At 35.9% G+C, this 72,089-nt stretch overlaps 5 protein-coding genes across 6 annotated transcripts in view; 2 read left to right on the top strand and 3 right to left on the bottom strand.

The window, feature by feature from the left end:
- The window catches only part of LOC110446461 (neurogenic locus notch homolog protein 3-like), a 39,273-nt gene extending 33,727 nt beyond the window's left edge, over positions 1 to 5,546 (top strand). The window contains exons 48-57 of the mRNA XM_021491624.1: positions 1 to 60; positions 297 to 458; positions 1,054 to 1,100; positions 1,490 to 1,527; positions 1,745 to 1,854; positions 2,288 to 2,452; positions 3,105 to 3,151; positions 3,400 to 3,423; positions 3,609 to 3,622; positions 5,117 to 5,546. The exon at positions 1 to 60 is cut by the window's left edge and continues 44 nt beyond it. Coding sequence (XP_021347299.1) covers positions 1 to 60; positions 297 to 458; positions 1,054 to 1,100; positions 1,490 to 1,527; positions 1,745 to 1,854; positions 2,288 to 2,452; positions 3,105 to 3,151; positions 3,400 to 3,423; positions 3,609 to 3,622; positions 5,117 to 5,413 — 964 coding nt within the window. The 3' untranslated portion in view covers positions 5,414 to 5,546. The remainder of the gene's footprint in view (positions 61 to 296; positions 459 to 1,053; positions 1,101 to 1,489; positions 1,528 to 1,744; positions 1,855 to 2,287; positions 2,453 to 3,104; positions 3,152 to 3,399; positions 3,424 to 3,608; positions 3,623 to 5,116) is intronic.
- Positions 5,547 to 7,311: 1,765 nt separating this feature from the next.
- Positions 7,312 to 10,778, bottom strand: LOC110446440 (D-beta-hydroxybutyrate dehydrogenase, mitochondrial-like). Its single transcript, XM_021491592.1, has 6 exons — positions 10,361 to 10,778; positions 9,897 to 10,097; positions 8,684 to 8,836; positions 8,384 to 8,577; positions 7,981 to 8,223; positions 7,312 to 7,738 (listed from the first exon to the last, which is right to left on the bottom strand). Exons 1-6 carry the CDS (start codon positions 10,578 to 10,580, stop codon positions 7,628 to 7,630), a joined length of 1,122 nt encoding a protein of 373 aa, XP_021347267.1. The 5' UTR covers positions 10,581 to 10,778; the 3' UTR covers positions 7,312 to 7,627.
- Positions 10,779 to 13,874: 3,096 nt separating this feature from the next.
- Positions 13,875 to 28,122, top strand: LOC110446463 (triokinase/FMN cyclase-like). Of its 2 annotated transcripts, XM_021491628.1 has the most exons (16): positions 13,875 to 14,187; positions 15,881 to 15,991; positions 18,570 to 18,757; positions 19,646 to 19,724; positions 19,902 to 19,991; positions 21,536 to 21,570; positions 21,913 to 21,997; positions 22,214 to 22,303; positions 23,768 to 23,884; positions 24,127 to 24,270; positions 24,447 to 24,581; positions 25,134 to 25,252; positions 26,148 to 26,251; positions 26,559 to 26,592; positions 26,915 to 27,001; positions 27,406 to 28,122. In XM_021491628.1, the coding sequence occupies exons 1-16, from the start codon at positions 13,980 to 13,982 to the stop codon at positions 27,556 to 27,558; spliced, it is 1,779 nt and encodes a 592-aa protein (XP_021347303.1). In that variant the 5' UTR covers positions 13,875 to 13,979; the 3' UTR covers positions 27,559 to 28,122. The 2 variants fall into 2 exon arrangements, with proteins under 2 accessions (XP_021347303.1, XP_021347304.1); XM_021491629.1 differs by lacking the exons at positions 13,875 to 14,187; positions 15,881 to 15,991; positions 18,570 to 18,757 and adding an exon at positions 16,025 to 16,535.
- Positions 28,123 to 33,404: 5,282 nt separating this feature from the next.
- LOC110446441 lies at positions 33,405 to 36,543 on the bottom strand. The gene is made up of 3 exons (XM_021491593.1): positions 35,816 to 36,543; positions 35,042 to 35,109; positions 33,405 to 34,425 (listed from the first exon to the last, which is right to left on the bottom strand). Exons 1-3 carry the CDS (start codon positions 36,428 to 36,430, stop codon positions 34,323 to 34,325), a joined length of 786 nt encoding a protein of 261 aa, XP_021347268.1. The 5' UTR covers positions 36,431 to 36,543; the 3' UTR covers positions 33,405 to 34,322.
- A 2,798-nt stretch (positions 36,544 to 39,341) lies between these two features.
- LOC110446464 (visual system homeobox 2-like) lies at positions 39,342 to 53,629 on the bottom strand. Its single transcript, XM_021491630.1, has 5 exons — positions 52,879 to 53,629; positions 45,390 to 45,471; positions 43,757 to 43,880; positions 42,254 to 42,434; positions 39,342 to 42,022 (listed from the first exon to the last, which is right to left on the bottom strand). The coding sequence occupies exons 1-5, from the start codon at positions 53,372 to 53,374 to the stop codon at positions 41,754 to 41,756; spliced, it is 1,152 nt and encodes a 383-aa protein (XP_021347305.1). The 5' UTR covers positions 53,375 to 53,629; the 3' UTR covers positions 39,342 to 41,753.
- Positions 53,630 to 72,089: the final 18,460 nt, after the last annotated feature.

Raw genomic sequence — 72,089 nt, forward strand, 5'->3', positions numbered from 1 at the left:
ATGCCCCGTTGGGCAAGCGTGTACCATTCCCTTACTTCTGAAAGGTTCAGGTGTCACATCGTAAGTAGTTTGGACTGACAGACAGCGATCTTGTTAAAATTAAGCTCTAACGGTACGCCTTTCCAGAACAATTTAACTGCAGCAGTTAAAATAATTTAACTTAATAAAAATATATTCTTATACATTATAGTTTTCAGTTTTGTTTCATTTTTTGTTTTTCTCAATAACAAATTGAGATTATAACTACCCACAACTATATAAAATATCTTTGAATCCATTTCAATGTATTTGTATAGGTCGGACTTAAAGTTTGGTCACGTTGATAGCGGTATTACTCCCGGAACTGTGTCTGTGGATCCAACATCTGGTACTGAAAACCTAGTCCAAGTCCATGTCGCACCCACCACTGTAGGAGAAAAGCGTGTGTGTGTCCAGACCAAGAGACCTAACTCCATCACGTAAGTAATATACTGTAATTCTAAAGGTAGATGTTTAAACTGTGAACCTATGTGAAAACGTTTATTCGTATACATTATATACAGGATATTACGAAAGCCAATTAGTGCCGTATGAAGTATTTTATTCTTGTGATAACTACCACTTGTAATAATGAGTAAGTATGTCGTTATGACGACAAATGTGTATCGTAATTACAGCATAAATTTATAAATAGCAGATATTTTATTAAGGGCAAATCGAGACGCATTTAGGTAATTCAATTTTTCTAGATATCAGTTAAAATAATTTTAAGAATAAAATATTTGTTTTTCCCCCAAGATCATACACATCACATTAGTTAAAATAATTTAGATTATTGTCATATTAATGTGGCCATACGCAACTTTAAGGTCTTACTTCTGAAAAGCATTCAATATCTTATTCTTATGTCAAAATTGTCCAATCCATATACACTAAAACTTAAAAATGACTTTAATTTTGCTGATTGGCTATCATTCCACTGTTTAAAATGATAAACTTCACATTTGTAGGACTTTTTATGGAAAAACATTTTGAAAAATAATATACATATGTTTCTCCAACTTCTTTATTTAGAAAAGGCAGCGAAGCGTGTTTTATAATAAAGGCTACACAGAATAGCGGTAAGTGACTGATTTTATCTAGGAGCTACTGTATACCGGGACATTTTCGCCGCGGTTTAACTTTTGCCTTTTTCGACCACCATAATGAGGGCGATTTATCATAACGGCGAATTAGTAGATAACATACTATGTATAGTCATAACATGTGAAAGGAGAATTGAACACTGGGCAAATAGGGATTTTACCGGTGAAGGGCGAAAGTTTACAGCTATATATTATAACTAATGGTAGAATAATTATACTGAAACAATACTCTTACTTGTATGACTAATCTTGACGCAACATTCAATTGCATGTGTATGATCTGTTCAGTGCTAGCTCTGTAAACCATAACTGATTAATTTCCATGCTTTCTATGACCATATTTGAGGTATTTTCCGAATCCGCAGGTGGTGTTGGACCAGTTCCTCCTCCTGATCACAGTAAGGTAAATACATACAACTTAAATGAAATAATTTGATATTTAACTTTGCAATAAAGCAATATATTTGATGAGAGCTTAAAGAGTTATGCATCAATAAAAATTATTTTAGAGAAAATGAAAGAAATGAATGAGCTATTTCACATCACAGCATATCTTCAATAATTCAATAAAGAACATACTGTGTTTTTTTCTCATATGTCTTCGATGCTTTTGTCTGTAGCCACAATTCACACCGTCAACCCTACCGGATCATTCGATAATACAGTGTCAGGCGGGATCCACCTGTCACATTTATATCGGGACACATCCAAGCGGAACTGACCATACATGGCAAGTACATTTACCTCATTCTTTGTCAATTTCAACATCAACATTTTTTGTTGTGGGAAGGTGGATTTTAATCTACTATAACATTTGTTTCGACATGGAAGTTTATGATTCCAGGCATTGGGTGTAGTTAAACTTGAAAAGAGTAAAACGCTGCGGCAGAATGAAAGTTTTCGTAATCAAAGGTTTTAGTATTAAACATTACCTACGCAAACTGAGTGATCTTTTTCATATTCGCATCTATTAATTTACCCCCAGAACCATCGATATTTTTGAAATAATGATCAATTTGTATTTATTTTTTTATTTATGTCGAATAAATGTATGGTATAAGTTGACTTGACTAATAAAGTTTTACACCCGATTTCACAGTAAAAAAGGTTATCATAATATGAATTCAGAAAATATAAATCAGTTCTTGTTTGATTGAATTTAGCCCCAGTGTCGTTCAATCTGGTGTAACACACATGCAGAATACACATTCATTTCCACTGACTACTTCACCATCGCCTGGTAATATCTGCCACTCCGTCATGTCATTCGCACCTGCGGCCGGACCAGAGGAAAATAGAGTGGTGTGCTTCACGCCTACACAGGCTAAGTATGTCTAATGGAAAGTGAGATAATCATCATTTGTAAAGAATACAAGTTTCATTGTGTTTTTTGTAAGTGGTGAAATCATGAAAATAATCATATTAATAATCTTGTAACAGGCTAGCATGGTAGAATATTAGTACACGAGGTGTAAATTCCTACTATGTATAATATATCCCTTCCATTTTTAAGTCGTCCTAAGTTGTTATATATTAACTCAATATTTTTCTTCTTTTTTTTTTTGTTGCTTTTGCGCTTTTTGGCCTGTTTTTCTGAAATATTTTTTATTTTGACATCAATTTTTGCCGTGTAAAAATAATATACATTTAGTCTAATAAGAGAGAAACATATAAATAAGATATCACTGATTACAGGATTACGATTAAAAGACTACATTTGTGGTAACGCCATAATAAAATGGTTCACTACAGTTTCCTTTGATGACTCATGGAGTGCTTGTTCAGTCAGTTTAGTGCTGTTTATGGAATATTTTCCGCTATATTTTAACTTGGGGTTTTGATAATTTTTAATGCCAATAATGATGAATGTAAAATACCCATCCTTTCCACTGCAATATGACTATTAGACACAACACAATTCTTTGTTATGTTATATCTCCATTTACAAACCCAGTATTGTTTTTTTCTTCATATTTTCAGTGGTCTCCATGGACAAGAAAAATGCCTAAATATCGTTGTTAAGCCAGGTAAGATAATTAATTAGTCGGTTACTACTCACGTTACTAAAGCATGGAGAGCGTTATCAATCAGATTGTTATTTATAATTACAAGTTCGAAAATAATAAATGTTTGTTCATATAGAAATTTATAGTAACGTCTTTTCAAATAGCTCACTATACGTTCTTATCATATACTAATAGAGTGATTGTAGTACTGTCACAGCGTCAACATACTATAATGTGTCGCTGAACATGCATTGTTGTTTCTTTGACAGAAAACTGCGGTGCTCCGATCACAGGTAAGAAAGCACGATACAAGTTGATAATCAATGCATTTTAGAAAAATCCCGTTCACATCACAGTGATGTATAATAAATGGTTAATCGAGTATACCGAGTTTCTTTGCATTTCCAATATACATATTTTAATATTTAGAAAAAAATGTTCGTCACTTACTTTCCAGACTTTATAATTTCGATTTCAGATATGAACACAGCGGTAAGTCAGATTTATTACTCGAGTGTTTTATTACTCTACAAGCATTATTTATGTTGTTTTGGAACGTTGCACTTACAGGCGCGTAGCTAGCCCCTTTACCATGTGTAAGCCCGACATGGGATTGCCGAAGGCAGTCCCCCCGAAGCGCGAAGCGCGAGCAGTGGGAGGGTACGGGAGGGTGTCTTCCCCTCCCGTAAGGGGGGTCTGGGGGTCTCCCCCATGAAAATCTGCAAGAAAAAAGTCCTATTTTTTGTATATATATATATACCTATTAACGTGGATCCAGTGTAATTCTGAAGATTAACCGTCGGTATTGCTTTGTACACCCTCCATACATACCTTGTCTGGTTTTTACCTAATCTTGATAAATGCATTTGATACTTGAACTCAACTTTATAGTATCAGCAAGAAAAAAAACCGTCATGAAAACCTATACTTGCCAAAATCATGTGCAAGCCCGGGCTTATTGGCTTACATGGTAGCTACGCGCCTGACTTATAATCTCCATAGTTGCTTTATTCCTCAGCATTTTTTCACTTTCCACAGTGTCTCCGCTGTTGTATGTGTCTACTCGAGATTTAGAATGATTGATGTAGTGATGTGGTATTAAGTGCATTTTATCTCTTATAAAATATGTGCTTTATTTGTTTAGCAACAATTATGAAAAAATGTATTGCATTTATATAAATCACTCTTGTTTGGTCCGGATGGAAGCGAGCAGAAGGTCTTAATGTGGGAGAAAACGGAGTTCCTCGAGAAAACCCACGTGGTGGGGCAGGTGACTCAATATCTTTTCCCGTTCGATTCGGTTATCGTATCCCGGCCGTCTTCACGAAAGGCGAGTGCGCTTTTCACTGTGCCACCCAACCATCCAATGTATCTCGTAAGTCAAAGTAAAAATGAGCAGGAGGAATGCTGGCGCAATGGGTAGTACAGTCTCTTTTCACGAAAACGGTATTGATTTTCCGATCGATCTTACATGTTCCTTCCCGACCACGTGGATTTCTGGAGGTATTACCCCACCCCCTGTTAAGATTTCCAGCGCGCTTCCAAATTACGCCATCAAGAATGATTAATGTAAATAATATCAGTTTGATAATTGTTGCAAATAAATTTATTTATACAAACGAACATCATAATCACTACAGCAAATAGAAAAAAAAAATCAAGTATATTTCTTTCGTAGTTTAGTTTGTGTTCATAGTGTGTTCATAGTGTGGTTAATGATGCTTAATAGTCATAGATGTTTATTTTTTTTATGTCAAGAGTATTTCTATTTCGCCATACAAGTACTTTGGAAACAACTTGCATTGGCAAAATTGTAAAATTTGCTCGGTTTTATAATATGCAAGCATGTGCGTTAAAAGTGTTTATAATTTTAAATGTTCAGACCGTACATATGTTTATATATAAGATATCATATTAATGAGTGTGTGCATAATGAAATGATTATGCGTTTAAATAGTTTGTTTTTCTACATATAATTTCCTGTAGAGAGAGGCGACGAAAATGGGGCGTACGACATGTAAGTGTACGTTGACCAGTGGAAAAGAGGTGGTTGTCATCAACAAACGGCCCAAAGCCACTACAATTCAGCTCCTCAAGGCGGCTGGTATCGGTGCCGGAAGTGTCAGTGGCGCCATCGCCATAGCAACAATTATATACATGATCGTCGGTAAAATTAAGGATGCCAGTCTCTCGAAGCCAGGTCTAGGCGGCAATAAAACTCATTCCGATAAAACGATACCACAGGCTTCTAGATCACGCCCGCTTCCCCGACAACGTCGATAATGACAAACTCGTATGCTATAGATGACCAATACAACAAACTTTGTTGTAGTTAATTTATTTCCTAGATTTTCTCCGACAAATGACATTGTAAAAATGATTGTTTGCCATGAAACCGTCCCCCAATAAAGTGTGTTTTGCATTTGTGTGTGTCTTTTACTTATTAGGCAAAATTAAAAAGTGTAATCTGCTTCCCCGTATGTATAATGTTGGACCTGGAATTAACCGGGCGATAATGCCTGAAAATTAAGGCACCTTGAGTAACTTATAGACAATTTTTAAGGTACCAAACGGTTGCCAGTTAGCAAAAGTAACAGTTTACAATGCTCAAAGGCTTATGACTAAGCATTTGAAAATTAAACAGTAAACGCATAAATGTAAGTTGTCAATAGAAATCAGTCAATTTCTGGGAAATATTGTGCTGGCATAGAAAGATATGTTTAGAGAATGATACTGCTCACATTACTTTTTCAACATATTGATGTTGAATTGTTTGAAGAATATTTCAGCACACTAACGTGATTCCAATGTGATCTGTTTTCAGCATTCTAATGAAACATATCATACACAATTACTGTTACTGAAACAATATAATGTAATATATCTTACTTTCCTTAATCTAAAATCATTGCTGATTCAGATACATTGATATGTCGTCGAGTAATATTTCTTTCTAGAAATCAAGGACAAGACATCTAAAATAGCAAACTCTTCATTTCGAAACATATATCATAAAATGATAACAGCTACGCACTGGCCAAAAAACAAGGCGAAGTAATGCAAGGCAATCCATAGTTCCCCACAAGTAATGATTTCTTTATTTACCGAGCTGGACACCTGCTTCAGGATATATTTCAAAGTAACATATACTTCTTGTAATACACACTATGCTAGCCAAGACATACTTGCATACCGAATCTGGTTTCTGCATGTGAAACAGTACAGAAGTCATGCCCCATTTTTCAAATGTCAAAGGTAAAACCGGAGGTCACAGTGATCTACTTTGTATACCTCACAATCCGCCTTTCCAAGATGTACTAGCATTCCAAATCTGGTTATTCCAGAATAAACATTAAAAAAGAAAAAAAATATTTAATGTTTATTCTGGTTTCAATACCCATAAAGATCCCGAAACATGTTTATACACGCACAAAGTTCACGATATATACGGTTATAAAGATAATTGCTTGCTTATTTGCCTAAAATGGTAAAACCCATATCCGGGGAACCGGTTTATCCGTATTCGGGTAAGATTTATCCGAAGCTACATTGAAACTAAATATAAACCAGAAGTCAATCATTGGGGTATCAATTTACGCTTAACATTTAAAGTTTAGGCCAAGTATTTGGACAGATTAGATGATTTATAAGTTTAGCCCGACTTTTGGTAAAATATAAAAGCATGACACAATGTTAATACATCCTGGGAAATAACTGTTCAGTAACTAAATATCCAAGTTTGGTTGGTATATTATGCTTCCCAGTTCAACGCCTATCCTATCACCATGTCAGAGTCTTAATTGGTAGGAGATATTTATGGAATGACGCTGAAATCGACAACGATCTCCCCTTTTATAATATTTTGGAGCAATTGCACGCAATGTTTCTAGACAAATTCTGAATAATTCTGGCCAAAGAAATATTCATATCCGTTGCTGAACCGGAAACCGTCGGTACTTTCTGAAAACAAGTCAATATTCAAAAGTATTTTCTAGTTCACGGAAAGCGGTTATGGTTTCCGATTGACATTTGTATATTAGTGTTTACCCTCCGGCAACAAAGAGTTCCCATGTCTGTAAAGATGGAGACATGGTCATCCGTCGACGTCTCCGACTAAAAAAAACTTTTTTCAATGGAAACCATATAAAAATAACATCTAACAATGAATATATTATACTGACATGCCATGCCTGTTTTAATTCAGATAATGTTACACTTAAATATTGCGGTCTGTTTCTTCATAGAAATATCAGTCTGGATCTCTTCAGATTGGAATAAACTGATTTCTTATTTCATTATTATATTGATATCTCGTTTATCAAACGTTCAGGGATCGTCACACCTTTTTTACTGATGACATTCCATCTTTCTAGCTATGAGTCTAATTTATAAACTTTTCATATCAATAATCTGTCAATATTATTGTGAACTATATCTTGAGATAAGAGCGCTGTTGGGTTTAGTGAAAATGACTATCTGTAGATGAACATTAGCAGTTCAATTTTTTTTCACTTTATCATATGCATGGCGTTTGTCACATCCGGTCATGCGTGCCAACAGGAAATCAGAAAACCATTCTGGTAGAAAACTGTACACATGAGCAAAAACCTGAAATAAGGGAAAGAAATATGGTGAATATAGAATGCATGTCAATAACGCCAGGACCTATGATTTTAACAATCGCGAATGATATTTATTTTAAATCGATTCGACTCGGCAAAACCAGAGATGAAAATGTCTCCGTGATTCAAAGACAGAAGAGGATAATGTCTCAGTGAACCATAAACAGAAGACTATCATTTTAGATTTCAAACCATAAAATAGATCAGTTGTGACGCTATAACACGTACCGCTAAGGGATCTACAATGCCACTACTACTCCCTCCCACCACGTATCTAGGTATCGGGTGAGTGTTGATAAGGGCGTCTTCTATGGCGTCCAGTATAGGGTCAGGCGAAGTGGCCGATCCAGGCAAGGACTTGGTAGCGAGGCATTCATACAACGCGTCAACATGGGCCCTTCCGTACGCCATCCTAACATCTTCAGAAGCAGCAGACCATGATGCCTCTAACTCATTCTTCATTCTTGCTAGCTGGTAAAGTAGATGATATCAAAATTACCAACATAATCTGAAACTTGAAAAGACTAGTAAAACGTACTAATTGCACAAAATAACTTCTATGGGAAAATAATAAAAGTACAATTAGTACAAAAAATCCTTTTCTATGATTTGACTGAATATAAAGGCAAACCGATATTGGTCCACTGCAAGAAGTTGCGGCATCGAACGCACCCGGTGCAACTACTGATACGCCTACTCCAAACTTGCGCATCTCCAGTCGGAGCGAGTCTGTCAGTGTCTCCACACCGTATTTACTGACGTGGTACACAGAATCACTCGGCCAGGCATAACGACCTTTGACACTGGATATATTCACCACACGTCCTACAGATAAGAAAGTGAAATGTAATAAACAATTGAATACGAAATACTTGATATTTTCAATATATTGTAAATATTCGAAATTTGACACTAGTTTAGTAGAGTGCACCTTTGCACTTCCGGATGAGGGGCAAGCAAGCTTTGGTGACTCTGATCATGCCGTACAGATTGACGTCCATGCATTTCTTGTACTGCTCAATGGTGGCCAACTCGACGTCACCGTAGATATTGAATCCAGCGTTGTTCACCACTCCCCATAGTCCTGAAATTGAACGGAATCGTTTAATAGTGTGTGTGAGTACATTATATATAGAGGTTCCATCAGAACCAACGTTAACTGCATAGTACAATAACATCATTACAGTTTTAACTAAGTTTTTTTTCTCCAACCTCTACACGATGGCAGACACCCATGTTTTATTATTATTTCCCAAGAATCCACATCAGTTGACATTCATTTCTTTCAAAAGTCTGAATAGGACAAAAAGAACCTGTTGAGGGTTGGCGTTTTAAGTTGTGAAACGCGACATCATTTCAATGTGATAAGTGAAATACTGTATATTTGCGTTCTGACTATTTAAACTGGTCGCGTTGTGAACGTGTATTTCAAAATTTCGCGCTTATCTACTTAACGCAGAAAATGTTATGACCATTTCCATGAAAATTCCCTTCTGTTGAGTTAAAAAATATATAAATTTGATGAGCGGAAGAATATATATAAATTATAAAACAGACGGCAACTGATGAAAATAACAAATTATTAAACAAATTATTATATGGTATATCATATCTTTCCACTCTTTGCAAATGTGTTCTTGGTTCATGTGAACGTTATCTAGAAAATCAACTATATGAATTGTTGCATGCTCAATGCCAATGCCGGAGTCACTATTAATTAGCCAGTCGAAGAAAAGTGTCAATCATTATGTAGGCATGGGGAAGAAGTGCTATTTTCACAGATATACGATAAGATACTTTGCATAAATGTGAAGAGTTATATGTACATTATGTATACGGTCAACTTCAACACGAATTGTCATATATATACAATAACATGTACAGTTTTCTGTTTAATAAAAATGATTAAATGCCTATGTGAAGTAAGTAAATATAGAAAAAATAAGATCTAACGACCGACTAAAAAACAAGCTGCTTTCACCCTTCACATGGGCTCTTCAGGTTTATTTCAAAAGAACAATTTCGTGACGTCAAAATTACATGTCATCACACTTCCACTTATTCTGTAGCTTCGAGAAACCAAGATAAACAGTTTACCTGTTCCACAAGCATATGTAGAAGATACTTGTATATATATATAATACCTTTGTTTCCGAATTTTGACTCGATATCTTTTACAGCTTTGTCTACTTCATCCTGTGAGGTTATATCAAGTTGTAGCACGTGCAAGCGTTTTGACTTCCTTGACCTAAGACTGTTAGCGCCTTCGCTTGATGTAGAAAGTACCCCGGCAAACACGTCAAAACCATGGTCGTCTAATCGTTTGGCCAGATGATGTCCAAAACCTAGAATATAATGAAGCTCCCGTTACCATTAGATATATTGATATTACAATTCATGATTTTGTTTTGGACAATTCTGAAGATAAGGATACATCAGTTACGCTGACAGAAGTATGACACGACTAATAAAAAAGATAGACAAGACATTTTCATCACTGCGGTCAAAAACTGTTTTCTTCCGAAAATATGGTGATTGCATACCAAACTGATTTTTAATTAAACTGGCATCCTAGTATACATTTCGCGTATGTTAAGCTTGTCCTTACCTGTATCACATCCTGTAATTAACACCGCTTTCCCATTACTTTCCAAAAAGACGCGTTTTCGCTTCCGTATTACGACTAAACAGGCATACATGAATAGCAGGAGTACGATGCATACCCAGAATGAGCACGGTATCGAAAACAGTAGCAGACACAGTGCCAGCAGAAACGTTCCCTCAAACACTCTTACGTCAACACGGTCGAGGACGTCCCATACGGCCATGTCTACTTATTCTGTAGCTTCGAGGAACCAAGATAAACTGTTTACCAGTTTCACAAGCGTATGTAGAAGATAAACAATACTGCGCTATCGTATAGTCATAACAAGAAAACTTCTAGCAGAAAAGAAACATCGACACATACCACGTGGAATAGCCTGACTACCGTAGTATGGTGTAAATCGTGCTGAACTCCTGCCAGATGTCAGTTCCTCATGAGATAACACCTAATTACCTGTACGTGAGATGGTATAACATACAATATACACTATGGGGAACTTAAAGGGACTGTTAGACCCCCTAGTGCATCAATGTGGCTGAATTAATGTATCAAAATAGCATTAAGCATATACATGTGTATGCATACATTACATAAAAATGTATATTATTCAAACATAAAAATAGGTACCACATCTGCGACACCGAGCCGGTTCGGAGAGATCATAGGCCCGCATGATCGTAAGAGGCGTCTAATGTCACAAAGAACAGACCTGACGTATCCTACTGTATGGGTATATATATATCGTAAAAGGAGATTAATGTTGGGCCTCCTGCAGAATAGGGGATTTTCCTCTGTGTCTTTAACGGAGAAAATATGGAAGAGGCGAAGCTTGATCTGCTACCCTCCCTATTGGTACAGTTGCGATCTTTTTCGTTTCCTGACTACTTCTTTCTTCTCTACTTTTCTCTCCGGCAATGTCAAACTAAGGCATCCGTCCTGAATGATCAGCATGGCTGGACGAGGACGTTAAACCCCAAACAATTACACAAAGAAAACCACATCTGCGCTTCCGCTCACACCTGAAAACCGGAAGTAGAAAAATACCAATAATGTCTTTGACCTATTTTGATGAAATGAAGCAGCAGATCAACTTTCGTCTATTCCATATTCTCTTCGTAGAATACAAAGTAGAAAAACCTCCATTCTGCAGGGGGCCCACCTTTGTCGCCTTTTACGATACACTTGGACTGGGATACAGCAGGTCGATTCTTGGTGACTTCTATATTCCCTAAACAGAGAAGAGGAAGAAACCAAAACCCCTTCCAGATTCTGCTAGGATGATCCACACCAGTCGCCTCTTATGATTCTGCACGGGTTCGCAGATGTGGTACCGTTTTTGATACTTGAATTATATACGTTTTGTAAGATTCGTTTACATAAACATGTGATGCATTAAAGCTACACTAGGCCTTCCATTAAAGTAGAAGTTACTACAATAAGGGTGTAATTAACCTTCAACCATTGATGCATTAAGTAAACACATATTACTGCTAACATTCATGTTATTCTGATGCATAAAGACACGTTAATGCATTAATGCCAAATGCTAGACGGAAGTGACAGGTCTAGGTAATAATGTAGGGTGCACTGATTTGCTAACTGTTAAAGAAGGGTTTATGTGGAATTTTCCATAAATATCACCTGTGTAATTAAATTCAAATGATAAGTTACCAAATAAAAAAAAACTTTTTTGCACTTAGGTACACATAAGTATACATGTATATGTAGAGCGTCATGAACAATATATTTATTGAATTAATGCAACAAATATTACTTAGCAACGAAAAAGGATGAAGCCAACATCTAAGGCCCGATCAAATATTCCAACCTTATAAAAACGCTATACTGAGTTACGAACTAACATTCTTACTGAATACAAACAGTGAAACTAAGGTGAGAATGGATCATGTACGAAGCATTCTTACAGAATGTAATCAGTAAAACTAAGATCAGACTGAAATATGTACGAAACATTCTAACTCAATAAAAAAGGTAAAACTAAGATAAGACTGCATTATGTACGAAACGTTTTAACTCAATAAAAACGGTAAAACTAAGATAAGACTGAATTGTGTACGAAACGTTCTAACTCAATAAAAACGGTAAAACTAAGATACGACTGAATTGTGTATCCAACGTTCGAATAGAATATAAGTAGTAAAACTAAGATCAGACTAAATTATGTATCAGACGTTCTAATAGAATATAAGCAGTAAAACTAAGACCAGACTAAATTATGTATCCAACGTTCTAATAGAATATAAGCAGTAAAACTAAGACCATACTAAATTACACATGAAACATTCTAAAAAAGTAGGTAAAGTAGAATTGTATGTAAGTATCCCAAACAAATGGAGGGGGCTGATAGGTTTTGCTGCCTTTTTTCTTCTGTTTCGGGGGACTGACTGATTTTGATGCGGTTCAATATTTTTTTTCAATACATTATTTTCGAATGCAGGTCAGTTTCAGCAGTTATTTGGATTAATGTAACGAGACCTGTTACAATTAACACTGTCTTCCGCCATTCGGTCTCCAGGTGTTTTTTCAAGTTCAAGTCTCAGAAACTATAGCTACCGGTCGTATAAGTATGGAACTTCACGGTAGCAATGGTGAGTATGCGTAGATTTGCGTTATGCGTTTAATTTTCTGATCGATCACCAACCATGGCCACCGTTACCTTTGATTGATTGACACATTTACGTCAAGGTGATTCCAGCTATCACTCTATATGTCTTGATTTTGCTCAAACTAAGCATGTAAATCTATTATTGCATTGCAAGCTTCTAATGCATCATTCGCGACTATGGGGACAGTTTGGTTGATTTGTGTAACGACCCTCGATCATTACAATTAAAACTTGTTATTTATCCCATTCTTATTTCTTTCACTTTCTTCCGCCAGAGAAGTTTCCGTTCTTTTTCTCAAAAACTACATATCTGGCGCCGGTATTTCAAGAAACTTTACGTAAGTATTTGTGGAAGGAAGGAAGTGTGCAAATGAATTTTTCGTTTTTCAATCGGTTATGAAACACAGCCTCCGCGGCTTTTGATTAATCAATATGTTTTATTGACCGATTTCGCTCAAAAGATCCTCTAACATACAACTGTATCTCTGCTCCACTGCCATTATATTTGACATATAATGAACATTTATTCACTGTTCAAATAAACTGAATCTTATATATGATTAGTAACCAACCAGCAAATTGAAGATATGAAAACAACATTTTCGAATTCATTCATTGTCTATGCGCTAAAAAATACCATTACTTCATTGTTTATCTTTATGCTTCATCGATAAAAGAAATATATTTTTTAAAGTTTGCTTGTTCATTCACCAACAGCTCTTTTTAATTTGTTTCTTATTTCGGAACCTTATTGTAAAAAATCAAAATACTCTTCAAACAATGTCAGATGTACAAATACAAATATATGCATATACGGCCCCTCATTTATATGCCTTTCGAGAATATCCCTGCTAAATCTAGGTTATGAGTGCGTTTATCACACAGGTACGTATAGCTCAAGGACTGGGTCTGACCTAGATTAAGAGAATCGCCTCTCGTCCACACAAAGTTTCTCACGCAACGTTATCAAGATTAGCTTTTGGAGCGATTGTCAACATGTCGGGAGCCTGTAAGAAATTGATTAACACTGTGGAGCAGTGTGTGGACGAGAACCTGGAGGGTTTGGTGGCTGTCAACCCCGGACTGCAGCTGCTGGAGGGACTGCGGGTGGTAGTGCGGACGGACGTCGGACCGAATGTCGTTGGGGCGGGCAAGGTGTCCCTTCTTAGCGGGGGAGGGTCGGGTCATGAACCCGCACATGCAGGTAACATAATAAATGTTTACAAAACACGTACCAGCGTACCTCAGGTACATGGTGCTATAAAACACATATGTCGATGGTTTTAAGAGATTTGTAGCGGAGGTGGGGGGAGGGTTACAGATTGTATCCTCGGGGAATCCATTCGGAATGTGTTTTTGAGCAACGACTGTAATTGAGTCGGAGTTCAAAGAAAGACAACTGGAATATACTTTTAAAAAATCCTCAACGGTGGCCTTTTACAGACACTTATTTTTCAATTAGACTACCCGTATTTTATTGATCAACGAATTCATAAGAAACAATTTTATTTGCACAAACTTTATGAATTTTGCAATTTACTGATTTGATTACATTAACATTTTTAAGGTTCCCCATACCACAGCCAAAAACTATAACTGCACATTAGAAACTGTTGTTCCAGTGTCACTGTGACTATAGAGCTATGATTAAATATTTTTCGAAAAGAAAACCAAAACTTGCAGGACTTTTATGTACAATAATAAAGGTGAGAGAAAAAAAAATAGAATAAAAACAGCAAGAGTTTTTGGAGTGTAAAAACTTGAGTGGGGCTAAACAGGGTTAGAAACTAACTTTTTTGCTTGTTAGTCCACAGGACTTAGTTGAATAGGTTATTTATTAGTCCGTCGTCAATCATGTAACTACACCAAGATTTCCTGATAATGAAACATTGCGATCTAAAGCACAAAACATCAAAAGCAATCGACTGTAGGGGACTTCAAATAATTACTACCATAAGATACGGTGAAGTTTTAGGAAAATTTTGACAGTTATCATGCAATATATCTTATTATAAGCTGTTTTCTAAATTTTAAAAAGGAATATTGTTATTTTATTTTTATTTTTTTCACAAGTCCAAAGGACCAGTAAGGTTAGGTGATTCACTAGTCCTTGCTGAAATCTATTAGTCCAGGACTAGCGGACTAAGTGTTAGTGTTGACCACTTCTTAAGACCGGGATTCGAACCCAGGACCTTACATTTTTTCACCATCTGGACTAGCCAGCTCCTCTTGCAGTTTTCAGCTGAATTTCTTGAATCTTTACTGAGGCAGTCAACACATTCTGAAGTTTTGTACCTGTGATTAATATTTGATCTGGCCATTTTTGGGGAGTTGTGCCTCTTTTTACAAAAGCTAGCCAACATTTTGTCTGGGGATATCTTTTATACTAGTTCCCCTAGAGTAACTAGATTTGGTATGCAAGTACAATTTGGGAAGGCAAAGTGCAGAGTACAAAAAGTAGGTTATGCTTCTTTCAGGAAAGCCATTAAAGTTCGTATTGGGATTCTATATATGTATATATTGTATTGAACTGATTAGAAAATACAGCTACAGTGTATTGTGTAGTTTTCAGGATTTTTTTGTGAAAATTATATTTCAGTGTTGTTATTCAAAGAAAGGTATAAACTTATTCACATGTTCAGGTAAAACTAAGTCACGGTCTGTTGAGAAAAAAGAAGACCCCAGATTGATTGATAGCTCAAATACATGTATTCTCGGTTATATTTTTACGAGATATGACATATGACTTTGTTGTGAAGAAATGTGGAGGTACATAACGTGCTATGAATATACAATGTTTTGATTGAAACATTCAGAAATGAATAATTAAAACAGAAAATATGGAAACTAATGTGTTGGTGGGTATAAGTATTTCGGTGATATTTATTTTCTGGCAGGTTATGTTGGCCCTGGGATGCTGACGGCAGCAGTAGCAGGGTCAGTGTTTGCGTCCCCGCCTCCATACAGCATATTAGCTGGCATCAAGGCTGTGTCAGCACCAGGCTCAGGTATGTACAAGCTTTAAACAATGCAATGGCCTGTATATCTGGCTTTGTTAGACAGCTTTTACTATATATACGTTTACTTTTAAATTTCCTGCTACACTTTTCCTTGTATGTTTTTTATTATTATTATTTTGTTTACTAACTCTTTTAGAAGATGTGTAGAATTTGATCATACTAAATCATTGTTAACATTTTTGTGGTTTTTTTCTCTCTCCATGTTTTGGCTTGTTCCATAGTTATAAATACTGCATTTTCTATCAGCATGTATCTAAATGCTTATATACATATCCTGCATTTTAATATTAACAATAATCACTGTTTTCTCTGCACTTATGCACATCATCCGCTATCTGCCACTTCAGTTGGTTGTATGGTATTCATCGCGAACTATACGGGTGATCGCCTCAACTTTGGGTTGGCGGTGGAGCGAGCACGCTACCAGGGGTTGACTGTAGGCGTGGTTGTGATAGGGGAGGACTGTGCTTTGGCCACCACAGATAAAACAGCTGGGAGGAGAGGGCTGACTGGGGCTCTCATGGTCATGAAGGTGTGTCCCTAATCCCCTCCTTGCAAGTATGATTAGTCCCTCTTGCCCCATTAACTCCATCTCTCCTCCCAAATAGTTCTCAGCTCAATTAGAACTACTACCTCATTAAAAAAACCACTTAAACTTCTTCTACTCCTCCCCCCCNTTATAGCTTTTCCTCCAATCTTTACCTTCCTTTCTCTCCTGTATATATTTATCTGTCCCTTCATCCCTGACCAGTTTGTCTGCCCCGACTTTCCCTTACAATACCTGTGACCTACCTACTCTTTTTAATAAATATGCCCTCCTTCTTCCTCTGTAATACCCACCAATATTTGCACCACCTCGAGCTCCCTCTCCAATAAGTCAGCCTCTTCCTTAATGATGTCTCCCCCTCCCTGTCCCACAAATCACTCCGCCTCACCTTCTCATTCCAAAATTTCTTTCCCTCCTGCTTACACCAATGACTCTGCCCCTCATGAACCACATTTGAAATTAAGTGATAGTGTATTGTGCAGACCAGAATGAGAATTATCCTATTTTCACCTTTGAACCCTTAAAAAGTGGGCAGTTTCTTAAATTAATAAGACCCATCTTGATTTCTAAATATACCTCTTTTTCTGAGAATCTCAATGATGAATCCTTCAGCTAATATGACAGAACCATAGGTGTCACGTAAAACTGGATACCTTAATGAAGCAGTCACACGGGCACATTCAGTATACTAGTATACCTATTTGATTTGGACTGCCAGTGTGTTTTTACATGCTTGCCAAGAGTGGAGTGCATTATATAATATGTTGACTCACTGTTTGTGAGATTTGGTGTGTGACCAGAATCATGTGAAGAATTGGTATCTTTATTGGAAACTTATTTTTATATTAGTCATGACTATACATTATTCTTTCAGCACATTGTAACAACATAACACAATTGAAATAGAAAGTTGGCAAAGGGAGACAATCCCTATACAAATTTTGTAAACCATTCCAAAACTTCAACATTTCTGAGTAATAAGCTTGATACTTTACACATTTAAAGAAAGAATGAAAGAAAACAAATATACAAGAAATTCCTTGAAATTCCATATAAAAATGCTATTATTGAAACTTTGCTGTTGTAGTACATGTATTATAATCATTTGCTGTGAAATTAGCACAACTTAATTAAAGTTCTTTATTTGTCATATATTTATTTCCCTTTTGCCAATGAACAATACAATGTATGTTCCAATAGGGGGTGTTCATGTTTGTATAAGCACAAGGGGTTTGTTTGCATTTTTGAACAAAACAAAAAATGTACAGTTTTCAGGAATGTATCAACTTAATAATATATGCTACCTTTTAGTACTGTGACACCTCCTTCCGCTAAAACAAATTGTAAAATGTCTCTTTTGAGTAGTAGAATTCACTTCGGTTAAAAGGTCATAACACAGTAGATTAAATTCATTAGTTATGTATAGGTATACCTGAACTACCAGATAATCCTTTTTTTAAACATTTGATTGGAGACCACAAGTATAAAAGTATTGAAATTATAGACAAGAACTTATTGAATAAAATCTGCTTCTTAAATTGCATGTAATTATTGCTCTGCATGTTGAATATGGCTACTATTACCCACTGTTTGTTTGTTAGAGGTAACTAGGCTTGGATCTTAAAAAGTTTTTCTTTCCTTGTGTCTCTCATAAACTGCCATGGCATATTAAACGAGTATTAAGCCCTATATATGTGTTATATGTGGCTTTATTTCCCAACCTTACTTCCTTTTGTTTTTTCTTTGCTTGCTATTAATCATAAGATATGCTTGCTGCAGCCAATGACTAGAAGCTCCTCTATCTATTACCAGTGCCTTAATTACACTTCACAACAAGACTGGAACATAATGCCCCTACGTATACCCTGTCAATGAATAATTCACAACTACTTGTTTGTATTTTTATTGTGTCATATTATATGTTGTCTTATCAGGAGTTAAATTTCTTTTGTGTAGATCTGGACAAGCTTATTTTTTTAACAAAACCAATTAAATATGAATTTTCTTTCCGTTGGTCAGCTGGTGTTTTGCTGATAATAAAAAATTACACAGGAGACAGACTAAACTTTGGCATGTCGGCCGAGAGAGCCAAGTCCCAGCTAGGTGTGAAAGTAGAGATGGTAGTAGTCGGAGAGGACTGTGCCCTAACCTCCTCCGACAAGACAGCAGGGAGGAGGGGGCTCTGTGGGACCCTCTTTATCCACAAGGTGAGACCAGCACAACAAGTAGCACATCCTTGCCTGACCTCGTATGTTACCTTAGTCTCGTTTTCTTGTTAATCTACCTTAAACACTTGGGTTTGTTTTGTGTTTTATGTCCTATTAACAGCTATGGTCATTAAAGCCGTGTCAGGTTTTGGAGGTAGAGAAAAGCTGCAGTTTCGAAGAAAGAACACTGACCTGCGGCCAGTACCTGGCGACTGCCCCACTTGTAGGCCTCAAACCCACGACCCAATGGTGGAGGGCTAGTGGTCAGACGCCTTAGCCACTTGACCACCGCGGCCCCACCTTAAACACAACCGTTCCACTGTTTATGGACATTATGTCTCTTTTGCATGTCACTAAGTTACTAACTTCTACCTAAAAAATCGGGCCCCAACTTCACAAAAAAGCGTTGTTGTAAGCACAGTCCTTAAGATTTTGAAATGAAAGTTTCATTGGAGTTGGGGAAAATCCTTAGTTTAGAATATTTCAGATTATTTCCCTTACCTTATAAATGTTTTATATTGAAAATCTTAAGTTAAAGAGTTATCTTTGGTGAATAAAAGTTATGAAACTTGGGCCAAATTCATCACGTTTCATTGATAAGAAAATAGTAAATGTGATATGAAAGCAACTCTATAAAATCAGTTTCACTCCATAAAAATATATCATTTTTAGAGCTTCTCAATTACAACAATGCTGGTGACTACAGAATGGGAAAAAAATGGCTGGCCTGACAGTTTGTCTCCTGTGTATATTTATTGTCTTGTCTCCTGTGTATATTTATTGTCTACTTACATCAGCAGTCTACATAACAAACATATTTCATAATGCTGCAAAAGAAGTTTACATTGTAATCTGTATTTCTGCTACTTCATGTTTATCAAAACGAAGATCTGTGGAGCTCTGTCAGATGAAGGGAAGAGTCTGGAAGAGATTGTCAAATTAGCCAAGGATGCTGCTTCAAAAATGGGTATGTATATATCTTTGTTAAACGTTTACAGACAAGATAGATGTAATTTTTCAAAGTACAAAAACAACATACAGCAAGTAATTTATACTTTTAATCTTACATAATAAATATGACATTTGTTAACTCACCTGCTGTTACAGTTAGTGATTTAATATCTATGTGACCTTGACTATTAAGGAACCATTGGATTGAGTTTGACCCCCTGCAGTATTCCTGGGTCTGGGCCATCCTTTCAGATAGCAGATGACGAAATGGAACTAGGACTGGGTAGGTCTTTGGTCGATGTTACTACTTCAAAACTTGCAAAATATTGAGATGTTTGACTGAATTTTAAAAGGGAAATTGTCAATTCAGGTTAAAATGTAATGCATAAAATATATCTGTACCAATATAAAGTGTATGTGGTACAATGTATGTTTTCTACAGTAAGTGTATGTGACATAATAATGTATTCTCTATCTAGTGTATGAGACATACAATGTATATATTATCTGTATGTGATATACAAAGTAAACTGTATAATATGTTTACAGTGTATGTAACGTACAATGTAGGTAGATATCTAAAGTGTATGTGACATACAATGTAGGTAGATATATAAAGTGTATGTAACATACAATGTAGGTAGATATCTAAATTGTATGTGCCATACGATGTAGGTGGATATCTACAGTGTATGTGACATACCATGTAGGTGGATATCTACAGTGTATGTGACAAACAATGTTGGTGGATATCTAAAGTGTATGTGACATACCATGTAGGTGGATATCTACAGTGTATGTGACATACAATGTAGGTGGATATCTAAAGTGTATGTAACATACAATGTAGGTGGATATCTAAAGTGTATGTAACATACAGTGTAGGTGGATATCTACAGTGTACATGGCATACAATGTAGGTAGATATCTAAAGTGTATGTTCCATACAATGTAGGTGGATATCTACAGTGTATGTGACATACAATGCAGGTAGATATCTAAAGTGTATGTGACATACAATGTAGGTAGATATCTTAAGTGTATGTAACATACAATGTAGGTAGATATCTAAAGTGTATGTTCCATACAATGTAGGTGGCTATCTACAGTGTATGTGACATACAATGTAGGTGGATATCTACATTGTATGTGACATACAATGTAGGTGGATATCTAACGTGTATGTGACATACAATGTAGGTAGATATCTAATGTGTATGTAACATACAATGTAGGTGGATATCTAAAGTGTATGTGACATACAATGTAGGTGGATATCTAAAGAGTATGTGACATACAATGTAGGTGGATATCTACAGTGGATGTGACATACAATGCAGGTAGATATCTAAAGTGTATGTGACATACAATATAGGTGGATATCTACAGTGTATGTGACATACAATGCAGGTAGATATCTAAAGTGTATGTGACATACAATATAGGTGGATATCTACAGTGTATGTGACATACAATGTAGGTGGATATCTAAAGTGTATGTAACATACAATGTAGGTGGATATCTACAGTGTATGTGGCATTCAGGGTATAATTTTTGAAATATTGTACATACTTACCAGCTTTTCAAAATTTCCATGGGGGAGATTGTGCCTGCTCGGAATAAAAAGGGTAAATAAAATGCATGTATGTACACCCTAGGGGAAAATAACATTTGTAAATGAAATCATCAGAACTTAGAAAATAGGAATAGTTAAGTAAATTCACTGGTTGCAAATGCTCAATTTAAGGGTCCAAAATCAGGAGTCTTTCTCCTAAATAGGGAGAGTTGGCAAGTATGAACACAATACATGGTCTCTTTATCTACAGGAGTTCATGGAGAAGCTGGGGTGAAGAGGACTAAGGTATTTGGATTAATTACTTGACACTTTTATCAAAAAATTTCACGTCAGATATTCAAATTCATCAATTCAATCATTAAAATATTCAGTAATCTTTTTCAGGATTTTAAAATTTCTGATATACCTGTACATGTTCATCATTACCATTAGTATTGTTATCTATAAAAGACATTGATATCAACATTATCATGGCATTGTATATTAATGTACATGGATACTTGTATTTGGGATGTCACAATGGCTGTTGGATTAATATCATTTATTGACATACATATTTACTTTGATTTATACTACCTGCTGTTTTATGTATATTCTATCAGTTCTGGTTGATTATTTATCACACAGCTGGTCAGTGCTAAGGAAGCAGTCAAGATGATGATAGACCACATGACCAACCCCAGTAATTGTACACATCTTCCTGTCAAAAAAGGTAAAATGTTTCTCTTTACTTGACATGTATCAAAAATTGCTTGTCAAAAAATTGTTGTCACAGTTTCTTGTAAGTCACACTTTTATAGAGATTTTAAATATAATATAATGATCATGAAATTAAATAAAGAGGTGAACAATAAATCACATATTATCAAGAAAAATGTCCACCTCATTACCTAAATTGTAGAGGTCATTAATGAATGTGACATTGTAGGTGACCGAGTGGCTTGTATGATCAATAACCTGGGAGGGACGTCCATGTTGGAGCTAAACATCATTGCCAAGGAGACCATAGAATTACTAGGTAAGGAATTGTATCTGTGTATTGTAACTGTCAAGTAAATAAAAACAGTTAAAGGCATGTTGGTAGTGTGGCCTATAGCTGGAATATCCATTTTTTTGTAAAAAAAATTGTATCTCGAAGTAATACAGAATTTAAATTATCTCCCCTGTTCGAGGAGTTAAATTCTGTAGACAAAAAGCCTAAGTGTTATTGTAGAGAGAGGCTATTCTATCTATTTCTTGGTGCGACTGTCTGCTCTGGTTGAAATTTTCTTGGTGTTTTTTTTAATAGGATTAAAAAGATGGACGCAGGCAAATATCTGCCTCTATATCCATATCAATGATACAATACATACATATAATTAATTAAAAACTTATAAATGCCAAGTGATCATATTTCATCTATAATTTTTCCATTGTTCATCTAAATTGACCTCAAATTCTTTAATTGTAGTTTTTCTCTCAGTATTCTGTTTTTGCTCTATTTGTTTTGCTCCCAGTATTCAATGTTTTCCCTATTTGTTTTGCTCTCATACTTTATTTGCTCTAAGTGTTCTGTTTTTGCCCTACTTGTTTTACTCTCAGTATTCTGTTTTTGCCCTACCTGTTTTGCTCTCAGTATTCTGTTTTTACCCTAAGTATTCTGTATTTGCCCTATTTGTTTGCTCTCAGTATTCTGTGTTTGCCCTATTTGTTTGCTCTCAGTATTCTGTATTTGCCCTATTTGTTTGCTCTCAGTATTCTGTGTTTGCCCTTCATGGTTTGCTCTCAGTATTCTGTATTTGCCCTATTTGTTTGCTCTCAGTTTTTTGTATTTGCCCTACCTGTTTTGCTCTCAGTATTCTGTTTTTGCCCTACGTATTCTGTATTTGCCCTATTTGTTTGCTCTCAATATTCTGTATTTGCCCTATTTGTTTGCTCTCAGTATTCTGTGTTTGCCCTGCTTGGTTTGCTCTCAGTATTCTGTATTTGCCCTACTTGTTTGCTCTCAGTATTCTATATTTGCCCTACCTGTTTTGCTCTCAGTATTCTGTTTTTACCCTAAGTATTCTGTATTTGCCCTATTTGTTTGCTCTCAGTATTTTGTGTTTGTCCTTCATGGTTTGCTCTCAGTATTCTGTATTTGCCCTATTTGTTTGCTCTCAATATTCTGTATTTGCCCTATTTGTTTGCTCTCAGTATTCTGTGTTTGCCCTTCTTGTTTTGCTTTCAGTATTCTGTATTTGCCCTACCTGTTTTACTCTCATTATTCTGTTTTTGCCCTACCTGTTTCACTCTCAGTATTCTGTATTTGCCCTGCTTGGTTTGCTCTCAGTATTCTGTGTTTGCCCTGCTTGGTTTGCTCTCAGTATTATGTGTTTGCCCTACTTGTTTGCTTTCACTGTTCTATGTATGATCTGCCTTCTTTTCACTCAACTTACTTTGTTTGCCCTCCATGTACAGAACTATTGTAGCTGCTTTGAGAAATCGTAATCTCTGTTGACAGAGAGCCGAGGAGTGGTTGTTGAGAGGGCTTACTGTGGGACCTTCATCACATCCCTGGAGATGGCTGGAATATCTATCACACTGCTACACCTGGACGACACTCTGAGGCGCTGCCTGGGTAAGTTACCTAATGATGCCTGATATCAGTAAATAGTCACACATAACCCACATCAGAATTTTTGGGTGAAAAAATCTTACTTCTTTTTCCCGCATGTACATACAATGTATTAACTTGTAGCATGATATAATTATTTTTCAGGTGGACTTACTGAAAGTTTTTTACCTTATGCTAACATCTGTTTCACTACTAGTGTGTTAATACCAGAAGTTGTTTAATCATGTAGTTTCATTCGTTTACAGATGCACCCACAACTGCCCCAGCCTGGCCTCGCCCACTTCTGCCCTGTGGGACGATGACTCGCAAGACCCCTGTCAGGATGCCCAGGGAGGACATACAAGCCAAGGTCACTAAAACTGGTCCCAAGATGGCGACTGTTGAGTCAGGTAAAACACAAAATGTACTACAGTTCACAATTAAAAACTTTTTATCAGAGATAAACCATTAGAGTTGTCATTTCTTTGTTCCTTTTACATTATTCAAGTGGAAAACAGTGATGAAATAGTTTGAATTATGTTATTTTTCACATCTTATAATACATACTATTGTAAAATATTTGCAGCTGAAGCAAGCCTTATTCATGATTGTCTGAAGCTGGCAGGAGAACGGCTTGTGGCTGCAGAATCACAATTGAATGAGCTGGACCGTGAGAGTGGAGACGGAGACTGTGGCAGCACTATGGCTAGGGGCGCTCATGGTAGGTAGTCCAGGAGAATGGTGACAACAGGGCCTAGTGATCACAAACATTTGTCAAAACATAGGTTCACTTCAATTTAATTTTCGCCCTCTGTAATGAGGGCAAATTTATCATTACAGTGAATGTAAGTAAATGATATGCAGTTATATACATATTGGTAGTTATTAAATGTGAAGGGCAAAATTAACTTGGGGAGAAAATTGGTTTTATGGGCATAGGGTGAAAGTGTGACTTTGCAAACATTTCCTGGTATCACAGTATACTATAAGTTACTGTCAGCATTTCGTATATGTCACAATAATAATAGCGAAAATAAATAGTGTTAATACAATAGTGACCAGAGATCATGTCATTACAATAGCGACAATAATTAGATTTTATTATAAACAGAAAATACCAATATCGTTATTTTTGTTGAGCATTTTTGTTTCTATGTTAAAAGTTGTTGTGAACAAATTTTCAATGATTTGATCAAACTCATTTTAAGATATTTATATGTTGTTGTTTTTCTAATAATAGTTTCAATTTATTTGGTATACTGTATATACCCAGGTATATTGGCTAGTTTGGGAAGCAAGGAAAATCCAAAGTTACCGATCTCTTGTCCGGGTGGCCTTGCCCTGACCTTAGCTAGTGCTGCAGAGGACACAATGGGAGGGTCATCGGGAGGGGTAAGTTTATACCGTACTTAAACAGTTTACATCATATATACCTATATCCCTACCTGAAGAAAGATTGATAGGATATTTCCCAACCTGGATTGTAGGAAAGACAAATTTCCAAAAAGGACTTTTCAACTCTCAAGATACAGACAGTTTCTTTTTCTCCACCATTTTCCCGCAAAACCAAATTAACAACACACATGTGTACTATGGAAATCAGTGATGATCTTTATGGTAGTTTAGATGTTTAAACATTGTCAGTAGCATTTGAATTGTTTATATAATGAATTGCATTAAAATTTCAAAAGGGAGTAGTAGATGCTAAGGTTTCATACTGGTTATTTAATAATCCAGCCAACAATGTAATATTTTTTCGCAAACTTCAATTTCTCATTGGTGATTTGCGAAAATCTTCAGGTTTGCCAGAATACCCCGAGTATCCCGTGTACCCAGAGTAGGAAACACAAAAAACATGTTTTGATTTTTTTAATGAACAATTATTGAAAATTCTATCATTATCTGCATATTTGGATATTTTTAAATACATTTCTTTGAAAAATTCTGCAATTAGAAATTTTAAACATTTTTTTCTGATATAAGAACATATATTTGGATATTACGTGGGTTTTTTTAAGGTTTTACGAAATATGTTCCATTTTATAGATTAATTAAGGTCATACATGAAAATGTATTTCTATACCAATGATACTAAAGTAGTAAAAGAATTCTTTACTGATTTTTAAATGTCTTTGTTAAAAATATTAATCACCTAATGCTATGATTCGATCACACTTCCATGTGTGGTAGTGAAAATATTGCAGGGTTCAAATTGTTCAGAATTGAGTTGTAAGGGTGTTGTTGGACCCGCTATAACTTTATCCTAATATCACTTGTTACATTACAGTTGTACAGCCTTTTCTTCACTGCTGCCTCCACCTGTCTACAGACTACTGTCTCCCCCAACACTTACTGTGACGCTCTCATTGCCGGAATACAAACGATGATGAAGTAATCCAACATCATTTTAATTCTCAAAATAAGTTAAAAAAATAAAAATTATCAAAAAATAAACAAAGGTCTACAGGTTGATTATATTCTTTAAGAATATGTTGCACTTATTTTAGAATGTAACTGTAATTTACCTGCACGATCACTGTAGACAGTTCAGATGTATACAAATTGTATTATACATACGCTGCTAGTTTTTATTCTTTTAAATCCATTTCACTTTATATATCTTTTGTCGTCTACTCACAAAAACCTAAAAAGAGTTATCTTTCTTGGATTAATTTCCCCACGTTCCCTTTTACAACAGGTACGGTGGTGCTGAGCCAGGGGACAGAACTATGGTAGGCTAGAGCACCTCTCAATCCAATGCTCCTCCCACCCATTCAATTAGATACCGTAGTGACTGGTCGTCCATAATAAAGCACAATGGTTTTTGATCTTTTAACTGTTGGAAATCACAATTTGAAAAAGTGTTACATGTAATGATTTACATGAATAGGGATATTTTTTAGATATTAATGTCTGTATTTACGCAAATTTGTTACTGTTCGCCTAGTCAAGGTAATATTAAAACATAAATTTCACTTTATAAAGAAGTTTGAGAACCTGATGCTGAGATATTCCATTTCTTTTGAATAATAATATACATGTGTGTACTTACAGCTGGATCCTCTACACTCGGCCAGCCAGGCGTGGTCAGCAGCTCTGTCCAGCCACTCACCACTGGATGCTTTCCACCTGGCTGTAGAGGTCAGTACAGTTACTGCCCAGACATCTGTCACAGTTCTCTAGATATATAATTCACAGAAAACAGTACTCTGTGATAGTCAATTTCAGGTTCTCTTCATTAGATTGAAATAAACTACATTTTGTCTCTGAATGTTATTGAATTATTATTTACTTGCACTTTGATATATTTTATTTTCACATTATAAGATTCTGTTCATAATTTGATCAGCAACACAAATTACTCATAAATGATAAATACCATCGAAGCTTTAGTAATGGTGACAGTATACCCTGTTCCTCCCAAGGCTGTAAATGTTAACTTGACTATCTAATAGTGACAATATGTTCCCTTATTTCCCAGTTTACAGAAGTAGTAAACGATTTCTTGAGATAATTTATGTGAACAATGTACTCCTCTTTTCCAGGCTGCAGAGAAGAGTGCAGAAGAGACGGTCACTATGAAAGCTCAGGCTGGTAGGGCCAGCTATGTCAGCGCTGACCACCTGAAACACCCTGACCCAGGTGCACGAGCAGTGGCCATTTGGATGAGGGCAGTGCTGGAAGCCCTGACGTCATAATGGGTGGCAGCTCAAACAGTGCAATCCAGTGTCCTGTCTTTGTGGATGAGAGTGATTGTTTTATTCCAGACCGTAGGTTCATCCTTAATTGTCGTTAATGTTACCTTAACCACTGACGTCACTTTTAATCTGCAATCTTAACTCACATCCAGACGTTCCATCGCGGATTATACTCAGGTATCACAATTAGAAGGAAGATTGATAGTGTGATTTAGCTTTATTAAACAGGTGCTATATATTCTGGTTGTGATTTCGTAAACACTAACATGCAAGTGTCCAATAATTGTATGTCTATTCGCGAGTGTGGAAGTCTTCCTGCAATGGTGTCATAGTACTTGTTCTGTATTAAGTTATACAAAATGTATCTTGCCAGAGAAAATGTTTATTGTGGTGCGTGAATGAATGTCTATACAGATAAATTAATCCTTGCTCATAATTTTACAAATCAACGTCGATGATATTGTGATATTGACTTTTAACATTCAACATATCATGTTAATATATTGTGATATTGTTTATAAAACAATACGAAGATTAAAATTTATAGTAAAAGTAATTAAATGGTACACCTCAAAGTTTTTATTTTCATTTGTATTTGCAAGTATTATTCTATATGCACTATACAGTGTCAAGTGTATGTATATTTACAATTAAACGCAGTGATGATGTCACAAGTGTCCAATAAGTTACATAAACTGTCCAATAAGTTTCCCACCTGTCGTATAAGTTTTCCGCTTATTAGACAGTTGTGACCTCACATTCTAGAGATGAGATGGGCGGAGCTAAATTGGAGTAATTCAGCGATATAGGTATTAACAAAAATAACAAACACCTGGATTTTTTTAGTATAATATTAAATCGACGTATTGAATACCATTTGTGTACTATCCTTAGAATCCAACACATTCGAAATTCAACAGCTACAGTACTACTGTACCGGTGGTGTATATATTCGCGGAATTCAACAGCTACAGTACTACTTTACCGGCGGTGTGTATATCCGCGGAATTCAACAGCTACAGAACTACTGTACCGGCGGTGTATATATCCCCGGAATTCAACAGCTACAGTACTAGTACTACTGTACCGGAGGTGTATATATCAGCGAAATTCAACAGCTACAGTACTAGTACTACTGTACAGGCGGTGTATATATTCGCGGAATTCAACAGCTACAGTACTAGTACTTCTGTACCGGCGGTGTATATATCCGCTAAATTCAACAGCTACAGTACTACTGTACCGGCGGGGTATATATCAGCGGAATTCAACAACTACAGTACTACTGTACCGGTGGTGTATATATCCGCGTAATTCAACAACTACAGTACTACTGTACCGGCGGTGTATATATCAGCGGAATTCAACACCTACAGTACTACTGTACCGGCGGTGTGTATATCCGCGGAATTCAACAGCTACAGCACTAGTACTACTGTACCGGCGGTGTATATATCTGCGGAATTCAACAGCTACAGTACTAGTACTACTGTACAGGCGGTGTATATATTCGCGGAATTCAACAGCTACAGTACTACTTTACCGGCGGTGTGTATATCCGCGGAATTCAACAGCTACAGCACTAGTACTACTGTACCGGCGGTGTATATATCTGCGGAATTCAACAGCTACAGTACTAGTACTACTGTACAGGCGGTGTATATATTCGCGGAATTCAACAGCTACAGTACTACTCGACCGGCGGTGTATATATCCGCGGAATTCAACAGCGACAGTACTACTGTACCGGCGGTGTGTATATCCGCGGAATTCAACAGCTACAGCACTAGTACTACTGTACCGGCGGTGTATATATTCGCGGAATTCAACAGCTACAGTACTACTGTACCGGCGGTGTATATATTCACGGAATTCAACACAATTAAAATTCATCAGCTACATATATCCTGCCAATAAAACTTGTTTCTCAAGCGTCTTTTGACTGAGTTATAAAATTAACCTCTTCAGTGTCGGATAACATTGTGATATATGAACACATGTTAACTTCACAGAATCCAAAATCATGCATGATCTGAAAATAAGTTCACCTTTACTGTCCAATAAGTTAAATGGGTCAGTGAATACCAATAGAGAATTTGTTACCTGAATCTGCATTATAGACATTCAGAGGGGATCGTTTTAAGTTACATATAAGCCTCAAACTGTCCAATAAGTGAGAGAGAAAAACAGGTCTGGGGCCTCCCAACATGTTTCTTTCCTAGTGGTAGCTATTTCAGGACAATAAATACTCTGCATCTATTTCTTGCCTATATCAACGACATGTCTAGTCGCGCAGAGTCCAGACGTCTGCCTTAAGCTTATGTACCAGAAAATAAGACCTAAAGACGATGCGTCACTCCTTCAAAAAAAACATGAAAACATCATCAATTGGGAACAAATATTGCAAATGCAGTTAATTAGATCCAGGCAATTGTGAAGTCCTCTCTGTTACTAAAAAGCGAAATCCAATACACCATGACTACTTCATCCTCGGTCAAACCTTACATTATGTCGACTCGGCAAAATATTTAGGCCTAACATATCTAACAATTTATCCTGGAACACCCACACTGATGTTGTTGCTAAAAAAAGCAAACAACAGTTTGTCTTTTTTTTTTTTAAAGGAACATTTGACAATGCCCACCTAAAGCCAAAGATGGTGCTTTCAACACCTTTGTCACACCGATTGTTGAATATGCCTAAAGAGCATGGGACACAGTTTTGCCTATGTATCCAATAGTAACATGCTTACTGATCTTCGATATAGGGACCTCTACAGTCTAGAAGAACCAAAGTTAAGACCATATTGCTGTACAAAATTGTTAACCACCCAGTAGACATTCCAGTGAAGCCATACATCATACCATCAGGTGAGTCTCTACAAGAGGTCACAACATATATAGTAGACCTCCAACCACACTGCCGGACACTGTTATACCAACACTCTTTCCCGGGTGCCATCAGAATTTGGAACACCTTGCCACAACCACTGGTCAGTTTGCCAACCCTCGATGGGTTCAGACAGGCACTGACCACTTCCACTGTATCACAATTGAATAAACCTATTTTAATTGTACATACACATTGTTAACTGTATATACTAGCCCTGGATCCAGACCTATTTGTAGTCGCTACTTTTCAAACGTTTTGATACTTTTATCAGGTGAGTGATGATTTACTAAGCAGAACCAAGTACAATTTCAGTGAACGATAGTGTGTTACCATGGCAACTACTACCTCAAATAACTGAATCCTCTATTTCGGGATTCCTTTTTGGTCGGTGTTGGGGCCTCAAAAATCATTTCTTCATCCAAAACCAAGCAAATCTAGTTATTTGTGCAAGTAGGCCCGGAATGGTAATATGTTTGCAGTCAAGTATATAGGCGTATGCCTTTTTTTCTGCCAACACAACTATGTTCATACTTAGAGCAGATCGTTGAGTGTGGTATGAACATGGGGATAAAGAAATACCGGCTCGTGTTTTGTTTTCAATATAGATTACAAGCTGCTTATTCTGTTTTGAATGATAAACCTGATTCATCTGATCCACTTTGAAAGTAAAACCATACCAACATGTTATTGTTTTGTCTACCGTCATGCGTAGTCATCCACACAAAAAAAACCACCAGTTTCTTACAATTCTAATTCCAATTGATATTCTGAGTCTCTCGATAGTTTGGACCTACATGAGGAACATTCGAAGCATTATTTCAAAGAGGGTATTTAGATGGACAGGCATTACATTCCAGCTGGGCCATACTTAAGGAGAAATTATTCTAGGGTAATGTAAATTCAGTTATGGCGTTTGCTTGCTGTCGGAAAGCTTGGAAGTAACGGGTTAAGAATACTTCTTAGGAACTATTGGGGTTATTGTGTATCGAAAATACGTTTGTATGTTAGCTTCGACGGATTTGATGTAGTGTAACAGAGAAACAATGCACGGACAGACCAGGATTCGAACCCGGGACCTCAGAACATCGATGGACGTTCTTACCAATTGGCCTACCTGGTCGTCGGCGATCGACCCAGTCTAGTTCCGCTACAGTAGGATATTACTGAAGTTAATGACATTTATCTCCATGTTGGCGAAATCTACTTTCATGAAATTCCGACCAATCGTAAGCATATCATCAAGAACTTTCTTCAGATCTGAAACCCTTCTGGCTTTTCTTTCATACTAGTATAATCGGAGGACAAACTATGTGACTTCCAATACACTTTGACAAAAACTTCCTTATGTTTTCCGATGATGTTTGTTGCCTGACGAAAATGGTTATGTACCTTAAAAAGCATGACCTGGTAACACAAAAATTGATTTTTCTCGAACCAGAAGAAAACGCACAAAGAGCTAGGATATAATTTTCTTGTTTTGTTTTTACATAAATAGAGGTATTGAAATGCATATGAATAACATTTATGACAGCAAGATATTCAGTTTTCCACAAAACCATCATCAAGGGTGCGCTCCCAGGAATCATATAATATGTTTGTAAGCAGGTGAGTTTCATACCAAAATATTTACATTCTGTATGCTTAGACCCATTGACAAAAATTACATTCATAAATGCATAACACAGGTGTTCATAGAATCTCAGCACGTGGGAACTGATAGTAACCTGATCACACTGCGTAGTAATACACTACAAAAACTACTCACTCGGAACGACCGACCTAGATGCTTAATTCTTACATCTTAAAATATTATTGAACTGTGCTTTGTGAAATATCCACGTATTCACGTGTCCTGTGCTACAAATAAACATTGAATATGGAACTACATTTTGTTGTGTTATTGTTGTTGACGGTTGCTAAGATCTCTCACGATAGTGTCACATTTCCCCGCGAAAAAACACTGTTCTCGCCACTGCGTTGCACCCGTGTATAAGCAGGAACAAACCCTGTTTATTTGTTTTATTCGTTGTTATATCGATCCACTGAAATGATTCGTCAATGTAAATTTAAGGAATGATATTTATTTTTTCAACATTTATGAGGTCATAACAACAATGGGTTTTTGGACATATTTTACATGAATCGCTAACGCGATTCATTCAATATGTCCATAAACCCATTGTTGTTATGACCTCATAAATGTTGAAAAAATAAAAATCATTCCTTAAATAACTGTTAAGAATATGTATTTCAATCCTTGATTAAAAACTACGACCAGGCCTTGTACGTGACTTGCGTTTCGTAATGGTACATGTATATGTCTATCACAAAGGCATTGCTATATTACATAGGTAAAAATACGGCTGGACACTTTAGGAATTAATCATAACTGTTGACTTACCATATCATTTTTTTCTCCGCCTTCATCGTTCTGTCTTCCGTTACAAGATATAAGATACAAGAAACTTTATTTAACGTCGCATACAGGTAAACAAGGAACATTAGCTCTTGAGAGCTATTATTGCGACAAACATATGTAAAATCACGATAACATATTATATTACGAGTAAAGGGACATAATCACATATATTAATAAAAAGCATTAAACCGGCATTAAAAAAACAATTCCGTTTTAATCGCGTGTAATTTCTGTCAAACCCTACATATACGTCGGTGACAATCTTCACGTGCTTATGATGTTTCAGTGAAAACAATAGAATGACGTCACGTTAATTAGTATGTAGATGACAGAAAATCAGAACTCTCGCAATAAGATTGTTTTGACTCTCCCACAAAATAGGAAATACTCCATCAACCGTTAGGAAGTGGTGCCAGCGACCCGGATTGCGATCACCTTTCGTGTTGTATCAAGTGACTGCGAGGTCGTTTGGTGTCAGTTGTAATATAAGTACTACAGTGAAGTCGGACGATTTTTTCATAATTTCTATATATATTTATTTTCTACAAGCAGGTATAATCCATATGTATACAAACAGTAAAAACTTGTATAAAATAGTGTGTATACTATCACAGAAAATGTACTATTTCTCGTGCATATTTGAAAATTGAGAGCAAAAACGCAAATATTTTGTTTTACAGTAAATTTAATATACGAATATTTACCTTTGTAGAGCGAAGAAAAAAATATCTATATTAGGCTGCGGGTGTACCAAAATTAAATACGACAACATTTCAAACGAGTACTAATCTTTTAAAAGAATTTAGAAAAAAGACATGTTTCATTTTTCCACACATCAAATATAGATTTTATTATATAATGGGAAGGGAAGCGAGCCGTCTATTCCACGCACAGTAGTGTATCCCCAGATTGGTAATCTCAAATGAGTTCAATTCTATTTTGAAAAGCCAGGCAATGTAGAAATATACAATATATCTCCTTCATGAATTTTAAGGTGTTTTTTTTAAACATTTTCATTGTCAGATGACATAACTACAATTTAAATTTGACTTTTCTTAATAAAATAGTACAAGCAATAAACTGCTAGACTAATGAAAACCTCCAAATATGGTAAACAGCTTTTCAAATGTACAGTTTCCTCTTTAAAAACGCATAATTTACATTCACTGAATACATAACATGGTAGGTCGGTGTATCAGAAGTTTATTATGTAGGATACTATCAGCTGTTGGGTACACTCGCGTCAACAGGATATTGTAAAAATTCTTTGCAATCAATAGTATTTTCGTGAACAATATCGCAATGAATGATGTTTCTTGTTTAAAATCATACACACACATAGATTATGTTGTTTTCTTCCCTATTTTTTTAATGATATTTACTTTTTTATACAAAAATAATATATATAATGTAGATTTTAGTGTATAGTTGTACTTAGACCCCGTAGCGAGCACTAACTAACTCCAGCCTCCACGGGGCGTACAAAACTTGGTAGTCGTTCGTCCTCCAGAATGTCGGCGGCTAACTCACTCTCCGAGTCAGAGCTACACAGGCATCTGTCAACGGAATAAGTCACATTAAGGATAACATTTATTTATATTTAAGAATCTTTTAATTTGAATTAAATCGAGCTTCAAAATTTCAGAATAATATTATATTTCTAAATTAAAAAGAAATAACAATGTGTGTTCAAATGTCATGTTTGCTAAGAACTGTTTGGCATGAAAGGTGTTGTGCGCCGTTTTATATACATGAACGTTGTATGCCATGTTGTGTTTTTTTGCGTGCCAAGTGTTGTATAATGTGTTATTTGTAGATTGTGTGTCATGTGTTGTATGGCAAGCTATATGTTGTGTAGCGTTTTTTTGTAATACGGGTTATGTGTTGTAAGACGAGCAAAGTGATGCATTGCGTGTTATGCGAAGTAGCTGGGTGGTCTGTGGCGCTGTGGAAAGCTCTCTTGCCTTTTACCAAAACGTCCGGGGTTCGATTCCCCGATGGGACGTGAAAACCCTGGTAATAAAAGTTGATAGAATTTGATTTGTAACTGTTTAAAATATAAAATAAATAAATGCGTTTTATGGCGTGTTATGTGCTAACATTAAGTGTTATGATTTTACAGCGTGCCAAGTGTTTATGGTGTATTTTGCGTTGTAACGACGTGTTACTTACTCCTGTATGGTTTTCTTTGTCACAAATTTGGCTCCAATCGTTTCGAGCTCCTCTGCATATTCATACAACTGAAATTAAAAAAAAAATACAAATACAAATACAAATGAAGCTGAATTAAATGAATCACCAACCTATTCTACTCCAACCCACTGAGTATACAGCTTTATTTACATTTCCATTGCAAGTTCCTCTTTAAGCATTAACCGGCAGAAATTGCGTTCATAGAGCTATGAACAAAATTTGATCAGCGACATTTTGAAATTTCTCCCCCGCCCCAAATAACATACTTCAACATCGGAAATATAAGGGAATCTTAATTTTTAGGTTTAGGTCAATAATAACTAACAATTTACAAATTGAATATAAGGACTTAACGACCTTTTTATGTTCATGACATGTTCATTGAATATACATGTTACCTGTTACCGATTTGCGTTCATTTAAGGATTGATCTTCATTATAATTTCATGCTGGCCCACATCCCATTTTCTGGCCAGTATTCATGAAACTCTTCTCATGCTCAAGCATGTATTCTGTACTCAAATCAACCATTTTGTTACTCGCATACATTACATGTATGTAACACTGTTGAAAAATTCAAACAGAATTTTAAAATGCCCACTGACTTTAAATAAAATTTATCTTATCATATCTTTTATTAGTTTTAATTGATATTATGTGATTTTCTTTAATTTATTACAGTATGAGCATGCTAACTGTTTCATGAATACTGGTCTGTTTATTACAATGTACCTAACAATGACCCACTAATACCTCTAAGTCCAAGTAGAACTTGTGGAGCTTCTCAAGAAGGGTCTTGCTGATCCCGAGAGGCACGTGGTTGGTGTCCAGTAGAAATACTGCCCTTTGTGGCTCTATCACATTGCTGCGTCCCTCCAGACTGTCTTGTAAAGCGTCAATAACAGGTTGGTAATCATCAAAATCTAATGTTTCCGTCCAAAACTCATCTTCGATTTCTCTCATGGACATGTGCACCCAAGATGTTGGGTCGTCCGGGATCGGCTCGCAAGGACCAATTGGAGTGCGGTTCAGTTCTGCTTTCCATTCGGCACTGGACAGGAAGTTCCATTTGGAAATCGAAGGTTCTAAATCGTTGACGGAAATAATACCGAGTTCATTGTCCTTTGAATCAATTCTGGGCTGTCTTGTGAAGGTGTAGCTTTCTTTGGCTGGATAGTCTACAGGTTCTGAAGGTGGTGTTATTATATCTTTAGCTGCTTTCGATTCACATTCCCGAGGTCCTTTGATCCGGATACGGGGCATTTTACCAGTGGCTCTAATACAGAGAACTGGTTCTGGGCACATATATGAGGGATAGAAGAGCCCAAAATGTTCTACTGCATGTTGTTGATGTGCTGTGCGCTGCATGGCGCCGGTATACTTCAGTTTCGGACGTAACGACACCACCTTGTTCCTGTAACTACAGCCACATCCTATCCCGTCAACTTGTTTTCGTTTGGCTGTTGGTTGGAGCCCTGTGACGAGGCTGCTTTGTGACGTCACAGTTACATGACGTCATAATATTTTGACGTGAACATGTATAATACTTGGGACATCTTTTTCTCAAATTGTCATTTTGTAAGAAAAGCTCCATATAAACATCGTCCATGTCCACAATCGTAAATGAATACAAAATTAACCAATTTATTTAAATTTGCTACCCTATCGGACCCTGCGCTAGGCTATGGTTCAAAGCTATTCATTAATTAACGAACATGGTTTATTGTTTACGTAGTACGGCGGGGTATACAGTGTTGATAGTTCAATTGATGTGTTATAGAGTTTCGTTCAGAATAGCAAATGATCATGATTGACACTTTCCCTTTTTAACAATAGCTAAATCGACAATTTCTAACTTTCCCGTCATCTCTAAAAGCATAAATGGCCAGATTTTGAAGTATCACTATAAAAATGACGTTACGGTCATATCTTGACATGATTCGTAATTCCGTGAGTACCCGTATATGACAGCTCATAGTGCCCCAAACTGATAAGCACGAGTGGGACTGGCGCTAGAGTGAAGGAGGTACAGTATTGTTTCATTAAAACAAAACCCCGATTATCAGTCATGTGGGCCTGTCTTGACGACAAGTGATCGTCACAGAATGCGTGCCTAGGGGTCAGGGCGAGAGGGATCAGTGGTGTGTATGTCTGTTTACCGATAGGGCTATCACACTCGAGATGACCGGATAACGCGACAGTTGACAGTGACTTAATGACTCTCCTCCTCTAGCTGTAGTTATACACGGGACACTGGGGATACACATTTGCAATGTAAGAGACAAAACTGTAAGCCTCAACCAGCTAGCGGACGATACGTCCGTCCGTCTTTTTGTCGCTCCTGTCATTGCAACCCACACAACACCAATAAACATGCTTGACAGGTGTTGATAAATTTGGGATTCTTGATTCCCGTTTCTCCGCTGCTCTTAATACACACATAACGGATTTTAAGCAATTAAAAGCATTTCCACTTATGAATAATTCTTCATTGATAACATGAAACATAACGCACACTTTAAGACACGGTAGTCTAGTGGTACATGTAGGATGCCGGGCTCGTGACCGAAAGGTTGTGGGTTCGAGTCACGTCACGGCAATGTGTCGTATCTTTGAACAAGATACTTTATTCCGCTTATTCCAGTCTACCCAGCTTTGTTAATGAGTACGTGGTTGGAAAGTGCTAGAATTGGTGAATGCTAGCTGTGAGCGCCGAAATGGCAGCACCGGCTGTATGCTCCCCAGGGAGTTGAGAAAGATATTGGCTGTTTGCTAAGGCCCTATCACCACGGATAACAATTTCTGAACCGCTTTGAGACGACCTACAAATCAGGTTGTGATTAAGCGGTATATATATAAGAACCTCAAATTATTATTATTATTATTATCTTTATTAATTTGATTGAGGAAAATGAGGAAGAAAACGGGTCATACCCTATGTCTTAAGAGTAAGAAAGAGAAATATCTACATACATAGTTAACCCCTCCGCGGAAGCAGTCTTGGGTTGGGTTAGACAGTCAAGAATATCCTCATCGGTGAGTTTCCTTTGTCCTAGCTGCAAGGTATTAGTCCAAAATGCATGACCTGAAATGAGGACAACTAGGTACTGGAATAGAACAGTAGTTTCCTGTACCACAAGTGGTACCCACTATGATGCTTCCTGTCAGTACGTTGTAGGTCACCACGTATCTAACACACAGTGAGCAAGTCTTGTAAGTACTAAGATATCAAAGTTTAAAAACAGGTCTTAATGACTATTACATTAGCTTTTCTCGTGGTGTAGATTGAAGATTATATGGTAGATAACCCTGGTTACGTTATGGATTGTTTAACAAGGTGTGTTTAATTTAGTCACAGCATTGTTTCACATTTAAAACTTTTTTGTTGTTAACCAAAACAGGAAGATGAGTAACTGGTTAATGGTGTTGATTCCTGTCTATAAGCTTTGATAAATGCACTAATATTGTTTTCGAAGCAGTACACATCCTCAGTCATCGCGAGACAAATCTCAATTTATTAGTTATTGTGTAAGTAACAGTTTTTGTAATACTTGATTGTGTAAGATAAAGGTGACTCGGAGAATAGAAACCTCCACACGCTTGTTTGTCTCGTGAAATATATGACAATGCCAAAAATGGTGTTTTCAGGAAGAAGCGACAACGCCAAAGACGTTAATGGAACACAGTTTTTGGTGAGTTTCCTGCCAATGCAGTATAATTATGTCAATATCATGCCAAAATTCGGAGAACCCGTTATTTTACTATTAGATTGTTTCCAGCTTTAGATAGGTTTGAAAGACCATGGATGTCCAACGGCAGATGGGCGTTCCGTTCTATTAATATCAATAGCATATACGTACATGTATTTGTTTGGAAAATGAGAATACTGTTCTTCTATATAGATGTTTGATATATATTGTATTGTACATTTTGTTAGTGAAATAGACTGCATGTAAATTAAATTTAAAAAAAAAGGAGCAAAGCCTGTCAATTTTTACCGTTACGTGACCGCGAAATTCTTTTGATGTACATCAAAGGATCGAACTAGTCTTCTTGTCTCATCAACGAGGTGGCGCACACTGAGCTTTCAATTTTGCTATGACGCTATGACATATTCCAGGGGTGTAGAGAGCGAAAATGAGCGTAACCCCTGGATATCGAGGATGACTGTCGTATGGCGTTCGAAAATCTGCTAGGTCTTACAATGTCTTACTCTCTTGTGTTCCGAGTGCATGTTGTGTACTACAGTATAAAGCACAAAGACAGAAGAATTGTTTGTTGTTGTTCTTTATTTGAAATAAAAATATATTGCACCTTTTATGACACAAAATAGAGCTGTAACGAGGTCAAGGTCAGAAAAGGCTGACCATTAGTACACACATAGTCAACTTCTATAACACGCACGCGACCAGCAGCATATATACGCCGAGTATAAACTTAAGAATTTTAAAATCTGTAATTAATGCAATCATTGCAACTAAAAATATCGATCGAATATTTTAAACATACTGTACTTTCATTTCATCTAAACAAAATCAAAAATAATCATACGGCGTACAAATTGTGTTACAACATGTTATTCTATATTTGAATAAATTATACGGTAACTACTCATCGACTGAGAAAGATATATACACAAAAGTTAACTTACAATCAATATCATAAACTTTCAATTCCTCATAAATATACATATTTAATATTTACAATTCAACGAGGTGAAGATATATATAGCACAAAAAGACCAAACGTCATGAGAACGAAGTAACTGGAACAAAGTATCGAGATTACACATAAACAACAAAAACATACACAAGTACAAGTAACGAGAACAAATAAAGCAACGAGAATTGACAAAATTACGAGAACCGACGAGACCAGACAAAACAACGAGACCATACAAAGCTACGAGAATTGACAAAATAACGAGAACAGACGAGACCAGACAAAACAACGAAAACATACACAAGTACAAGTAACGAGAGAGATTAGGAACGATAATTGACGAAATAACGTGAACAGACAATTAAAGTAACGAGAATAGACAAACTCACGAAAACAGACAATTAAAGTAATGAGTATAGACAAAGTCATGAGAACAAACATTAAAGTAACGAGAATAGACAAAGTCACGAGAACGAACATTAATGTATCGAGAGAAGACAAAGTCACGAGAACGAACAGGAAAGTAACGAGAATAGACAAAGTCACGAGAACGAACAGTAAAGTAACGAGAGAAGACAAAGTCACGAGAACAGACAACTAAAGTAACGAGAAAAGACAAAGTCACCAGACCAAACGTTAAAGTAACGAGACTAGACAACTAAAGTAACGATAATAAAGTAACGAGAGAAGACAAAGTCACGAGAACGAACAGTAAAGTAACGAGAGAAGACAAAGTCACGAGAACAGACAACTAAAGTAACGAGAATAGACAAAGTCACGAGAACAAACATTAAAGTAACGAGAATAGACAAAGTCACGAGAACGAACATTAATGTATCGAGAAAAGACAAAGTCACGAGGACAGACAATTAAAGTAACGAGAATAGACAAAGTACAGTTAAAAAAACCAGAAAAGGGTTGCAAGAACAGACAAAGCAACGAAAACATACACAAGTAACGCGACCAGTCAAAATAACGAGAACAGACAAAATAACGAGAACAGACAAGTCAAATAACGAGAACATTCAATGTAACGAAATCAGACAAAATAACGAGAATTGACGAAATAACGAGAACAGACAAGAACAGACAAGAACAGACAATTAAAGTAACGAGAACATTCAATGTAACAAGAACAGACAAAATAACGAGAACAGACAAAATAACAAGAACAGACAAAATAACGAGGATTGACAAAATAACGAGAACAGACAAAAGACACGGAACAGACACAGGCATTGATTTGAGTTGTGAACATTTTGAAGACGGTGGCTGATCACAGGGACCCAAGAGCGGACCCTATTAAACATTCAGATAACAGTAGGTAATGATCATTACATTTATGATTGCATCATTTCACAATACCTTAACGGTTATACAAGATCAAGTGTGAAAACCCCAATATACATATATCATTTGTATGAAATGCATTTTACATGATAGATGAGATCTTTAGACGTGTGGTGTTTCGGAGAAATTCTTACTTGTGCTTCGTAATAATGCTATAGCGGTCAAACCTGGGGCTCAATGGCTCTACTATACTTGGGAGAAGGCTTTTCAAAGTTGTGATGGCGTGTGCCTAATCCCATGTGTTTGATTGAACGAATAAAATATGTTTAAATCAAATCTACTATACTTTCTCAATCATTGTCGCAAAAATTTGATGAGATCAACAAGTAACATCTGTTAATTGATATTTAGGACACTATGTATAGACAACACCACTGTAATAAGATGTTGTATTTCAATGCACAATAAAGTGTAAGCATACAATGTTCACGTACCTAAATAGTGCATACATACAATACTGATCAACACATTGTGTACAATATATGGAAGCAATGCATTATAAACACAGTGTAAGCATACACAAACAATGAAAGTGATCATGCACAGTACAAGAGTGTACAATGCAATGTACACAAGATACAGTGGTGTACAGCAAGGCTATGTGGATGGCACCCGTTTTAGCGTTGTAGTATACTGTTGTATACTGGACTAGTGGAATAACAGGAAGGCAATGTGTGAATCACTGCCTGGCTATATCTGTGGAGGTATCACCTGAGTCCGAGAAAAATGAACTGTCAAAAGAACTGTTGCTTGTTTCCTCAAAGTTTTGTTTTCCTTCCCTGTTGAGAGCTTGTAACATACGGGCACTATGTTCCTGTGCCTTTGCGCGTAACGCAGCTATACTCTCCGACCGGAACTCATCCTTTTGTTTATTGTCTTGTCCTTCCTCTTCTTCGTTCTCCTCCTCTTTCATTTTCTTAGACGCCTCAATAGACTTCTTATGCATACCTACAGGTAAGAGAATGAAATGATTAACTTTTTTTTATCACAAACGACATGCATGATACATCATATTGTTTCGTATTTTTGAAAATACGATTTCGATACAATTAAACCATCAGAAATCAATGTGTTATTGAGGAATACCTTGCTGGCGTCTGGTGGCTGAGGCGTTTTTCAATATTCTACAGGTACTTTTAAATTATTTTTATGTTGATACTGTATCCGACTATGACTTACCTAACAGCCACGGTGCGTTTGACTTATCGATGCCCTTGTTAGCTGATTTGAGGATAGATTCCGGAAGGGGAAGTGCGTGTCTAACCATGGCTCCGTACAGACCGTATTCTGCCATAATACTACTCTTCCCCCAAGTCTTCTCGCTTTTTCGCCATTTTGCTCGTCTGTTTTGAAACCAAACCTACAAAAATAAACAATGCTATTTAAGACCGCTGAACACTCTGCATGACTGATCAAAATCTTGTGAAATTTTTGAAAATTGCAAATGTTTTTGCCGAGGATAAAAAAGGGAGGAAATGTTGCAGGTACGTGTATTGGATGTGTAATCAATATATTTATTTTGATAGGTGTTCATTGCACATTTGCTCACACCATCGTCTGCTTTGATCTAAACAAACTAAAAACAAACTTTTCGCAATATCGGACTAAGCTAATTGCCGTGCCCTGTTATACACTTGGAAAAACAAAACGACACAGTCCTGTAAATGTTTAGCTTATTTTTCCTATGTAATTAAGACGTATTTATTCTTTTGATATATCTAACCAGAGAGTACGTATACGCGCAGTGGAACATGTACTGAATGGATGGGGAAGTCGACATTACGCTAACCTACATGTCATGTAAGCTTCAGCTGACGTCATGAGATTTTATAATTTGAACCTGTCTGTATAGAATCACACATGCCGCTTATCTGTGGTCTTATCAGGCGTATCTACTAGATAAATGGTGGAGGCGATCACGTAGTACAGAGCTGTCAGTTTCCACAGTCTGTTGTATTCTGTATTCCCATGTAACCATCAGTCTAGAGGAGGCGAGCACGTCGAATTTCCTCCCCTATCTTGAGCCAGCAGAATAAATAAACACACTTTGCTGTGTAAATTTTGATAGCAACACTAATTACCCGACGAGTTTGACGTTCGCCAATAATTCCTCATGCCGAGATTTTGATTTTTGTCTCTGATTGTGGCAAACTTTTGGGTCTCAAAGTGCACGTGACAACCTATCGGGTATCGGGTTAATACGGGGTTAAACCAACTTAACCTTGAATGCCGGGTCGTAAGGGAGGGGCGAAAGAGGAGGTGGGTATGCGGCTATACAAATCTGAAAGGTCTTTATACATTTTGTGGAATATGGAAGTTGTTTTCTTTTCATATGCATCAAAGATAAGCGAAAATTGAAAACAGCTAGACAGGGAATGCATGCCACCGGCTGTATTTACCTAGTTTGTTGGAGTACAGATAAATCGGTTTTGTTTTATCTATAATATCTTAAACATCTAAATTCCACAGCGATACTTGAGCTTGATCAATAAACAATATATTGCATTTTTAAGCCATACACTGCTGATAAATGAAATGGTTGATAACGAAAAAGGCAGAATTTACACATGTAAATAAAAGTACTGTAATACCCACGATGTAGTACCTAAGTACCGAGTGTTATTATCCGCGTTAACGTATATTTGTGTGGTCCCCCATCAATGATAACACTTTTATACGTACCTGAATGCGATCCTCAGGTAGGTCAACCTTCAGTGCCAAAACCTCCCGGGTGTACAGGTCTGGGTAGTGAGCCTCCTTAAATGTCTTCTCTAGCTCATCACTCTGGTAGCTCGTGAATATTGTTCTACAGCAAAAATAATCATTCAATTAAATGATCATCAGAAAAACAATATTCAATATTACATCTTTTTTTTAAATATTGTTCAAATGCGAGAGATATTTATTATACGTGTATATTTTTTAATTTTCGCATGTAAAGTGTATACATGGAGTGGTAAATCCACTTTGTATCCCATTACAGTTTAGCTTCCTATAATTGATACTGTCTATACTCGTCTTTGAAAGCAGAATTACATCTGATGCTTCATGAAGAAAAAAAATCGTGTATCTTTCAGAAAAGGGTGACGACGAAGACAACTAATTGAAAGTATTGCTGGTAACACTTCAACACCACCGACAGCTTTAATTAAAACTCAGGGTACGAGTTCCGACTTGTAGGGGAGAGTCGTGGCGGGTAATTGGTGTCGGGTGAGCTCTGATTGGGCTGTTTATCTCGGCGCATGACACCAAATCGATCTGTAGCTTACCGCACTTCGCTTCCGAATAATCCAGTCATTTCATATGATACTAAATTGGAAAATGTAATGGGTAATTTTGCTCATTACCGGCAACCCGTCACTACAAATACACATCGTTATTTATTTAACATCAGCAGTTCAACACACGATTGTCATGCCCTGCCATTATGTGTCGCCATAATCGGGGCGTGATCAGGGAACTCTTCAGCGTAAAAAGATGGGAAAGTGAGCCGACCAATGGCGCGCTGTAATTGCTCAATGGCTGAACATTGTTAGACCGTTAATTCACGCGCTAGACAATGGACCTCCCGCTGGTAAGACTGGTTATGGTAATGAATTGTTCATTTTTGGCTAGCTGGTGTCTTGGATAGAGTTACAATGTAATACAGTCATTTGGAAGTAATTACGATCGGGAAACGTAGAGGATAATTGTCCTACAGGACTTTCCTCCTCGGCAATAAAGGAAGTGGTCAAAACGGTATTTGACAGACTCCAGTGGGCACGTATCTTTCCGTTTTGAATGATCATTACATATTATAGTGTCCCTTTAATCAGTCAACAATTTCATAAGATTTAGCCACATAATTTTGAATACATGGTTCTACAATACCGGTTAAGTAACATGTTATCTATATATTTTTTACAACCAACCCATCTACGCATACGACTGCCGTACGGTGATAGCTGAACTAATCCATTAATATGATCATTTTACTGGTGATGTTTCTTTATCTTAAACATGCAACAACCAAGTCTTTGTGACTCAAATGTTAATTAGGTCGCCGTGACTGAAATGATAAGTAGGTCGCGCTGACTGAAATGATAATTAGGTCGCTGTGACTCAAATGAGAAGTCGTTGTGACTCAAATGATATTTAGGTCACCGTGCCTCAAATGATAATTAGGTCGCCGTAACTCAAATGATAATTAGGTCCCCGTGACTCAAATGAGAAGTAATCGCCCTAACTCAAGTGGGAAGTAGGTCGCCGTGACTTAAATGAAAAGTATAAGTCGCTGTGACTCAAAGGAGAATTAGGTCACTGTAACTTTATTTACCTGTGTCGCCGTCTCTTCTTCTGCTTTTTTCCGTGGCCACACTCCGACTTCTGTATGTGTGCACACTCAGGTCTCTGGGTCACTGTAAGTACACATATGATAGATAATGATTTACACCTGCTTTGCATGCACCTCCCAGTTTGAGATTGTTTCTAGTTCTACAAAACCCTGGGCAGCTTTAACAATAAGTTATAATACACCTAAGTTGCCAATGCTAATCGAAACTACGTATGTTTTATCTGAATTAAATCCCGGACATATTTGAAACCCCGTTTTAGACCAGTCTTTGGATCTGCCATAGTGACTTTACAGAAAGCGAACTTCCGTTATTGTGAATATATACAGCAAGTGACTGATTATTGTAAGCTGATAATTATACACATGTAGTATGTAACCGTTCTATCATTGTAATAAAACATATTGCAATTGTCTCTTCCCCACATATATTATAACCATAGACAGTAGCTTATCGTTCAATGCAATCAGTATATCATAAACAGTAAATGGCTACTCTATTAGTTTAATCATAGACAGAACAGAACTTTATTTAACACTCGGGTAATACTTAATTCGGTCATTTATATACATTTAGTGCCTGCTTCATTAATCTGATATACCGACAACTTCAATCTATCATCTGACTGGTCCCCTAATGACGAGGTATGGCATGCAATGTTGTGATGTACCAAGACAGACTGGTCAAGTTTGACCACAAAACCACAGGATGGGACCAAGTAGGGGACAGTCACCCCTCCCAACTAACCGGAAGCGAGCATCGATATTAAAATATTTACATAATCACTCATCTTAGGGTTTGAAAGGGCGCCTATTTGTGTTCACGGTTACATACGCATGCGCATGTTATGGAATATTGAAATTTTCCCAGACTCCCAGACTGTCAGATCTTAGGTTCATTCATAAAACAAAATATGGGTCAGTTTGTGGTTGGGGGAAGACTTAAGTAAATTGAAGGTGATTAAGGCAAGGGTTGGTAAGAAGATGTCAGAATGGCGCTCAGGTAAACACGACACTCGACCGACTGTCAACAAGTTCGAGTACCAGTAGAGAGACTTAAAGTGTCAAAGGTTTCTCCATTTTCACTTGATTTTGTTTAAACTCGAGATAACGTTTACCGATAGTTTAAAATCTACAATTATTGTCTAAATTGACCCCATGATTCTGTTAAAGTGTTATTTCATGGACACCGGCGTGGGAGTCCGACAAGGGGAAACTAAAACGTTTTCGAGACCTGGACGGTGCTCTGACGCCAGACCAAACGAAAACATTGCTGCTACTCACGTGCGTCGCCATGTTTTACTCATGTAAGAGTGGCGCGTGCTGGTATATCGTGTACCTGGACTCTCGAACAATGTACATTTTGTTATGTTTTATAGGTTATTGCAGCCAATGACATCTGTTTATAGAACTGTCGTCCCGAAAACTCACCCAGCGTGAATCACAGGTGATTAATAACGGGTAGGCTCAAGTTTCATTTTATACAATAACGTACCACTTCATTTTAACACTGTATGACGTAATCACTATTAAGTTATCCTCATTTACCACTTTATGACGTAATGACCAGTACGTTACATCCAGTTCCACTACAAATGTCACTTGTTTTACCTCTCAAACCATCCCTTAAATGGGAGAGATGTTGGTTAAACTTATGCATTAATTTACTGGTTAACTGGTTTAATGAACAACTTCGACCGTTGCTTTTAATTGGTTAAAATCAGGAACTTTGGAACGTAGCGTTTTGAAGATTGGTGCCATTTTACTGTGTGCCCCTTCATTACGAAGATCAGCGATGTATTATTATAATGGAAGTTTAAATTAGTTAGTTGTTATAAATACCTAAATATTTTCAGTATGATAAATTGACATTTTAGTGTAGAGCTGTAGTTTTTGCATATTGATTAACAAAATAATCGCCGCAAACAAAAGCAGAATCCTATTCAGGCATAACCTCTTAACATGAAGAGTTTGAAATAGAAATTTGACGTAAACGAAAAATACAAGGTCTTTTTAATGGATATTGACTATAGCATTAAGCTGCTTGATAACTGACAAACGAGCATATTTAGTAGATTGAACAACACACGATTATAACAGCCATGCCTTTATCCACGATATGACAATCCTACGTCTGCTTTAAGCAGAAGACAATGTATTGTCAATTATACAAACCAATTAACGGAAAGTAAGAAAGTAGGTTTAACTGCAAAAACATGTCTCGTATTAATGACATGGGTACAGTAGATGCTGTCTCAAAAACCCTTTAATTTTATTTTACAATTCAATACGTCTCAACTTTCAATCGACCGTAAACAATTAAATCTTTATATTTGATACAAACCTACGACAGCTACATATACATGTATACACGTATGAGATAACGACAGTATGGCCAAACACGGTATCGGGCCTGAACTCTGCATCATATATACTTAGCTATGTAATTATAGTGTAATGTGTTTTAACATAACGGCAGATCGTCTCAAAAAATGTTCGCAGAGTTGCTATTATGTTTTTGTTTATATTTTAAATGATGAAATAAATGTATATTGATCGTTTTGTGGAAATGTTGGTGCATACATTCAAATGCCCAAATGAATGTGCACTTCAAATCTCAATACACAAAATCACAGATTGTAACCGCTTAATTTCGTTTTCACTCTATCGAGTGGGTTGAAGTTTGCATATAAAGTTCGTTTGATGTCTTGTCTCCGCTACTAGAGTATTTCCCACCTCGATTCAGAGCGGCACTTGATGGTCAGTAGTGGTCAAGAGCGTCTAAAACGAGAGGTGGGTGGATGGGTATGCTGTACAGCTCGCGAGAAGGGACAGAATGCCATCAAAGAATGACCATGGAACGTTTAAAGAATTCCACAGTGGCTGGTCAAGAATAGAGCTGAGAATGTCACAATTTATACTGTTAATTGCTCAGCAGGACAAGTACAACAAGCCACTAACTCTAGCACGTCTCCCGAAAAAGGTCTCGCCCTGGTCATCGGTCCCGCGGTGAAGATTAAGTAGCCTCACAAAACAGTTCGCCTGCTCAATTGAACAGCTCTAGTGCCTGATAATGATGAAATCACCACCAGTTTTACAATGAAGGGCTAATGACGATATCGGCCGGGATAATTAGACTCCTCGCCGGGATCCATTTTAAACGTTTTAATCTAATAAGAAATAAAATGTCAGAATCGTTCGGCTGCGGCAATGTGTTGGGCAGGGCTCGGCTGCTGGCTTGTCATTAGGGTGTTGACACATCAGTATGTTTTGCACCAATTTGTAACAGGAACAAACTCCGGCATTGTAGTGTACAAAACCAGCACCGGGTGATAGTGTCAGGATGTGTTATAGAATACAATTGGACGTGTACGGAAATGACAGGTTTCGGTATTGGAAGATGTTTCAATAGATTCTATCACAATTAACGACCGTTTTGGACTGTTTTTATATAACGATAACCCTGGGTGTTGTTTTCAAAGAAAGTGTTTTAAGTTGTTAGAGATTCAATCTTTCCGGAATGACGGGAATTGGATCCTATTTTAATTAGATTGCTGCTGTAACAGATATTCGTTATGCTGATAAAATCAGAATAATCTTAATCAATAATCGGTCTCGAATTATTTTCGATATTGTGTGAACATAACATTTAATTTGTTTAATGTCGAGTTCATTATTTTCGTTACAAGTAAGATACATTTTCAAATAATTTAAGAAATTTTGTAATCTTCATACGCTACATGATGATATAAAGTTACAAACAACGTAAATATCATAGAGGCTCGAAAGATGTGATATTGGTATAATTTCGTCATCAATCTTAAATATGGAAGCTAAAAAACAGCGTAACCACACTAATCATCACTTGAGTGTGATATGATATTATGATCACAGGTGTGTGACTAAACATTATAATCACTCGAGTGTGACTAAACATTATAATCACTAGAGTGTGACTAAACATTATAATCACTAGAGTGTGACTAAACATTATAATCACTAGAGTGTGACTAAACATTATAATCGCTAGAGTGTGACTAAACATTATAATCACTAGAGTGTGACTAAACATTATAATCACTAGAGTGTGACTAAACATTATAATCACTAGAGTGTGACTAAACATTATAATCACTAGAGTGTGACTAAACATTATAATCGCTAGAGTGTGACTAAACATTATAATCGCTGGAGACTGTTTTATAATATTATGATCACTGGAGTGTGACTAAACATCATGATCACTGGAATGTGACTAAACATTATAATCACAGGATTGTGACATATAATTATGATCACTTAAGTGTGACTAAACATTTTAATCACAGGATTGTAATATATTATTATGATCACTGGAGTATGACTAAACATTATGATCACTGGAATGTTACTAAACATTATAATCACAGGATTGTGATATATGATTATGATCACTTGAGTGTGACTAAACATTTTAATCACAGGATTGTAATATATGATTATGTTCATTTGAGTGTGACTAAACATTATGATCATAGGATTGTAATATATGATCATGATCACGTGAGTGTGACTAAACATTTTAATCACAGGATTCTAATATATAATTATGTTCATTTGAGTGTGACTAAACATTATGATCATAGGATTGTAATATATAATTATGATCACTTGAGTGTGACTAAACATTTTAATCACAGGATTGTGATATATAATTATGACCACTTGAGTGTGACTAAACATTTTAATCACAGGATTGTAATATATAATTATGATCATTTGTGTGTGACTAAACATTATAATCGTGAGTTACGATCATCTAACAAGAAGTTGTTTTAGTTTGTGGTGATTGTCAGGTACTTTAAATAACTTAAGCTTCATTGTATAATCTAACTTTTTAATAAAAACCATGTGATATGCAAAAGTAGATATAATAGTAACAGTGTAGATATATTCAGACAACGAAAAGAAAGGGAAAAGAGAATGAATGAACGAATTAATTAATTAATATTACATGAGACATGTTCTAGTCTTTTTCTTATTCCGACGGTGGTCTATTTTTGTTGTGCTTACTAGTATACAGAACCACGTAAGTAAAGGTACTTGTAAAGGCGAAGATTTTTTTCTGTTTGGTGATATCATTAACGACATCAAATCAAATCTTCGTATTATAATTTAATAGGGTTTCTAATGAGAGAATTAACCGATAGCGATGACATAAAAATGTGATAGATGAAGCCAATCCAGTCTCTCTAGATCACTTATTAGCCAGTAATGAATTATTAATTTAATTTTCTATAATAGTTTGTCCAAGTCTGTTACACTCCATCACAAACTGAATTGCGCTTCTACATCAATTGGAGTATACTATACGTTGGTGCTTATTTCTTAAACAGGAGAACGGTTTGTGTTTGTAATGTAATAAATTGGCATCAACAGCTCACAGTTTACTACAGAAATACCAGTGTGTCTATATAGTGGTGCTGTTATTGTGGCGACTTGGAATGGTACACATTAGCCGGGCTGCCCGGGCACACCGCCTGCTCCCTCCCCGAGGGCATGGCGGTGACAATGTATAGGTCTATATATATTGTAACATTGGGGAGATGTTCCGTTCGACAGATATTTAATCAGATTTGCTTGTTTATCGCGTGGCTTAAGAAAACACAAAGTCCTTAGAGACCGCCATTATTAGCTGAATATTTACTTTCTGTTCAGATTCGTTCTGTTTCGGTGACGACAGGTCCTCACTACAAGTATGCCACTTAGCGCGGATTTTTGTTGAATGATTTTGTCAACTTCCGGTGGGCGTGGCTAGTGAGTACAGGTAAGCGGGCTAAGGGGATAGCCAAACCCAGATTGATGATGCTTTTAGGCAAATAATGACGGGCTTTATTTATTTGTATTCACTTTTTATGATGATATTTGTTTAAGTGATCTCCTAGCTCGTTTGATGAGTTGCTGATTTAGTAGTTACGTTTTAAAATGACTTGCACTGGTAAAATATATTAAATACATGTAACAACATTACTGTATAATGCCGTATTGTTCCCATTTAAGAGGGTGTCATATTTCATGCATAATTTAACAAAATTTATGTGTGTCTTGATTCGAGTCCAATCAAATGTGCCTTTACGTATAGTCTGTCATATTTTATGAATTACACATGCGACAAAATCGATGTTCTCGTTCCGGCTGTTTTCCATCTTATTGTTCCTATGTTACAGCAATGATACATTTCAGTTGATAATGCATTGTTCATTATCCTGATCATTTTACTAGGAAATGTCTTAAACAAATTAATGCAGAAAATCTGCGTCAATCCTTATGAAAATTTGATCCTACTCCATGCGAAAAATTACTCCAATCCACCCGAAACATTGCACCCTATCCGCGTGAAAATGTTTCCAATTCATACGAAAACAGAGCATGTATCAGTTACTAGATAAAATCTGTATCGGCGTACAATTCAATTCCTCTATTTGCAAAAAGAAATCCCCCTAAAACTGTGATTGAATAAAGAGTTAATAGTTTGACGGACTTACAAATACGTCTTAGTACAACAAATTCTTATTTTGAGCAGAATTTATGAACTTACTTCTTAAATTGGAAACATATCTTAACAAAGTTTTTCAAATTATTAATACCGAAAAATTACATTTCTATTTATTATATCTAAAAAATAATGGTTACCGATTATATTCACCTCAAAATTAAAACAGATATATGTTAGCACTACTTAAAATATTCTATCGTGTACTGAGTTCGCTTGATAAGTGTTATCAGACCATATTTTCATACATGCATAATTACAATCTGTGTGTAAAAGTTTAATTCGCAATTACTATACGTCAGTATGGTCCACGTTGTGTGTACACTATCTATACATAATATATGTATTCATTATTTATGCTAGTTAGTGTATGATTATGAGATTGTATATACATTTATACGCATTAGCGTATATGCATATTTGAATGTATAATCTGTACAAGGCAATGTAGGTATATTTTCTTTTTAGATATATGATGTAAATACATTATTTATACACTTCAGTGATTGGATATTTGATTATATATACATTGTATGGATAAAACCGTTTGTGTTTACCTATATGTCTTATAATCTTAGCTTTACTTTCATAATTAGGAAGCAAATTCCAGGAAATGTTTTCGAATTTACACTAGTCCATTTTTAAAGTTTCAAGGTATTTATTTTTGGTGTTTTATGAAGGTATTTTGTATCGCCATACTACTATTTATATGCACAGTTGAAACGCACGATGAAAATAACCGTAGATTTAATCCTTATATTCTTTGAAATAATTTTGAAAAACGACTAAACTATACCGGTATTATGATAATTGATCTTACAATAATTACATTATTACTTTTTCCTGAATGTCCTAAATAATCTTATTCACAAAACAAATGCGGTATAAGTTATATATGTAATTCTAGATAATCAAAGACGTTATTTTTTCATAACAACTTACCATCATCTAGACATGGAGCTTTGAGGCCGTATCCCGGGTTATCCCCGTACCTGGGTCCCGGGAGGTCGGGACTGGTCTGGATGACGTTGGGTTGGTACTGGTTGTAGGATGTGTCCATCCGCCATGGATTGAAGTTGGCACAAGAGGTCTGTGGCATCATTGTTTGATCGCGGTAGTAATTCTGCTGCTGAGGCATTTCCCCTCCACACGATCCGGAATTATGTCCGGAATTTAGTCCGGAGTTTAGTCCGGAAATGTACATTATATTAGATGGTGACATGCCCTGTGGGTCAAGTAAGTCCGGACTTTGGTTTTGTCGGCAAGACTGAGTGGGAAGTCCAAGAATTTCCTGGATGGCGAAGGACGGACGCTGGACGGGCTGTGTATTATACATCTGTTGAAAATGCCCACCGGAACTATACTGAGACTGGAAACCAAGCATTGGTGGTGACGCAGAATTTATAATTGTATTTGCGGAATTAATTATCGTATTCATTTTTTTTAGATTTTTCCGAAATAAAGTCTGAAAAAAACAATATATATTTTCGTATCGAGTATTATCCTGTGCTGTTGTTAAGTGTCTGCGATCAATTTTCACGTCTATAACTCAATACAAGTTGGTTTTCCTTGAGTAGTCTTACGAGGCCAATTTTGTCCATCAAATTACGAGCCAGTGCGCTAATAGGAGGTGTTACCATCGACCAACACGTTTTATGGCCAGTGTTTTATCTCTTATTCGACTCAGACAGAAATCCCCCGTAATCCAGGTAATTCACTGCTCTCTTCAACCTATGTAGCTCTATAGGAATTTCTTGATTTCAAGTGCCGTCCCATAGACGTGCTCTCGTGCAAAACTCGAGACCTAGACTTTTGACGTAAGATGTCACATGTAGTAATTAGCTATTGTCTTCCGGTATAAGCTCCGCCTACCTACCCAGGGAAAGGTGTGCGCCCATTCACTGTACCAGGACTGTTTGTCAATCATCGGAACACCTTGACAGCCCTGGCCGACTTTGGTGTCGGTCAGATGTAGGAAAACAAACATGAGCGCTCTGATTGGCAATAGCCCCGCAGTGAATTCACCACGGGGTCCGTACCGACGGTATACACTTTTGACTGGTTTGAATTTAAAGCCAAACGGTTATGATATTTTATACTAATTGAGTGAATGATAAGGTTAGTTTCCATACTTTAAGACATAAGAACTTTATGTTTTCTTTATCTGTAAAACGAAATATTCGAGTCTTATAAACACTTGATATTTCCTCATGAAATAGGAGACACACAATACAGACATAAATAAAGGTCTCTAATGAAATTCGTTTATAATCATTCAAAAAAAAGTTTCACTTGGGAGGATTCCTTGCGAAATCAATATATTAATTCAGTCGAAATGTTTTCCAGATATTAGATAAAAAAAAACGTTGATTATTCTAATATCACACGCACTCATATATATGTAGCGAATCAATGTGCTCATGTCAATATTTTTACACAAAAACGTTTTTATTTCTTAATAAAGTTGCTAAAAAAGCCTTTTTGTTAAAAATGGTAAAAGTGGTACGTTCAACTAAAAGAAAGACGCAACCACTTTTCATTTCAAAATGATATTTTCATAACACGTTAACTAAATGATCAGAGGCATATATTTAAAAAAATTGCTGTAGACAACGAGATATTGACATTTTTTTCTGAAATTCCGCTACAAAATCTATATATATTTAAAAGTTCTTTCATCTGGAGGGGAAAACTCGCACATGCGCGTCAAGGCATGTCCTCAATAACTGATGTATTTGACCATTCCTTGTTAACGTCTAAATGGCTTAATTATCACTCGTACGCATGCTTATGTATCCGTGCTAACGACCGTACGTATACTTATATATACCCGTGCTAACGCCCTTTTGCGTATCCGAACTATTGCCCGTACGCATGCTTATATGTATCCATGCTAACGACCGTACGTGTACTTATATATACCCGTGCTAACGCCCTTTTGTGTATCCGAACTATCGTCTGTAAGCATGATTTTGTATCCGTGCTAATGACCGTACGTATATAGATATATCCGAGCTAACGCCCGTTTGTGTATCCGAACTATCGCCCGTACGCATGCTTATCTATCCATGCTAACGCTTGTTTGTGTATCCGAACTATCGCCCGTACGCATGCTTATGTATCGGTGCTAACGCCCGTTTGTGTATCCGACCCATCGCCCGTACGCATGCTTACGTATCCGAACTATCGCGCGTACGCATGCTTATCTATCCATGCTAACGCCCGTTTGTGTATCCGAACTATCGCCCGTACGCATGCTTATGTATCGGTGCTAACGGGCATCCGACCTATCGCCCGTACGCATGCTTATCTGTCCGAACTGTCGCCCGAACGCATGCTTATCTATCCATGCTAACGACCATACGCATGCTTATGTATCCATGCTTACGCCTAAACGCATGCTTGTGCATCCGTACGCATGCTGCCGTGACGGAATATTATATATATACTATTGCCCATGCTGGTGTGAGGGATGTTACCTATCGCTGATACTAGCGGGTGTGATTCCCATCGCCCTGTTAATAGAGTTAAATGGCAACCAAGTATGATCTAATACAATTGTCACCTGCAACAAAACCATCCTAACGTACCCGGGGTGTGACAACTGTACCTGTCAGGTTCCAGTGCTACCTGCGGAGACGATGAATCTTTATTGTCAGACCAATAAAGCTGACTACACCGGCCTACACCCGGCCACCCGACATGTCAGGCCTGACAGGTCTACCTGTCAGTCAGACCTATTCTTTCCTCTACATACACATTTACCCCTTCTCACACGTAACATGACCCTACACAATGACCAGACCTCCACGAAAACCCGGCAAATGTCACGCCTAAGTCCACCGATAGTATTAGTACTAATGTATTGAACTCTGTGGTCATACTTACAATTCATTTCAACCAGAGGTATTTTTTTAGCGTGTTCCGCTATGATAACATATAAGCAATACCTATCATAATAACAAGGGGATTTTCTATGTTCGTGTTTCGTTACATTTATGCTAGAGACAGCTTATTTAAAATATACGCTTGCTTATGGCGAGCGCGGGCGGAGTAACACAGGAACACCCAGTGGTGATTGGCCTCTTCAATGGCGGCGTAATTGCCATTGAATTATAGAAATTAGGTTGTTACTTAGGATAAATTGGGCACATTTAACAGAAGGCTCGGGTAGTAGAGCAGCAGCCATTCACATATGTATTGCCTATATCAAGAAAGGTCGGCCGGTTGACGAAATACCTATTCATTTATTTATTTTTTAGGATTACTTCCCCTTGAATTTGATTAGTTTATCATCTATCAACTTGGTTGCACATCGCTTATTAAATTCTTTTAAGCGACAATTACTATATTAACTGTTGTCTGTTACCTTGCATTGATGTAAGTGTGCTTATAGACGAATTTCTTTCAAAGTAAAAGCCCAACCTCCAACTTACAGATTGAGAATATTATGTGCCATTCCGCTTTTTTGAGAGTTGAAAAAACGTTTATTAACGTTATTTGCGTCATTGTTCTTTGGATTATACAGTCTCTATGTTCTTAATGTATTAAGATAATAAAACACCAATACTATACAATTTGGCGAATAAAACGTAATTTAACGCCAAAACATAACATATTATGTGTAACAAGAAAGAATACAAAATACCGTAAAAGTACAAAATAATATAACGCCATTGCAAAATACCGTAAAGGTACAAAATAATGTAACGCCAATACCTAGTAATTTTATACCAAATGCAAAATAATGTAACACCAATACAAGGCAATGCCAATAAAAATAATATAATACAATATAGTAAATGTATCACACATACAAAAATAATGTAACAAAATACATGAAAAATAATATAAATCACTGATAAAAATAATGTGACTCCAAACAAAATAATTCAAACGCAAATCAAAATATAATGTAACGCTTGTTTAAAATATTGTTATTATAACCAAAACAATGTACGTAGCACCAAAATAAGATATAATGCAATACCAAAACAAAATCATGTTACATCAATATAAAATATATTGTAACGCCAATATAAATTCTGGAGTACCAAATTTAAAATAAATGGTATCGCCAATACAAAATGACATTATACGAAACGAAATAATGAAGACAATATAAAACAAAATGCCACCAACTCCAAGCTAGCATTCTAACGTCAATAAGAAAATAATGAAACGCAAGAAAAAACAATATATTGTAGTGAAACGCCAGAAAAAACCCAGTGATGTGTTATGCGTCGTCAAAACAACAATCCGCAATGATTTTGAAATGGATATAATTGGAAATTCGACTTCTATATACAATTAAATATAAACAAAAGAATCAGTTGCATCAAACTACTTTCGGATTAAAAAAATGAGTTCTTCGTTATACCCTCCTGTTATGCAGTTCGGACTGCTTAGGTTACTACTTTGTACCGTAAGCTGAACGTTTACCGCGATCCAAAAAGGTGTGACCGGTTGGACCACAGTTTTTCGTTTATAAGATAAGGTCGGACCTAGTAATCTGATGCTGCTTTCAGGTGAGCCTTGACAAAGCCTTGCAAGTTCTGCATAAATATTTGCAAGTCCGCCAGGATTTATACCCGAAAATGTTCCAATTAAAAAACGAATACGTGTACAGCAATCCCAACTAACATTTCTGTACTGCAGCTCAGACTATAAAGGGCAATGTACTGCGATCTGATAAAGAGGGTGAGGTATTATGGGGGAGGAGGTTATGTACAGTAATCTTAACAATCGAGAAACCTCATACACCCAACCAATGATCGGGTGCATTCTAGTTCATTATTTTGTAAATATTTTCAAATGTTGAGAATTCATTGTCTATCTTATTTATAATTGCAACTCATACAACCACATAACGACTTGTCCCGTTGATGTTAAACACCTACACTAGTGCTTTTATAGAGCTCTTTATGTTGAAGATGTGTATGACAGTGTATAATGTTTGACAAACCCAGAGAACTTTCACGGGAAGTCTAAAGCTGCACATCTTCCAATTACTACAAAACACGATACACAATCTTCAGTAAAATAAGCATGTTATGTGATTAAACTAACAAAGATTTTTATAAAAACTGTCTGAAATAGGTATTTACAAAGGCTCGTTTATCTCGGCTCAACTTTATATAACCTGCCCGTGTGTTGTATGGCGTTAGGCTTACCACTATGCCGGGTAGAGCCGTGGGCTAATCCCGTGTGCAGCTTGACACATACAATTGGGCTAGTTAGCGGCACTCAATTAGCCGTCTTTCGTGATAAGAATCCAATGAACATGGAATGCAGTTTTTTCGTCAATAAGTGTACTCTCAGAACCTATTATTGTGGACCTCCTTCAAACGTACACACCGAGAGCTAGGGCAGATTTGGACATGTCTTTGCAACTGTTCGGATTCATCACTAGATAATACTTGTGTATTTTGTGTATTTTTTACTCGATTTCCTCCAGTTTTACTAATTTACCCGGAAGACCGACTTAGACGATAGACGATAACGATTACTCTGTAACTGTAAATGATAATCCCAACTGTCAAATCTCCTCGTCTTTGGTGGGATCAGATCGCGTAATAGTATATGTGTGTATAGGTCTCTGATCAGCTCAACATCAACCAGCTTGTCTACATATTTACAAATAAACGATTATCCCATTAGTCAACTCCCAACTTCTTTCATGTTTTCCGTGATGGCCGTATATTGTATACATCCTTTGTTCATGAGCCTCCTCCTCCTCCTCCTCCTCCTCCTCCTCCTCCTCCTCCTCCATCCATAGCAAATTGTTCATGAACATGCATGTACGAAGTAGCCTTTTTTAAAACGTTTCGTGGTGAACGGAATTTATTAGCTCAACATGTATGTAATAAGTGACAATATATCAAAAATGTGGCGGTATCAGTGCATCTATATTTACTACCAAGCGTATTACAATGACACGATAACAATGGAATTGTTTAATTTAAAATCAAAATCTATTAATTTTAAAAACGTCTGAAAATGTTTGTTCAGTAAAACTTGAATTCAAAGGCCACCATCTGTAAATCGTCAATTGTTTTCATTGCAGGTGATCTGAAAATAAAGGTTGATTAGTCAAAGATATATTTGTGATACAAAATAAATGTAGGAAGTTTTAAAGTTGGCCCTTTACACAAGTGATATTTAAATAGAAGTTGACATACGAGAAGGTTTGATTCAGGTCCATGGAAAGCTGTGAATTTCCAAAAAAATTACTTCCTAATCACAAGATCAACATGCAAAGTATTTAAATGTGCACCATAATGCAGTTTTTATTTGAAAAAAGTTGGCAGAGTAAAATAGTGAAACATGTTCTTACTTTGTTGCCCCCAATATATAATCCGAACGATCAACAAGGTTTGGTATAAAAAGTCATAATTTAGTGAACTTCCTTTGTGTCTGAGCTTTTTATGCAATATCCTGAATCCTTACTTTCTCCAAACCTTTAAATACATGTAGATACACAAGGACGACTGTATATTTGATGTTAAATGTTTTGAATGGATTCTAAGACCATGGTGATTGTACTAAAGATTAAAATCTAGCTAAAGCATCATATAACTCGCAAGCATATTCTAAAACTGTTAAATTTTTGATATATTCTCAAATCAGCTTCACGACTTTCAAGTCGATAAGCAGTTTCCGTAAGACGTAATTTTTTCTTATAACAGAAATATTAATCTCACCAACCTGATCAGGCTACATCGTATTTAAAATAAATGTGAAGGTAGCTTGGCATTTTTTATGATAATCAGTAGTTTAAAAAATATCAAATTATTTTGCTTAATCTTCAATTATGTTTGCAGAATTTTAAATAAATATTCTATTGTTCAAGTATTTAATGTTTAGAATACGTAGATCTCTTTCAAAAGATTCTAGGAGTTTAAGACAAGTCGATGATGACTTTTAAAGCGAAAGGACGTGATGCTTGTTTGAACATAAAACTTACTATCAATTAGTAATGAAAGGGATCCATGAATTGAGCCTTGATGAGCGTCTACCAAACTTAGGCACAGAGAAGAAAACAATAGGAAGAAAAGAAGCTCTGACGACTGATAGGTTTTAAAAAAGGTGAACAATGATCGGAGATCCCAATCCGATTTTAACTTCACTATCAAAACTCTATCAAAGCTTTGGATGTGTTACAAAATTACGAAATACTTCACAGGTATGTCTTGTTATCCACGCGCAGTGCATATTTGCTGATAAATTATCAATCAGTTGATATATTGTTAAGTTTGTAAACGCATATATGAAATCCTATTGAAGCTTTTAAAACAAAGTGTTTTTTACAAAACTGTTGCACAAATGTTTGATGATCATGCATTAAATAAGTTAAAACTCTTACTTAAAAAAATATAGAAATTTGCCTGTAGTAAGAAAGATTTCTGTCAATCTTCTTTACTAATTATGACATAAAAAATTGTTAATTTTCATGTATGTTGATAAATTCCTGTCAATAAAGACATATCAGATAGTTTTTCGATGAGATATAATGTGTTAAATATTTCTCAACATATGGTGGATTATTCTACCTCTTCCCGAGGCCTTCCCAAGCTTCAATATCTGTAGAACATCGTACAAATGTATTTTGGAAGAATTTATTCTTATATAACTACAAAAATATTAATTAGTTTATCAGTGTTTGGCTATATAACAGGAATATTTGGCTATGTAACTGTCTACTACATAAATATTATAAAATAACTCAGTTTAGTTGGATCCATAGTAGCAATATATTATCAGTAAAATGATCATCCAGAGTGGTTATTGATTGTTAAGTATAATACAACTGAAATGAACGTTTGATAAGGCCCTACTAAGACGTTTGACTAAAGGACAAGTAACCGTCAAATATACTATAAACGTGCATGCTTTTTCATGTAATTGGTGGTATTACTCTCGATTTGAATTATTAATAGTCAGATGTGTGGCTGACCTTGGGTTCCTATACAGCCTATCCCTGCTTTAACCTTTCTTATAAGTTCAGTGGATATCCAATGCTTGTTATTATAGCTACTTCTTGGTTTAAACTTTGTTTTATTCAAATTTTGTTTGACAATACATCGAAATACATGTTTTATAAAACAGAAAAGGAAACAAAAACAAGTGTCGTGACACTTATGTAAATTTGTTACCTGCTAAGTAATCAGCTTTTCAACACTAGCTACAAGAATGAAGTAATATGTACAATAGAATAATTACGGGAATAGGGGAGGAGGTAATGGATTGGTATGCGGTGGAAACCAGGAATGAATAACATATCAATATACATATGATCATCAGATGGTAATATCATATTGCTCTATTGCGATGAGTATGTGGAACACGGTTCTGTAAAATATAACAATGGAATAGTAGATGGAAATGTCAGCAGTCCGGTAAGTGGACACACGAAAAAGGTTAAAATGTATATACAAGTTACATAGAATAAATCACCACTAAATCAACTATTGACAAAATTAGTATGTCACAAAGCACCGCCATGATTATTAAAAACGTTGCAGTTCACATACTAGCCATCACACTTATCAAATATAAGTCCATAAAACACTTTCCCGCCTCGTCCCTGGTACGTCCTGCTCTTTCAAGGTAACACATCACTTTTATCAAACAATCATAATCATGGCGAGTTAGTGACATAATATGGTATAAAGAAATACAATGGCAAAATCACTGAATAGCTACTTCTTTAAAAGGAATGAAAACAAATCCGTAAAACGCTCGCATGATCTTAATATTTATAGTTACCGAATCAAAGCCTTTAAAATTGTAATCCAATTAAAATATAAGAAATAATGTAATCAAAATCTGTTCTCTTGTCCTGCTAAACTGTACTTTGATCAACCTGCTTAAACGCAAGGAAAATTACTACAAGCAGTACAGCTATTATGATCACTAAATGAACTTTCCACACGTACTATAGAACAATTAGTAAAACAAATACAATGAGATAAAACATAGGATCAAATGAACTGGATTTAGTCGGACATGTTCGAGTATGGTTCTATATTACTTAGAGAATGAAAATGAAAATGCCATAAAACATGGTTATTTGAAGCAGTTAACAGGTCAACGTTGAAATTCTAGTTATTATACTATTTGGTACAGTATACATTTAGCCTGGTTTGACTGTGCCGACTACATCATGTTCTATACTTATTAGGACAAAATATCATTCTTTGATACAAATTTCATCTTGGAGATGTACTGATCTAAATTGCGTGTAATTCCGCCTTAAAATGTATATGAAAATAGGTCAAAGATAAAGTGCATTAAATGAGAAATATTACACATGTACAATGTATTTCAGTCAATGACACAAACAATATAGTAATTTCAAGATATGGTAGTACATGTTTGTGTGGAACCGTCAGAATGATAATCACTTTTCTCTGATGGCATATTTGAAAAATTGTAGAAATTGAGAACTGAATTTTGAATTGCTAAATATCTTTATTTCGTGCTATACATAGTGTATGACTCGAAAATCATTATGAGAATTTTGAAAATAGAAAAATAAAAAAATGTTACATGCTTTTCCTGATGATAATACGTTTCATACGTGTGATATTTGTATTGAATTATATTTGATATACAGTTTAATTTGTACATATATAATCAACATAATAACACCAAAGTTGATGTTTGACTTATACTGAGATGTAGACCTTAAAGCTGAAACCGCATCTATTATGTTAAAACAGCTCCAGTTGAAAATATTTTCAGGAGTGTTTCGGACAACCAAATGTAATTTAACTTATTTGAATCTGACCTTGACCTTCACAATGTTACATTGCCAGGTGAAATATAGCATACACTATTAAATTTTACTTTCAGTCCAATATCTGTAATTATGAAGGATTAGTGATAAAGAGAGGGCAACGGTGGCCCTCAGTGCTGGAATCTGAAAAAGATCCTATAACATGCCGCCTAATGATGCTACACTTATCATTTGTTGGTACATCCTCATTTATTTAAAAATATACAGATAGAGATTTAAAGGTTTCCAGAATTTGTTCAGAATAGTCACAATTTTTATCACAATATGAACCACTATAACTATATCTGTCACTGTGGTGTATGGTTGTATGGTAGAAGTAAGTATTTTTGCAGGTGGAAATTGACCTTATCGAAATTGATCTTATCGAAATTGATTTTATCGAAATTGACCTTATCGAAATTGACCTTATCGAAATTGACCTTATCGAAACGAACGTTTATACAAACATTTTTCAACATACATTTTATCACCTTTAATTAACTTTTCTTCATTTTAGGTTTATTTACAGCGTAATCCTTTGACAACTGTACTTCGAGGTATCAACAGCATGATCAACAGTTGTGACATGGCAAATTGGACGAAGAAAAAGAACTTGGGGTTAAGTGTGATCTGCTACTTTGTTAAGTATTATATTAGCGTTAATCATTTTGGAATAGTTTAAGGAAATGACAGGCAAACTATCAATTTCAAATTTTGGAAGAATTGGTTTATGATGTAATATATCAATGATGTTGATTACGTCTAGTTCCTAGCAAAGTTAGCGTTGCCATGTGTAAATGTAACATATATAAAGATAATATATAAAGATCATATATAAAGATACAATGGTTTCCATTTTTCTTTTAACAATAATGCAATAAGTTTTGTTTACAATTTCTCAAATTCTCACCATTGTTGCACTATATAGTCACATTACATCATCACAATTATACTATATCAGCAGCTACACTATTTATCCATAGTAACACTTTATCGCCATAGTCATACAATATCATCATAGTTACTGTTTATTACCATATTTTCTCTTAGTTACTATAGATACACTACATCACCATAATTACAATATATCACCATAATTACACGTTATAACCATAATTACACAATGTAACCATAGAAACACTTATCACCACAGTTACAATATATCATCATGGTGACAACACAATTTTACTTTATCACCACATTTTCATTATATCATACCAGTTACATTATATTACCATTTCTACACTATTTTTAACATAGCTACTCTCAATTACCATTAGTTACACTTACACTTTACAAACAAATTAATTGATGGTATTGCAAAAATGGTTAAACAAAAGGCTCAAAATGGGCAAAACAAATTAATAAAAAGATCTTTTAACGAAGCACATGACATTAGATTCGATTTTTGTTAGTGTATTCCTTACGATGAACTTTCAGACGCGAGATTCATTTGATATAGTATAGATAATAGCCATATCGGTCCTATTACATTTTGTGTAAACAGTTTCTACATCAAATTTACTTTTAACAGCAATCTTACCAGATTAATTATAATCAATAACCGTACCCAATTTATTATAAACAATAATCATATCAGTGATTTATTTTAAACAATAATCTTACCGGTTTTATTATAATCAATAACTGTACCTAATTTATTATAAACAATAATCATATCAGTGATTGATTTTAAACAATAATCTTACCGGTTCTATTATACTCAATAACCGTACCTAATTTATTATAAACAATAATCATATCAGTGATTTATTTTAAACAATAATCTTACCGGTTCTGTTATACTCAATACCATTTATTATAAAAACTACCATATTTGATTATTGTACATTGTGGGAACTCCTTGAATGAGGAACATGCACACTATTCAATTCATAATTATCATTTCTATAAAAATAGTAATTTAAGCTTTACCTGATAATTGAAAATAAATCATTCATTTAGCCGAAAAATATATACTACACTAATGATGCCCTGCATTAACACAGAGAACAGAGGCAATCAAATCCAGGCATCAACGCTTTGTCGTACAAAACATATGAAATACAAATATCATTTTAATTGAAAATCTTAAAAATCTTGAAAGATATATTTTGTATTTTCCCAGATAATTTGGCAGTTAAATACTTTATTTATAACTTCCTACAAAGAGCCTGCTTCTGTGTCCTAGCTCTGACTACCAACCGTCAAGGTTCACGCTCCATTACACGGACACGCCTACATTACGCCTCATTTATCACACTCGAGCATGCATCCATAGCTACAAAATATTCTGTTTACGACTGTTAGCTTAAGGAATCTGAAGAGTCAGTTCGAAGACAATTGAAATGGAGTTAAAAGAGACCGAAACTCACTCACATTTAGTTTAAACTCGTGGCCATCAATACCAACTCCCGAAATAAAGGCAAATGCTTTTTTTAGACTTATTATGCCAATGAAATGAAATGGAAAAGATTAATTTTCAAGTTAATGCTAATTGCACGGTTGTTGCCGTAGAAGAAGGTTGTGGTTTGCCCGAGGTAAGAACAGGCACTGCATCTATAACGCCGCATTATCCCTCACGACAGGAACGATATTAATTGGTCCAAGTTTCCTTTTCTGTATTAACTTCTGGGGCGCTGGGTAAAAGTTTGTTGTGTCTAGCAGAGATGTTCATCTGTTGATCGCAGATCGTCACCCACAGCTGTGAAGCAGACGTCACGTGCATATATCAATATAATGTATATACTATTGTCTACGGTTTTTTTAGACAAACCCGTGTATTAGCACTGTTGCGTATACCTTTTCCAGTTATATATTTATCAGCTACTGTATGTTTCATCACAAGCAGCCAGTGGATTATTTTTTCTATACTACAACTCCTATATTTCTATTGTAGATTTCATTACACCTGTGTATATGTATTTCCTGTACCTAATACAATATATATCATACCTATGGCAATTGGTTGATTTCTCCCTTTACATAGTGTAGAGTTCATCATGCCTAACCCTTGTTAATTTCTCCTATATTTGATCAATATTTCATTACTTTCAGCCATTTTTTAATGTCTTCAATACATACTGAATGTTTAATCACTCCTAATGAGTGTTAACCGTAGTTTCCGTCACTGGTAACCAGCGGTTTATATTCCCTTTACCTACTGAATGTTCAATCGTTCCTAATGTGTGTTAACTGTAGTTTCCGTCACTGGTAACCAGCGGTTTGCATTCCCTTTACCTACTGAATGTTTAATCGTTCCTAATGAGTGTTAACTGTAGGTTTCGTCACTGATAGCCAATGGTTTATTTCTGTCCCCGGAGTTACTTGGGTAGGAGTTGGTTTCCCTCAGAGATCTTCGCTCTGTACGAGGCCGCGTGTCCGACTCCCCGTGTAATTGGTCATTGGTCTATTATGTCCAATTTTCGCTGTGGGTTTAACATTCGAAGGTGCTGCTCCTGATAAGGTGAACGCGGCTCTAATAGCTTATTACAAGTATCCACAAAATCACTTACATGTTTTAGGTAATGCAAACAGCGCTTTCCCTTTGTGGTATCGCTCCAAAATGGCCTTGTCCTGGGTACAAAACAGTGTAAATGGACCCGAAGACATCTTGTCTAGCTTATTGTGTTTCAAACCATGTTCTTGTATTGTTACTCAGATATTACCTGATTCCTATAAACGCTTGGTAAACACATATCAACCTCTTAACCCCAAGTTCTGGTACATTTCAAAAATATTTGGCGCCGGGCGTTTTGATTCTACAGAAACGGGAACAAACTTTGGTATCTTCTTGCAAGCAGTATCAAAAATATAGCGGTTCTCTGTGTTCGTACTTGTTGTCAACAATTCCAGCGTTGCTGTCATCATGTTCGCCATAGAAATCACTGTTAAAACGGACCGATCCTCTCAAAACAAACGTTCATACAATTTCTTAGAACAAGCTTTAATATTATTCACATAACATAAATGTAACACAATAAAACATGAATGAACATAAATGAATAGGAATGAAGTGCGTTATTGCTTGTATAGTTGAAGGTCGAACATTGCTTATCTGGCTATTTTAATAACTGTAATAAGAAACTAAATTCTTTAACTAAGCATTCACATTCACTTTTCAGGTATCATTCATTTGCGCGACACATCGCATTTGATATGCAGAAAATTAGAAAGAAGAATGGGGAAAAAAAAGCTTAAAATTAAAAACAAAACAATAACATTTTATTTCGTTTTTTATGTAAAACATGAGAGATATATCTAACAGGCATATGAAGCCATGTACTAGAGACATATTTTCCGCTGACATGAAGTTTTCTTTAATATTTGAACGAAATATACAAGTGGGACAGTACTATTCGACCTGTTGGTGCCAGCCTCTTCGTCCGTCCGCGTTTGTCCGTGTGAAACCGGACATAACACATGGATTTTATCAGACCGTTTCCATTTCACGATAAACATTGTAATTGGACCAAGAGAAAACAGCTATATGGGAACCGTTCTTCTTATACTGCTGTAAGTGGTTTTCAATTATCCAAACACCAAAATGAAAACAATTCATGTGAATTAGGAAAATATTAAAACAAAAATCATTGGTTGACACATGGGTTTATGAAAGCTGGCCAGGGTAAGGAGGGGCATGGCTCATGTTAGTATACAGACACGTGTTCCGGCACGGCGTGCATGCCTCTACTATGACGTGAGAGCAAACAGAAACTGACATAAGTTTAAAATTATTTCTGCTAGAGAGAATTCGATGAGATCAGTCGATTGGGAAACGTACTGCCAACGTTTGACGTGGCATGGGCGACACGCGATAGGGCCCCCTAATCCATTGTAAACAAATAGAAATTGGCTTGATTTGGGCTAAACTGTAATAAAAACATATATGTTGTGGATGGTGTTTGTTTGGGGTTTAGTTGTAACTCTCCCGTTACGGCTCTGAGTACGGTATGTGGATGCCCTGGTATAGTATACACGTGTTGGACTCTCAAACAAAACTTGTTATTGATAATTACACACCATAGTCGTATGACTATTAAAATAAAACGGTATTTAGACGGAGCGGATCCGCGGTTCTTATCAGGAGTTATATTTTGACCATTTGGAATTGTTTGAAGTAGCAGCAATTTTTTTTAAATAATTTTTAAAATACCTTGGGGAACGCCATGTTTTTATTTCCGTGTTGAAATATCTTTAAAGCATAAAAAAGGATTTTTTTTTTCTTAAATTGTCTAGTCACTTTTCACGCTCATATTACACTGACAATAAAATCAAGTATTTGAACGTGAACGTTTAGGCCTCAATTTTAGCCATTTTGAAAACAGAATTATGTTGGTTTACAACAATTAGTCGTTCGAAGACTGAACGTAATCATGCATGTTTCAGAGTTAATAAGAATCATTTCCAATTATCTGCCTTACTTCCTCATTTAAAATACCTAACTGTAGGAACAGGAAGTTGAAGCATTAAGAGTACTCGGACAAATACTACTTCAAAGGCAAAATTATACTTTAAATGTTTGACAAATAGTCTGCATTACCTGTAGTACTCAAAGACCTAAAACACGTCGAATACCTTCTGTGATGGTATTAAGAAACATTCTTAATTCTCATAAAACCCTCGATGAAAGACTTAAAACAGTTATGAACAAACATGGCGGATCTTTTGAACCCTTGAACACCTGTAGTTTTACTTCCCTAGGTATCTGCCCACGTGCACGGTCAGTTTGTTTTGGGTGATATTCCGAGGATGACTGATCGGGAATATTTGTAGTGCAGATAAATACAGATTTGGAATGTTGGTTTGTATCGATAGTAGACTGCTGTGAATCACTACTAAGCCTGGCTATTGGTCAAACATGCCAGATAAACAAATCGATAAGGATGTCTTGCCGTGATAGCGATATCTCTATCGACTTTGTCATGGTAACGGTAAACTTCCGGCGTAAGCGGTGTCGCCACTTTCCTCCAGACATGTGTTTACATTTCGATTGTCTCCCTTCCATCTCCGGTTGTACTTATCGAACGGACATTTTTGGAGTCGGATGATTTATCATTATTTTGTTTTTGGAGAAAACTTTTTAATGTTTCGACATGCGCAACTTGGCAAACAAACAGGCTTACTCAATCACTGAAAGTTGAAACTAATCTCATTTCAGATATAACATTTATTTTATTTAATAACCGTTGGTATAGTTTTTTGTGTGTGAATTAATCTATAACTATATTGTCCGACTTAATTGCTATTAAAATGTGATCTTTGACACAGCCATGCTTTACATTAACACACCATACCCCTCGAATACAACTGTTATACATGTACCTAGAGTCCAAATTACTTATCATGGTTTCAAGCCTTTTCATGTTACTTAATGTTGATTAAATATGGCTAGCTTGATTGTGATAAAGTATGCATGAAAAATATACAATAATAAAATTATCTGATCTTTTTCTGTAAAATATTTAATAAAATACTCTGATTTGTTTTTCTTTTCAGACTCGACCCCCGCCTTATACTCGTGATTGGGACCAGTCGGTCTTGAAACGTTGACACGTTTTATACAGTACGTACATTGTTTGTGTAAAAAGTTAAACTTTGATATCACATATTTCCAAACTGATGAATCTTATTGAAATTGTGATATTGATTTAATTTTTCCATATATTAAAAAACAACTAGTGTTTCAGATCCCCGAGCACTTATTATGCGTTGACATAAGAGCCACCGATATGTATACAGCGACCTTACAGCACACATTGTCCGCCACTGTGTACTCTAATCTTAAACACTTATTTTGAAACAGAACTCAGTAATTACATACGTTCATTGACAGATAACAATTTATTTTAAGTACCATTTGGATGTATCGTTTATTACAAGTTAAGTCAATTAGATTATAAAATCCTGCACAATTTTTTCGATAATATGACGAAATTGTGTTATCGATAAGATTGTAATTATGCATGTTTCTATTTGCAAATCTATAACCCTCGCCACATCGCGCTTAGAATTTTATCACATGCAAACACTGTATTTTCATGCTTATTTTGTTTATTTAAATATTTATTCAATTACGAAATGAACATTCACTAACCGAATACTTGTATATATGTCCTTGTAACTGTTCAACTCGGAAGAAAACAAAGAAATGAGCATGTCAGATAAAACTGAAGATAGATATTTATTGGTCTAATGATTTAAGGGATCATACATGTGGAGTTTGATTCACATGGCACAATTCTGAGTATTCCACGATGTGGTAGATTCACTACTCTCGGGATATGCGACGTCAGATTAAATATTATTGAATTAATATCTCATGATGATGTAGATAAATGAAAAGTGGAAAAAAAAATTCGGAGCTGATGTTTATTGAATTCCTCAGACTGGTCAATACATCTGAAGCTGTGAGAAAACGTCGGTGCTTCAGGAGAGATTACGAGCTTTGGTAAAAATATAACGTAAACTATTCTATGGCACGATGTAATAGTGCTTTAAAAGTAGTTTACGAAAACCTTTTTCGTGTCTATATGTGTCTATCTACCCTCGTCCTAGTTTCACGAACGTTTCAATCCTCAATGTAAGTTAAACCTTCTTCTTACGTTATCAAGACTTGAAAATGTGAAAGTTTAAGCGAAAGATCTAGGTAACTTAGTTATTTCGTGAAACATAAGCTTGGTGTCTAGTGACCGTGACGTTGATATCAATGTCTCGTCATCCATCCGATTGGGCATTAAGACAAATTTTGGAACAGTACGTAATAGTAACGTATATAAAGTGTTTCATAAAAATGTTACTCCTCAAACATGTATTTACAACGATTCTTTCAGGAATGATGTGTAATAGTTAAGTTCCTATAAAAAAAAAAGTAGTCAAAGAATGTAAAATCATGCATGTACCTCGTTTTCTAATCAAAATATACACATGTGTCAAAGCCGAACTTAATGTATTTAATCGCATCTCATTTTACAGAGTACTCTGCAAACTGTCGTTATTAAGGCAAGGGAGGTAACCAGCTCTGGTAATGGATCAAAAGGAAACTTAATATTAAACGCTATCTAGTACACGGGAGCATCCACTGGGGAGGTGAAGTATTCTAATCAATAATATCTTTATCTGTTTTGTAACTTTCTTTTGCTGCAAACTTGTTCTATAACATACTATGTTGACATCACTTATATATCTACAAAAAGTACCGCCGGTTGAAGAGCAATGAATCTAACTGGCTATGTACGAACTCGGATTGCTACATTGACAACATTCTTTTATCAAAACTCATATTATCAAACCATTACCTTTGTCACTGTCGACTTGGTGGCCAAAAGTGAGGACGCAAAGTTGAAAAAAAATCAAGACACTTATTGTAAATTGGAATTAGAAAAAATTGGCGTGAAAGTAATTTCGCTACCGAATCTTATGATTTCTTTCTTCATCATGAATGAAATAATTTAATTTAGGTTTCTCATCATAATTGAAAACAAATTTACATCGCCAATTCGCTTACCACATTTATCAAATTTGAATTACATGTTTAGAAGTTTACAAGGTTTATATTATATTGTAAATAAGCATTCATTAATGTCATAATAACTTAATGTACTATGTTTGTGGTTAAAAGTCGTCAAAATTGGTTCAGAAACGGATTCACAACACTTTTTTTTTTAATTCAAATTCAATATTATCATATATTATGTTTTAATCATTGCGAACTTACATGTGGCCATCGACTATTTTTACCTATGATAAAACCAAAATTTGACGACCACACATCCTCAAGCGCTTTCTCTACTTCTTTCAGATGTAAAATACTCAAAAGGCCAGATGATTGTAATCTCTAAAGTTTGATTTTAAATATCAGTCGTTTACCCATTATGGGTTTCAGATGATATTGTAACATTGTTAACTGTACCCGTAAGTCTAGATCTGTACTGGCTAATTTTGAAACACGGCCTATCCCTTTGGTAGCGTTAGTATTGTAGGGGACGGAACTCTAACAAATATTATAGCATGAACGTTTGGTTCTTTTTCTCTGGTGATGTCCATGCGGGTGCGATGTGTCAATATCGTCAAATAATCATACACTTGTGTAAGATTGTTTTATGTCAGTATAATATGTTTTAATGATACGCAATTATTGCATGACCATACTATGTTATATAGTTTGCAAATATGCGGGAGTTGTATGTCCATTTTGTTGTATAGTTAAACACCTAGATAAAGTTTTAAATTGTTATCGGGGTATGTCTACATGTTTGTCAACAGTTTGAATCAACAACGTTATAACCCGTAACCAGTTTACCGTATAGTCTTAACTTGTGACCGCCAATAGTTATAATAGTTAAAGATATTGTTCAACCATGCATATAATAGC

The sequence above is a fragment of the Mizuhopecten yessoensis genome, unplaced genomic scaffold, assembly GCF_002113885.1.
Source record: "Mizuhopecten yessoensis strain PY_sf001 unplaced genomic scaffold, ASM211388v2 scaffold2699, whole genome shotgun sequence".
NCBI classification, from domain to species: Eukaryota; Metazoa; Mollusca; class Bivalvia; order Pectinida; family Pectinidae; genus Mizuhopecten; species Mizuhopecten yessoensis.

Bases quoted from the DNA above. Each gene is read 5' to 3' on its own strand.
- LOC110446440 (XM_021491592.1), bottom strand. From the start codon at position 10,580: ATGGCCGTATGGGACGTCCTCGACCGTGTTGACGTAAGAGTGTTTGAG. The intron at 10,098-10,360 runs GTAAGGACAAGC...ATTATATTCTAG, and splicing joins AATTACAGGATGTGATACAG to GTTTTGGACATCATCTGGCC. The intron at 7,739-7,980 runs GTACGTGTTATA...CCCTTATTTCAG, and splicing joins GCATTGTAGATCCCTTAGCG to GTTTTTGCTCATGTGTACAG.
- LOC110446463 (XM_021491628.1), top strand. From the start codon at position 13,980: ATGTCGGGAGCCTGTAAGAAATTGATTAACACTGTGGAGCAGTGTGTG. The intron at 15,992-18,569 runs GTATGTACAAGC...TCCGTTGGTCAG, and splicing joins TGTGTCAGCACCAGGCTCAG to CTGGTGTTTTGCTGATAATA. The intron at 22,304-23,767 runs GTAAGGAATTGT...CTCTGTTGACAG, and splicing joins GGAGACCATAGAATTACTAG to AGAGCCGAGGAGTGGTTGTT.
- LOC110446441 (XM_021491593.1), bottom strand. From the start codon at position 36,430: ATGCAGCGCACAGCACATCAACAACATGCAGTAGAACATTTTGGGCTC. The intron at 35,110-35,815 runs GTATTAGTGGGT...TTTTAATTTCAG, and splicing joins AGTTCTACTTGGACTTAGAG to TTGTATGAATATGCAGAGGA. The intron at 34,426-35,041 runs GTAAGTAACACG...TTCCGTTGACAG, and splicing joins ACAAAGAAAACCATACAGGA to ATGCCTGTGTAGCTCTGACT.
- LOC110446464 (XM_021491630.1), bottom strand. From the start codon at position 53,374: ATGAATACGATAATTAATTCCGCAAATACAATTATAAATTCTGCGTCA. The intron at 43,881-45,389 runs GTAAATAAAGTT...TTTTTGCTGTAG, and splicing joins AAGAAGAGACGGCGACACAG to AACAATATTCACGAGCTACC. The intron at 42,023-42,253 runs GTAAGTCATAGT...TCTTACCTGTAG, and splicing joins AAACGCACCGTGGCTGTTAG to GTATGCATAAGAAGTCTATT.